This window comes from Hibiscus syriacus, unplaced genomic scaffold (genome assembly GCF_006381635.1).
Source record: "Hibiscus syriacus cultivar Baekdansim isolate YM2019G1 unplaced genomic scaffold, ASM638163v2 tig00110722_pilon, whole genome shotgun sequence".
In the NCBI taxonomy this organism is placed as follows: domain Eukaryota; kingdom Viridiplantae; phylum Streptophyta; class Magnoliopsida; order Malvales; family Malvaceae; genus Hibiscus; species Hibiscus syriacus.
The window spans coordinates 715,885-773,775 of NW_024062840.1; the positions used below are offsets into that span (position 1 = coordinate 715,885).

Consider the following 57,891-nt stretch of genomic DNA (forward strand, 5'->3'; position numbering starts at 1 on the left):
TGCAAAAGTAAGATCCACTTAATAAGTCTAAGCCTAGCATCCTTTTTGTTCACTAAATATTTTATAGTTGAAATGATCAGTGTGAACAATAACTTTACTTCCTATTAGGTATGATCTAAATTTATCAAAAGCAAATACCACGACAAGTAATTCTTTCTAAGTGGCTGTGTAGTTCAATTGTGTTTCATTCAGGTACGACTAGCATAATATATAACATGAAAAATTTTACCTCAACATTGCTCCAAATAGCTCTTACGACATAATCGCTCGCATCACACATCAGCTCAAATGATGATGTCCAGTCGGAAGGAACTACAATGGGCCCTGAGATCAATCGTTGCTTCATCTTAGTGAATGCACCGAGACATAACTCATCAAACACAAAGGGTTGGTTTTGTTCAAGCAAAGTGCATAAGGGCTTAGAGATTTTGGAGAAGTCCTTGATGAATCTTCTATAAAAACCATCATATCCAAGAAAACTCTTTATGCCCTTGACAGAGGTTGGCAGTGGAAAATTTTCAATTACTTCAATTTTTCTTTATCCACCTCAATCCCCTTGCAAGATATCTTGTGCCCTAATATAATGCCTTCAGTCACCATGAAGTGACATTTCTCCCAATTTAAGACCAAATCATCCTCTTCATATCTTTTGAGAACTTTTTTCAGGTTACCAAGGCATCGCTCGAAATTGTCTCCAGAAACGGAGAAATCATCCATGAATATCTCAAGTAAGTCCTCAACCATATCATAAAAATAACTTACATGCAATGCTGAAAAGTTTTTGGGGTATTACAGAGTCCAAAATACATCCTCCAAAAAGAAAAAGTGTTGTAGGGGTAAGAGAATGTAGTTTTCTCCTGGTCTTCTGGTGTGATGGCAATTTGATTATACCCAGAATACACATCTAGAAATTACTATAATGTTTTGCCTACCAATTGGTCTAACATTTGGTCGATAAAGGGTAGAGGAAAATGATCATTCTTTATAGCTTTGTTGAGCTTACGATAATCTATACATATACTCCATCTAGTGATAGTGTGAGTGGGCAATAACTCATTATCTTTATTGGTAACCACAATTGTGCCACCTTTCTTTGTTACACATGGATAGGGCTCACCCATGAGCTATTTGATATAGGGTAAATCACTCCAGCATAAAGTCATTTCAGAATTTTTCATTACCACTTTCTTCATAATATGATGAGTCTTCGTTGTGGTTCTATCGAGTTTCGTGGCATTCTTCTAGCAGGATCTTGTGCATGCAAATTGTAGGACTAATTCTTCAAATTAGCCATAATTCAACCAAGTGTTTTTCTATGTTGCATCAAAACACTTAACAAACTTTGATCTTGGTTATTAGTAAGGTTAAAGGAAATAATCACCAGTAAAGTTTTATCGCTACCCAAATTAAGATACTTAAGATGCCTTGGCAAGGGTTTAAGCTCTAGGGTAGGTGCATATAATAACGATGGCTTAGGAGGAATAAATTCATCAAAGTTTATACCTAATATAGCTAGTAGCTGATAACTCCATAAAAGGTCACAAATTGGGATCTTTTCACATAAGTTATTGAATTTCTAAGAGCTTATTTAGGACTATGTAGATGCATTTAGAAGCATTTAGTTACATGTAGTGGAATTCGATTTGCCGCGGTATTTTATTTTTAAAACGGTGCTGCCTTATGGGGAAAGGTGCTTGTTTGATGATGTGAAGGAATTGAGAGCAAGGAAAAGAGGAAAGGAATTGTCGTGACATATTGAGGTTGTTGAACAGAATGAAAATGTCACGTTGGACTGGCATTTTGAGAACGAACAAAGTAGAAGAAGATATTTTTTGAAGCCAGCTATCCCCTACTTTCCGAGATCTCTGCCCAAGAAATCTGCATCAAAGATCCGCCTAAAGGGATCGACGCTGCTAAAGCTGATCCTACTGACCATGCCACCTGCTCTTTAGATCATGTCTATCCTTGGGCTTCTGCAGCGGGATCAAGCCGGGTACTCAACCAACAGCCCAGGCTGGATCATAGCCAGCTCTGCCCGATCCCAAAGTAAATTAACCATGGTTTGGGGATATCCTAGGAATGTCAACACCAAGTCCTGGGGTTAATTTTCCCCTTTAAATAGAGGATGAAGCCACAATGAAGAAGACTTGGGTTCCATGCCGTTTTGAGCTTAAATAGAGAGAGAAAAAGGTCTCACCTTTCTCCGTCAATCCTACTTGCCTTGGAATTTCTCCGTGACAAGCCTGAGGGAGTTGATTTCTAAGCATCCGAGAGGAGCTAGTTCGCTGGGGGCAGTTTGTGGTGGCCGAGGGAAGCTCCGACAGTGCACGTCGAAGGCTTTTCCTCCTTCCTTTAGTTCTTTATTTTATATTTCATCACTTGGGTTGTAAGGAATTAATAAACTTACTTTGTGCTTGCTTATTTCGAACCCCACCATGAACTAATCCTATTTGGTGGGAGTTCATTTTGGATGTTTAAGTTTTATTTCAATGAATGGTTGTTTTTTATATGCTATAATCTATTTTTTTATGATACTTAGTGCCTTAAGGTTGTAGGAGCTACGAGAGTAGCCTTTCCTTAGGAGATTCTTAGGGTTTGAGAGAATACCTACGTAAAATATCCTTAGTGTTCGAGAGAAACTAGGGATGAACCCACATAAGCAAGGGGTTCTAGATAGTAACTAGGCCTAATCCACCTTAGAGATAAGGCTAGGATTTCATTCGACTAAAAAGAGTTGTACATGAACGATAGGTTAGATGTTAATGCTGCTGCAAAAAGGTATTGCCGAGACATATCCTGTTATCTGGACCAATATGATCATTGCAGGGGCTTGCACCAATCGATTTTGCCAGGGCATCTTCAATCTGTCGAGTCCCTTACTAGAGATAGCATAGGGCACTTTAGGAGACTCTGTCGGGTAGAAAGGCATAGAGATTATACCATTCAGAGAAATAGACTTAGATTTCCTAGTGACTCCTATCACTCATTCCCATAGCAGCTTGTCGTGTGAGAAAGCTAAGTCCTATACATTAAATCCAGTATTTACATTTTATTTTCTTTGACATTTCCATTTGTTGCATTTATCACAATTGAATTTGCCACGACATTTTCATCCAACTTGCCACGACATATTCAATTGCGACCACACTACCACCATTCTATTTCTACATCAGTCATTCCATTTTGCCACATCATTCTTATTTGTACTTACCACCACTAACTTTACTTAGGTTACAAAGTAAAGTGCCTTGACAAACCTATTGATCTCCTCAATTCCCTGTGGAGACGATACTCACTTATTACTGTATTACTTGTTCGATTGTGTATACTTGCACTTATATCCGCGCCAATATTTAGTACTCACAAAGTGCAGACAAGTTTTTGGCGCCGTTGTCGGGGATTGGCAACTGGAAGTTAAATTATTTTGTCATAGCATTTTTATTTTACTTTTATATTTCTTTATATAGTTTTACCTTTTATTTTTCTTTTCTTTTTCAGGTTTTTATTGGTATATGACCAGAGGACATCTTGACAAGCCATTAGAACCGATTGAACCTGAGATCGAGAGGCTCTTTAGGAGAAGAAGACGTGCTCAACATGCAAACATGTATCAAATCGAAAATCAAGGCATTGGTTATGAGGATGATCAGAATGCCGAGGCAAATCTAAATACTGGAAATACAGCCAGACCTCATGCCATTCGTGATCACTTAAACCCAATCTTAGATGACTTAAATCCTGGAATTGTGGCACCAGAAATTTAGGCAGCCCACTTCGAGCTCAAACCTGTCATGTTCAATATGCTGAATTTCATAGGACAATTTGGGGGCATGCCAAACGAAGATGCCAGACAGCATATTCATAACTTCTTGGAGGTGTACGATTCTTTTCGCCAACAAGGAGTGCACGAAGATGTTTTGAAGTTAAAATTATTTCCATATTCTCTGCGTGACCGAGCAAGGGCTTGGTTGAGTGGCGTTTCAGCGGGTTCAATAGAGTCGTGGACTGATCTGTGCAAAAAAAATTAATGCGGTATAATCCTCCGAACATGAACACCTAACTGAGGAACGACATTGCTTCTTTTCATCAAGCTGAGGACGAGTCGATGTATGAATGTTGGGATCGTTACAATGGATTGCTTCGTAAATGTTCAAATCATTGTTTTCAAGATTGGACACAAGTGGTGATGTTCTATAATGGAGTAAATGCGCCCACGAGGATGATGCTAGATGCCTCGGAAAATGGGACATTACTTGAAAAATCATCAGCAGAGGCATTTGAAATTCTGGATAGGATTGCCACTAATGATTATCAGTTTTCATCCACAAGGCTTGGACTTGGGCGAAAATCACATGGAGCTTTCGAGCTAGATTCTAAGGATTCGGTGTCCACCCAACTTGCTGCTATTACCAATATGTTGAAGAATTGGCATAGGCCAAGTGAGGTAAGAGAAGTGAAGGTAACCAATTCAGCATGTTTAATATACCACGACAATCACAATGAGAGTGACTGCCCGACCAATCAAGAATCTATCAACTATGTTGACAACTTCAACCGAGGCAACAACAACCCCTATTCTAACACATATAATCCTGGATGGTGTCAATATCCAAACTTTTCATGGGGAAATCAAGAAACCAGCAATGCTCATCAACCAGCTCGGTAGCAGAATTTCAATGACTCCCAGGGTTTTCAATCGAATATGCCATGGCATAATTCTAACAAGGGAGGGCCATTTTCATTTAACACCAGTTCTTTGGAAGCCACAATGCAAGAATTCATAGCAATAACGAAGACAATGCTCCAAGACCATGCGACATCCATAAAAAACCAAGGGGCTTTGCTCAGAGCCATAGTTCGTCGTTGACGGCGTTGGAGAGTCAGGTTGGTCAAATTGTCACGACATTACAATAATTTAGACCAGGACATCTACCGAGTAACACTGAAGTCACCAAACCTCATGGCAAAGAGCAATGCAGTATGCTAACTCTCTGAAGTGATACACAAATAATGTTGAAGATAAGTTTAAGGATGATTCACCCCTTATAACCATGCAAGCTGATCACGAAGTGCTGGAAGAAGAACCAGAGGAAGAGGACAAAGCTGAGGGTTCATCAAGTAAAGAAACTGAGGGGGCAAATAAAAATGCCAAGGCAACTTCTGTTCACACCCCGTCAGTACAGGAAGTCAGACCCCCACCTCCTTTTCTGTAGAGATTGAAGAAGCATAATGAGGATATTTAATTCAGAAAGTTCGTTGACATTCTGAGTCAACTTCAAATCAATGTTCCTTTTCTGGAGGTTATGGAACAAATGCCTACATATGCTAAATTCCTCAAGGAAATTGTTACCAAGAAAAGAAATACTGAGAAGTACGAGAAAATTGCCATGGCAAAAGAATTTTGCTATTCCTTAAGCAAGCTGTCACCAAAGAGACATGATCCGGGCAGTTTTATCATCCCATATTAGATAGGAGACAAGTTTATTGGGAAGGCACTATGTAACCTTGGCTCAAGTGTGAACTTGATGCCTAAGTCAATTTTTGTAAAGCTTGGGATAGGAAATGCGAGACCCTATCTGTCATTGCAATTAGCCGATCTTTCACATGTTCGTCCCGAAGGGCGAATTGAAGATGTCATCATGTGGGTTGACAAGTTCATTTTTCCAATCGATTTTGTGATTCTGGACTGTGAGGTCGATGCCACAACACCCATAATTTTGGGACGACCCTTTCTAGCTACCGATCGTATTCTCATCGACTGCGAGAGGGGCGAGCTAACCATGAGAGTGGCCAATCAATATGTCACTGTGAATGTCTTCCGATCTCTTAAATATGTAGATGACTCTGAAGAATGCCAGAGTATTTTAGAAGTGGATTCAGTAATTGAAAAAGAAGAAGATCAATTTTGTCATGACAATTTCATTCAGCTGGATACAGATAAGAGGCTACTGGAAGACTTAAAGACTGAAGATCCTAATGATTTTTCGTCCAAGGAACAACAGGCTAACTTCCTCAAAGCTAGTTCAGGTACGTCTTTTGAACCTTGAATTTGATGAGTTGTTCCTCCTAAGCCCTCATTACAACATGCTCCTACTCTAGAACTTAAGAATTGCCACAACATCTTAAATGCTTATCTAGGTAGTAATGAAACTTTTCCCATGATTATTTCCTTGCCCTTACTCTTAACCAAGAACCTAGTTTGTTAAGTGTTTGTCATAGCATAAGAGAGCGTTAGGATAGATGATGACAGATTTGAAGGGAATAAGTCCAACTATCTGCATGCACAAAATCTTACTGGATGAACGCCATGGCAATTCCATAGAGCCACAGCGAAGATTAAACCCAATCATGAGCAAGTTGTGATGGAAGAGATTCTCAAATGGTTGACGCTGGGTGATTTACCCCATTTCGAATAGTTTTTGGATGAGTCTCATCCAATGTGTGCCAAAGAAGAGAGACACGACGTAGTGACAAGGAAGACAACGAGTTGCTACCTACACGCATAGTTACCGGTTGGCGAATCTGCATGGACTACCGCAATCTCAATAGGCCACCAAGAAGGATCATTTCCCTTTGCTATTCATCGATCAAATGCTAGATCAACTTGCTGGCAAGACATTCTATTATTTCTTGGTCGGATACTCGGGGTATAATCAAATTTCCATCGCACCAGAGGACCAAGAGAAGACAACGTTCACATGTCCCTATGGTACTTATGCTTTTCGAAGAATGCCTTTTGGACTGTAATGCCCTGACAACTTTTCAGCGCTGCATGTAAGCCATATTTTTAGACATGGTTGGAATTTCTGGAAAATTTTATGGATGATTTTTCTGTTTCCGGAGATGACTTTCAAAAATGCTCGGTAATTGGCAAAGGTACTCAGCGATGCGAGGAGGCTGATCTTGTGCTAAACTAGGAAATGCTTCATGTGACTGAGGGCATTGTTCTAGGCCATAAAATTTTTACAAAGGGAATTGAGGTAGACAAAGCCAAGATCAAGGTGATCAAGAAGCTACCCCTACCGTTTACTTAATTACCTTCCCCACAAAATCTTTTTTTTGTTCTTATTTTCCGTTCATTTTCACTTTACTTTTAACTTTTTTCCTTCTCATCTTCTTCGTCCTTCCTTTGCACCGACATCTCCATAGCCACCAAAGCTTCAAGCTTTCTCACCATTTCTTTATTTTCCGTTTACACCATGGTGTGATCCCGTCCGTCCACCTCTGCTACTGCATCCACCACACTTTGTGGATGCCGCCCAAGATCGGTTCTAACATATCAAAACTGACGGGGTATTTTTGAGTTGGGGTTGTCTTTTCCAATGAGGAGGAGGCCAAATTAGGAAGTGACGTGCTCGATGTTGTTAACAAACACAAGTGGCAGAAATTTCTAAACACCATACAACTGTCAAGTGTCGTAGGTAAAGGAGTTTTACTCGAACATCACCTAGTCGAACTAGCATGTTGTCATGGTTTGTGGCATTTCTATTCGATTTACTCCCATGCTATTAATTGTTACTTTAATTATAGGCTGTTGAAGACCACCATACCAATTTTGCGCAAGAAGCAGATAATGAAACATACCAAGGCATTCTGGAAGACCTATGTCTTCCCGATACCAATTGGAATGGCCAGCAACTTAGTCGTAGGACCATGGACCGAGAGCGGTTGCTACTGCAAGTAAAATTGTGAAACCACTTATGAAGCACAGCTTCTACCCATTCCACACACCATCGTGTCCTGTCAGCGAATGCTTCTATTGCACTCAATCGTATTCGGGCGCTCTATTGACGTAGGGAAAATAATTAGGAGCAAGCTCATTATGCTTGAAGCGGCCTGCAAGTGCCCTGGTATTTTCGAAACTCATCACGGCTTTATGCCGTAAAAACAAGGTGCCTGAAGAATAGTTAGACAATATTTTCCCACACGCTGTAATTACCAAGGCAAAAATCCTATGTTGTTGGGTTGAAGGAGGCCAAAGGGAATGAAAAGGAGGACCACTCGTACTGCAGCATCTCTCATGCCAAGGCAAAACCAGATGCCTTGGAACATGACATTCAGCGTATCAGAGCAAGTTGGCAGCTGTCCGAAAATGATGACATATTTCACCTACGCCAAACGCCGAGATGAGTTCCTCACCAACGCCTTCTTGGAGTTTCTCTCGCGTATAAACATCACGTCCAGTGTTCTCTGAAACACTCGTGCGACCAAATGAGGATGTCGAGGCAACTGCTGAGTGCCTGTCCTACCACTACCGACGCCCATCAAGCCAGTGAAGAAAGCCACCAGCCCGCTGAACCCGATCCATTCCATGTGTCGCCAGCTGAAGATCGTGAAGCCAACCTCCAACTCGATGTCCCTGACTGCCCATAATGTGTTGAACCCCTAGCGTGAAACATCCCGACATGCCGCAACCTACCGTGCCAATGGAAGAAGAGTACCCGAAGTACCGCAGCCCACCGAGTCACGGAGGAGACACAATCCGAGATGCCACGGCAAGCTCCTTTGGTAGGAGCCGATGCCGCCTGAAGAAGGCATCTAAGCGCACGGAGCCCAGCTTTCAACTGTCATAGAAGGTCCCAGTACTCTCCGGCTGCCAGTTCTGACTCTAAACATTCCAACCCCTCCAAACTGAGAAAGCACACTCGTTGTGCGACCGATGCATATAGTTTCATTTTTCTTAGTTTTAGTAAGCATTGTGGATAATGCTTCTCTCAAGTTTGGGGGAAGCAGGGTGCTCGCATCATTGCATGATAGTATCAGTAAAATAAAGGCCATGACAATAGTAAATGTTTGAATAGTTTCTGGAATTAGTTAAAGATGCCCGATGATGATGAATCTTGATGGATATGATAGAATGTACAGACTGGTTGAGGATGATAGAACCAACTCTAGGACTTGCTTCTTTGAAATCCTTGAATACACTATTGTATGTTTTCCATGCTTGAGAAACTTAGAATTTTTTTTATAAGAGAATTCTTAAATATCATGGCATAAAACTTTGAATGATGAAAAACCCACAAAAAAATAAATGAATGAACTTATGAATAAATGCCTCGCATATCTGTAGAGGGACACTCCGCTATGCATGACATATGAGTGAATGAAGATGTCACGGGATGACTCTACCTGACTAGCTCGGGGGTGGAAGGTATGCTACCTTTCACCTAGAGTGTGGGATGGTAGAGTGATAGGCTGACTCTCCTCATAGCAGAAGTAATAAAATAAAAGAAACCAAAGTGGGAGTAATTTTGAGAATGTCATGGCAAATTAAGAAAACTTGCTTAGAAAATTTTTTAAGTTTGTTAAGCATGTACTGGATAGAAACACGCACACACCACACAAAGAATCTTACCCTAGGGGACAGTACTAGATTTCTCGACCTAGTCTAACATGTTGAAGCCAAATGTTGAGGGCTGAAATTTTATTCCATAAAACTATTCTGCTTCTGAACTTGTCATGGTATTTTTGTTTTGCTTATATCCATTTCTTAAGGATAAGCATAACTTAAGTTTAGGGGTGTGATAACTCCATAAAAGGTCATATATTAGTACCTTTTCACTTCAGTTATTGAATGTCTAAGAGCTCATTTAGGACTATGTTGATGCATTTAGAAGCATTTAGTTGCATGTGGTGGAATTCGGTTTGCTGCGGCATTTTATTTTTAAAGCAGTGTTACCTTATGGGAAAAATGCTGTTTGATGATGCAGGAATTAAGAGCAAGGAAAAAAGCCAGCTGTCCCTACTTTCCAAGATCTATGCCCGAGAAATCTGCCTCAAAGATTCGCCTGGATGGATCGATGCTGCTATAGCCGATCTTGCTGACCACACCACCTGCTCTATAGATCTTGTCTATCCTTGGGCTTCTATAGAGGGGTTATGCCGGGTACTCAGCCAGCAGCATAGGTTGGATCATAGCCAGCTCTACTCGATCCTCAAGTAAATTAACCATGGTTTGGGATATCCTAGGAAAGTCACACCAAGTCCTAGGGTTAATTTCCCCCTTTAAATAGAGGATGAAGCCACAATGAAGAAGACTTGGGTTCCACACCGTTTTGAGCTTAAATAGAGAGAGAAAAAGGTCTCACCTTTCTCCGTCAATCCTCTTGCCATGGTATTTCTCCGTGACAAGTCTGAGGGAGTGGCGTTCTAAGCATCCGAGAGGAGCTAGTTTGCTGGGGGCAGTTCATGGTGGCCGAGGGAAGCTCCGGCAGGGCACGTCGAAGGTTTTTCCTCCTTCCCTTAGTTCTTTATTTTCATATTTCATCACTTGGGTTGTAAGGAATGGATAAACTTACTTTGTTATTACTTATTTCAAACTCCACCATGAACTAATCCTATTTGGTGGGAGTTCATTTTGGATGTTTAAGTTTTATTTCAATGAATGGTTGCTTTTTATATACTATAATCTGTTTTGTTTATGATACTTAGTGCCTTAAGGTTATATGAGCTACGAGAGTAGCCTTTCCTTAGGAGATTCTTAGGGTTCGAGAGAATACCTAGGTAAAGTGTTCAAGAGAAACTAGGGAGGAACCACGTAAGCAAGGGGTTCTAGATAGTAATTTGGCCTAATCCCACCTTAGAGATAAGGCTAGGATTTCATTCGACTAAAAGAAGTTGTGCATGAATGATAGGTTAGATGTTAATGCTGCCGCAAAAAGGTATTGCCGAGACATATCCTGTTATCTAGACCAATAGGATCATTGCAGGGGCTTACACCAATCGATTTTGCTAGGGCATCTTCAATCTGTCGAGTCCCTTACTAGAGATAGCATAGGGCACTTTAGGAGACTCTGTCGGGTAGAAGAGGCATAGAGATTATACCATTCGGAGAAATATACTTAGATTTTCCTAGTGACTCATATCACTCATTCCCATAGCAACTTGCCGTGTGAGAAAGCTAAAGTCCTATACATTAAATCCAGTATTTACATTTTATTTTGCTTTGACATTTCCATTTGTTTGCACTTATCACAATTGAATTTGCCACGACATTTTCATCCAACTTGCCACGACATATTCAATTGCGACCACACTACCACCATTCCATTTCCACATCAGTCATTCCATTTTGCCACAACATTCTCATTTGTACATACCACCACTAACTTTACTTAGGTGATAAAGTAAAGTGCCTTGACAAACCTATTTGATTTCCTAAATTCCCTGTGGAGACGATACGCACTTATCACTGTATTACTTGTTCGATTGTGTATACTTGCACATATATCCGCACCAATATTTAGTGCTCACAAAGAGCGGACAGTAGTAAACTAGATTTTTCTACCCCAATTGGTAACTTGTCATAGTCCTCTAAGCTTTCATCATCAATCAAACATTCTTTGTCTGCTAGCTGAATAAATTGGTCTGGAAAAGGTGTTTGGTTTCTTCTTCAATGAATGAGTTTAATTCAAACATGCCTTGGAATTCTTCAGGGTCATCAGTATACTTGAGAGTACAAAATACATTGATAATCACACACTGATCGATCATTCTTATGGTGAGTTCACCTTTTTTGCAATCTATCAAAAATACGACTAGAAGCTGGGAAAGGTCTACCCAGAATGATGGGTGCCTCGACATCAACTTCATAATCAAGAATAAGGAAGTCGACTAGAAACACAAATTTATCCACCCTTACTATGACGTCCTCGATTCTCCTTTCAGGTTTAACATGTGATAGGTTAACAAGTTATAAAATCACAGAGGTGGGTCTCGCATCTCCCATGCCAAGCTTCAAGAATATGGATTCGGCATTAAGTTCACACTTGAACCAATATCACATAGTGCATTTCTAAAATAATTAGCTCCTATAGAACAGGGAATAAAGAAGCTGCCCGAATTATTTTGATTTGGTGGCAACTTATTCAATGAAAAGAAAATTATGTTGCCATGGAAACTGTTTCATGCTTTTCCACTTTTCCTTTCTTGGTGTAATTTTCCTTAAGAAATTTGGCATGCGTCGGCATTTGTTCAGTAGCTTCCAGGAAATGTACATTGATATAGAGCTGATCAAGAATGTCCACAAACTTCTTGAACTGAACTTCATTATTTTATTTCTTCAGTCTTTGTAGGAAGGGTGGTTGGGGTCTAGTTTCCTTAACTACAGTAATAGGAATTGTTTTTACTATGGCATATGAATTTTGTACCTCAGTATGATTACTAGTAGAACTGTCCTTATTTTCTTTCTCGCAATATCATCGTGTAATTCAACTTCAAATTATTTGACAATGGGGGTAGAATTATCATGTTGTGTTCCCCCAACCTTAACTTGTTGGTTAATTTTCGTTCCACTCCTAAGAGTCAACATATTGCATTGTTCTTTTTTATATGTTTTAGTGACTTTAGTGTCACCTGGAAAATGTCCTTGCTGACACTATTGTAATGCCGCAATAATTTGAACAAATTAACCTTCCAAAGCTCTCAAGGACGAGCTATGGCTTTGAAGTAGGCACTTTGACTATAAAGCTTGACCATTGTGTACCTCGGCATGCTTACTAGTAGAATTATACTCATTGTGATATCATCCAGCTTTAATTGTTCAATGGGGGTAGAATTATTTTTTGTTCCATTCCACTAAGAGTCATGATAATTTTCTTTTCTATGTGTTTTAGTGACTTTAGTGTCACTTGGCAAATGTCCTTGCTGACGCTATTGTAATGCTGCAACAATTTGACCAAATTGACCTTCCAAAGCTCTCAAAGGCGAGCTATGACTTTGAAGTAAGGCACTTTGACTATGAAGAAAAGATCTTTGATTTTTAATTAAAGTAGAACGACCTTTCAACATTGTCTTTGTGGTAGATATGAAATCTAGAATTGTAGTTTTCAAAGAACTCATACTTGTTGAAGATAAGGATCCTTTGTTAGCATTATGCCATGGCATAGTGTTTTGGTAGCCTTGAGATTCAATGTGATTTTGCTAACAAGTAGGTCGACTAACATTTTGAGCTCCTTGATTACCCCCATAAGAAATTAGGGTACTGACGCCATCTTGCATTATAAGTGTTAGATTAGGGATTGTTGTTATTTTTATTGAAATTACCTACAAAGTTGATGGACTCATGATTGGTTAGGAATTCACTCTCGTGATGATTACCTTGACATAACAGACACGTCAAGCTAGTTGCTTTCACTTCCTTTATATCAGTGAAGCATTATAAATTTTCCAGCATATTAGTAATAGATGAGAGTTGAGCAGACACTGAATCCTTGGTATCTAACTTAATGTTCCAGGTGCTTTTCTTCCACTCCCAAGCCTTGAGGAAAGAAATTGATAGTCATTGTTGGCAATTCTATCCAAAATAGCAAACGGATCAGTAGGTGATTTATCCAGTAATGTCCCATTTACCGAGGTATCAAGCATCATCCTCGTAGGTATATTGACTCCATTATAAAACATAACTACTTGAGTCCAATCGTGAAAACCATGATTTGAAAACTTTCGAAGCAAACTCTTGTAACGATCCCAACACTCATACATAGATTCATCGTCATCCTGGCTTAAGGATGCTATATTATTCCTTAGTTGAGTGTTTATGCTTGGTGGGTTATATCGAAATAAGAAACTCTTGCAAAGATCGACCCATGATTCCATCGAACCGGATGTAACACCACTCAACAAAGCCCTTGCTCGGTTATGCAAAAAATATGGAAACAACTTTAATTTCAGCACATCCTCGTGCACTCCTTCTTGGTGGAAATAATCACAAACCTCTAAAAAGTTACGAATATGTTGCCTGGCATCTTTAGTTGGCATGCTCCAAATTACCCTATGGAATTCAACATATTAAACATGACTGGTTTAAGCTCAAAACATGCTGCTTGAATTTCGGGTGCCACAAGTCCAGATTCAGATCATATAGCATCGGATTTAAATGATCACGAATAACACGAGGCCTATCAGCGGGTCTAACATTTTGTAATACCTTGGCATTCTGATTTATGTCATCTTGACCAATGCTTTGGTTCCCAATTTGATACATATTTTCTCGAGCACGTTGAGTACGTCTTCTTTGTATGAAAAGTCTCTCAATCTCAGGTTCTATCGGTTCCAATGGATCGTAAGAATGTCTTCTAGGCATACACCAAATAAGCCTGCAAAAGAATAAAGAAAAATATCAAGTAAACTATAAAAAATAAAGAAGAAAAAATAACATGCTATGGCAAAACTAATTAACTTCACGTTGGCAATCCCCGGCAACGGCGCCAAAAACTTGTTCACGTTTTGTGAGTACTAAATATGGATGTGAAATATGTGCAAGTATACATAATCGAACAAGTAATAAAGTGATGATTGAGTATCGTATCCACAGGGATTGGTGGAAGTTACAAAGTTTAACCAAAACAAAACCACGACTCTATCTAAGTATAGTTAGTAATAGTATGTACTAATGATGGATGTCAAGGCAATAAATATTGGTGAGGATGGAATGATAGTATGATGTGGTAGCAAATAGTAATGTTGAAGCAAAATGAATGTAAATGTAGTGGCAACAGAGCAAATTATCAGGTGAAAATAATAACAGTACCAAAGTAACACAAAATGGTAAAAATAGCAAATAAATGAAATGACTTGACAATCCTCACAAGGGAAACTACTTTAGGAATGAGTGATGTGAAATGATTTAAGGATGCTAAAACTTATCTCTCTAGAAGATTTAATCTATCTAAGCTTCACTTACTCGACGAAGTTTGCTAAAAGTGCTCATGCTATCTCTAGTCAAAGGAACCTAATAGAATAGAATATCACAATATCTTCTCTCAGTCTCAACTATGGCATCCTACGCTATTGATAAAAATTACCCCTTTTAGTCATTAAAATCCTATCTTAGTCTCTCTCAAGCACTAAGGGATTAGGATACAATACTACTATGTTGAGTTTAAGCTTAAGTAAACTACTACACCACATTACTGATGTGGATCTTACTTGTATTTCTCTCGAATACTACAAGCATTAATGACTAAGTTTCTCTCGAGCACCTAGCCTTCATCTAAGTAATGAACACTTTCATGCCTCCTAAAAACTTAGAAGATGAAGCCTTTATAAGAAAAACAAGTAAATGCAAAAGATAATCTTCAATCTACCATTAAAACAAAATCAAATATCCATAAAATCAACCCCAAAAAATAAGGTTAGTTCATGATAGGGTTTGAATCATCCGAGAAACAAATGCATAAAAATCATTCGTTCCAGCAACCCAAATCAAATGATAAATAACAATAAAGAGGAAGAAGGAAGAAGCATTGGACGCGCGCTGCTAGAGCTCCCCTCAACCACCACAAACTACCTTAGCTCAATAGCTCCACTTGGATGCCTAACTCGCCACTTCCTTGAGCTTCACCAATGGAAGAACACCACTAAGAAGATTGAGGGAGGAAAATGATGGAAAAGATGAAGAAATTCAAGCTAACGAGTGTGAGTGTGTAACCTTTTTTTCTCTCTCATGTGAGGCGTATTACATAATAAAAATATGTAAGGGTATTCATGGGATTTAACACTCCAAAATACCCATCATACCCCTAGAGTCACTCTTTAGGCATGATGTCTATCCTCACAGGTAGCAATGATACACATCAAGTAGTTATAACCATCAGACACGTGCCAAGCCAGCTGTCAATTTGTAACAATATATTTTTGTCATTTTCTGCACCAAAAATGCCAAGGCATTTCTATCTGTTTCAGCAACATATGATGCCACGGCTTTCCTTCCCAGCTCGCCCATTTTCTTGTTGTTTTCCTGCACATCACTAAAAACCACACATTCCTCTTCATACAACACCTTAATAACATAAAGTAACAAAACCACCACAAATGCAATGATATGCATCAACATGTTTCTAAAATGACCTAAATGAGCCCTTAAACAAACAATAACTAAAGTAAAAAGACATTGAAAATAGCCTTTTTAGGGAGTTATCAAGTATGGTATACCGTAGATATTTTAAAGTTAGTTGTAAATTTTGATATATCTAAAGAAATTTGTTGTATTAGTCTATTATGATATTAAAAAAGATATTTATCAATTAACAAATTTATGATTAAAATAATATAAATTTGAGTGGATGAGAGTTATTTACAATGCAATACAAATAATTGTTGAGAATCTTTTTTTTATCCATATCAGTATGATGATTTTACTCATATTTTTAAATGATGTATGTTTATTATCGTATATTTGATATTTTATTTTTAAAGCTACCCAATGGCTATAAAAAATACTCAACGATCATAAACGGCTAGCAACACATTCCACACAATAAAAACACTCCAAGGATACTTGAATAAGGTTACTGCACCTATCCAAGCCTAGATATCAAGAGAAAAAAGTTTTCATTCCTATTTCCTTCATTTTTTTTCTTGTACATAAGTGTATAGAGCTTAATTAAATATCTTTTGTTTTTATTCTTGTGAGCTTAAATCTTTGTAAACACCTACCTTGTGAGGTTTGTTGTTTACATTTCTTATCCTTTGTAAAAGGGGAGTGGTTATAGTTTAGCCTGGAAAAACTAGAGAATTGTAAAGGTTACTCTTGAGTTTAGAAAAAGAAAGAACAAATTAATGAATTTGTTGAAATCCTTAGTGTGGAGCTAAGGTAGTGGATGTAGACTTTGGTTGAGAAAGTTAAACCACTATAAATATTGCGTCTAATTCTTATCTTTTATTACTTTTACACCAATGATTATTAAAGGCCAATTCTCCCCCTCTCGGTGGTTTTTGGTTGATAGTAAGAGCCAACAATTGGTATCAAAGTGGGTCACAATCAACGGTTTAACAACCTTGTGAAGATCCTAGAAGTGCTTTATTAATTTCTTATTTAACCGAAAAGATGGCTTCCACTTCCGGCTCATTCTACATGGAGGGCTCCCAACTGATCGACAAGCCTCCATACTTTGATGGAGCTAACTATGGTTATTGGAAGAACTTAATGAAACTATTCATTCAATCCATTGATCTTAGAGCATGAGAGATTATCATGAATGGCTATTCTTCTCCAAAGAAGAAGATAAAAGAGTGGAGTGACCAAGAACGGAAGAAATATCAACAAAATGCCATGGCTATGCACATTTTATTTTTTGCATTTGGTCCTGATAAATATGAAGAAGTTTCTTTATATTCTAATGCCAAGGAGCTTTGGGATAAGCTTAAATACTTATATGGTAACAACAAATAAGAATCATCAGTTCAAAACCTCATCTCAAATCCAAATGTGGTGTGCTTAATGGCTCTTGAAGAGCCCAAGGTATCCTCTAACTCTAGTGAATTTGATTCATATTCTTTTAATAAGTTACAAGATGCATATGATGAATTATTTTTGGAGTTTGAGACCATAAACTCCAAATACAAGAAATTGATTTCAAAATTTAAAGTTGAAAATGATTTTCTTTTAAAAGCTAAAATGGATTTTGAAAATCAAAATGAAATTTTGAAAAAGGATTTAGAGATTTCAAAATTGAAAATTGAAAATTGAAAATTTTGAAAAAGATAATTTTTGATTTAAACGCAAGCTTAAATGTTTAACAAAAGAAAAATAATTTTTTTAAATAATTCATCTAGCTTAATAATGGCAAATGCTCATATTGTCCATTATCATGGTCATGATATACATACTTGTCCTATTAAAAATAGAAAACATTTCAAAATTAGACAAATATGAGTTCCTAAGGGAACTAGAGACATTTGCACTAACATTCAAAGATCCAAGAAATTTAGATACCAAAATCCAAATAAATATCTCTTGTAAGTGTGTGGGAGCAATGGTGACAAAAGTGAAGAAATTCAAATGCTCTAGCCACACAAGATGAAGAATGGGTAACCTCTAAACTTAATGTTTTGATTTTGTCTATTGGTTGCCTGTTTTGTTTTATGCATGCATGAGTATTGAGCATGAATGATCACATGTTGTTTGTTATCTCATGTATGTTGAAAATGTGTTATGATGAACATGTTTTAAAGTTAATTTTTTTATTTATCAATTTCTAGTTCATCATAATGTTTTTTTGGTCAATTGTCTTTTTATGTTTTAAATGATTCTTTTAAAATACTTTGGCCTTAATTTGTGCTTTTATTGAGAACCATTTTCAAAACAAGTGATATTCTTGATTTATTAAATATTTTTAACATTTCGAATCACTTTAAGTTTATGATGCCAAGCTTGATAATGTTTTAAAATCTCTTTCAATTGATATCTTTTACATGATGCCAATGTAAGAAAATTTTAAATATTTTTCTTAACTTGCATATGCATTCTTTGGCATCCTCCATACCTAAAATTGATATTATATTTTTTTTTTCAAATATCAATTGGTGTCAATTTTTGTTTACATAATTAGTATTCCATGAGTTTTATCTTTAAAAGTTTTCTTGGGATGTCTAAGAAAGGGGGAGTCATAGAAGATGATTTTAGTAGATTTGCATGAATGCAAATCTAAATCATACAAAATGTGATTTGTGAAATATATTTTCTATTGCATGATTATATAGTAATTAGTTTGAATACTCATAAATTGATTTTAAATGTTTGGATCTTGATATTTTAATGAAATTTATTCTTTTACTTTTTGCATATTTGCATATATATGTTTTTTCATCTTTAATATGCAAATGCAAATTGTTAAATGTTCATGCGTATGCTTTCATTAACAATTGGTATACATATTAAATACATGACATTATGTAGTGCTTTATGCATATGAGATTCAATATGCCATTTTTAATTATTGCATAAAGTATAACAAGTCTTGAATTTATTGAATTTCATGTGTTACTAACATACTTTCTCATCTTATTGAAATTCAATATTCTTTTTAAGTGCGTAAGTGTTTTTTTGCCAAAACTTTTCATGGAATGCTTTCATTAAGGGGAGCTTTGTTTTTAAATGATTTATATGCTTGAACCTTTTATTTTTACTTATTCTCCATTGTTGAATTATTTTTGATATAATAAAAAGGGAGAGAAGTAATTGAAAAATTAAATTTCTCAAAGAAAAAGGGGGAACTTAAATATTTTTTTATTAAATTCTCTTTTTTCAAAAAATATTTTTCGAAGGGGTAGCTTTTGTCAAAAATAATTTTTCAAAGAAGTTTTGTTATATCAAAAAGGGGGAGATTGTTGAACTTATATTTTGATATAACAAATATTTGTAAAAATTGATTTTAGACTTGATCAAAATTTTCAAAAATAATTCAAAGTCCAAAATAACTTGAAAATATGTTCTTAATTGCTTTATACATATGAAATATTTTTTAGTTAATTAAAATATGTTTAAAGCTTTTTAAATATGAAAAACACTATCTAGTCACTATTTGGCACTGTTCATACACGAGTATTGTTATAGTTTAGAAACTTTGTAAGAGTTTTGAAACTTTTATTAAGAGTTTCGAAACTTTCAAAACTTTACAAAAGTTTCAAAACATTGTACCCAGAAATTATTTTAATGGCCCGATTTTCTTCAACGATCATAATTTTAAGTAAGAGTTTCGAAACTTTCAAGAACTATGTGTTTAAAAGTTTCGATACTTTCACATTCGAAACTTTCTCAAAAGTTTCGAAATTACATGTGTGTGTGACCTTTATTGCATGTCTTTAAAGCTTCCCAACGGCTATAAATCATCCCCCACTGTCATAGATGGCTAGCAACTCATTCCATACAATAAAAAACACTCCAAGAACATTTGAAGAAGGTTACTACACCTATCTAAGCTTAGAGATCAAGTAAAAATAGTTTTCCTTCCTATTTCCTTCATTTTTCAATTGTAGATAAGTGTATATAACTTAATTGAATATCTTTTGTTTTTATTATTGTGAGCTTAAATCTTTGTAAGCATCTATCATGAGGTTTCTTGTTTACATTTATTATTCTTTGTAAAAGGGGATTGGTTATAGTTTAGCCTTGAAAAACTAGAGAATTGTAAATGTTACTATTGAGCCTAGAAAAAGAAAGAACAAATTAGTGAATTTGTTGAAATCCTTAGAGTGGAGCTAAGGTACTGGATGTAGAGTTTGGTTGAGAAAGTTGAACCACTATAAATCTTGCGTCTAATTCTTATCTTTTATTGCTTCAACACCAAAGATATTTAAAGGTCAATTCACCCCCTCTTGGCGATTTTCGGTTGATCGTAAGAGCCAACAAAATTTTAAAAAAATTAATTTGGTCCTCAAACTTTAAAAAAAAATCAATTTATGCAAACTGCCACCTCATCAGTGGTGTCATCAGTCATCGTGGACTATTATACTGACACCATAAAATATCACGTCAACATCATAACGATCAACAATGTAAATCATTAGTCAAAAAATCATATTAAGTTATTTTTCTAAATGCAAATGCTATATTAATTTTTCCTTAAAAAAAGGCATAGAGACATCAGGTATATTGTCACCCTATAAAATTACTATTTAACAATTGTAATCATTAAATTTATCAATATAAATTAACTCGTTAGATATGGTTTGTATAAATTCGAGATCTCTATCATATCAATATAAAAATATTAATATGTATTTAACAATAAAAACTTTCAATTGTTAAATATAAATTATTTATAATCATTTATATCTTCGATTAACTAATAGATTGATATCAATAATTATATAAAAAGCGGTAATATTTTTTTACATAAAATGAATAATTAAATATTTAAATTTCCTCAAACCTCATCATATATTATTTTACGGATAAAAGAATAAATCTGATGATTAAATTATTAAAATATTATATAAAAAGTATAAAATAACTATCATAAAATTACCAATAAAATCGCGTCACATGATATCTTTGACCATATGAATATAGTTAACTTTAATAAAATTGGATAAATGAAAAGTCAAATATTTTAAAATTTTATTTTTGTTTAGATTAGAAACTTTTTATTTAATTTTAAATTATTCTTTATTTATTTCTAGAATTTATGACATTGCCCATTATTCTTTTTTGTTACCCTCCAGTTCCAAGATTTCGTCATGACTAATCTGGATCAACCCGGATAGTACACTTGACTTTGGTGGGTGAGTCTCCCTGCAGAGATTTTCTACATACACAAAATCTCGAATCTGAGACCTTACTTGAACAATATCAAATTGCTTACCACTTGAACCAACCTCGATTAACGACGTAGTCCATTATTTATGTTAATAGTATTCCAGTTTTTATTTTTATTACTAAAACAAAACCAAAACCAAGCCTAAGGATTCGGACAAAAAAAAAAAAGAAAAACAAACAAGACAAAGAGAGAATCAGCAACAACGCCTATGCATCCCCTTTGTGCATTGCTTGCGATCGAGACATTTTGGGGCCAATATTGTGAACAAAAATTGTTTGAAAAATGCATAAACATTTTTGGGGTCATTAAGTTAAACTAATCATACATTAAAAGGGAGTATTATTTTAATCATTGCTTCCCATATTAAGGATTCTCAAAATTTATTTTATTTATTCTATTAATTAATTGTTTATTAACGGTGGTTGCAAGTATATAGTCGACCCATATATTGGTTGATGCCCACATCATTCTTTAACGATAGGAATCTTCAAATGCCCCTCACCTGGTGCATGTTAGTCCACACACTGCAATCCCCCACCCCTTTATTTCTTTTGGATAAATTACACACATGACCATTTAACTATAGGTAAACTTCAACCTGATTATCGATATTTTAATTTTGTCAGATATTTCATTTAATTATTCATATGATATCAACTGAACCACCAGCCGTTAACATTTGTTGGAGGGGCTGACATGACAGTTAACAAAATAAATATAATTACATATTTGATCATTATTACTTATATATTCTATTAATTTAGTCTTAATTTTAAATTATTTAATAAATTTAATCCCATGATCATATGATGGATTATTTTAAAATTATTATAATTTTAATATATATAATTATTAAATTGATTCGATTAAAATTCATTAAATTAATTTAAAATTAGGATTAGATTAATAAAAATATGTAAGTAATAAGTACTACATGTATAATTATGCAAACTTTATTAATTATCACATCAATTTTGACATTATTTACATAGTTAAATTTTTTAATTGATAAAATTAAAATATCAACGATCATATTAAAATTTATCTATAATTAAATGATCATGAGTGTAATTTATCCCAATCTTTTTCAATACTGTATTGATAGGCAGAGGTAATTTTGTATTATTCATTTCAGAATTCTATAAAACAAAATATGGGTTAAAATCTTACGAGTCATTCCATTAAAAACAAAAAAGATTTATTTACATGAAGCAAGACAAGGGTACTCGACGGTATAGTTTTCAAACTGGAGTTTGAACTCAGAATTGGGAAGCCATGGTTAGCTGACGTGGAAACAGGGGGAAGTGAAATACCAAGTTTAGCCTTTTAACGGAGTCAGACCCTCTGACTCGTTCCTTGTCACTGCGTGTTCTGATTCAATCCGTATACGTGAGCTGCAGCACAGCAGAGGAAACAAAGTATCTTCCATCTTTAAAATGGTGCGGTCTCTTTCAACTGACAAAAAAACAGAAAAGCAAAAGAAAAACCCAGAAAATTAAATATGAAAGTGGTGAAAAAAAAGTTTACAATTCTGATGTGATATTAAGTAATAAAATAATAATATACGGGGGAGAAGATGACAACACCCTTTTTCTTTTGTTGTTGTTGTCGGAAGGGTGGTTCCTTGTGTAGTAGTTTGTTTGCTTTTGGGGCCTAAAACCTTCCCAACCTAGATGATGAGATATTTATGTAACCCAAAAACTCAGTGTTTTAAAAAGGCAAAAAAAAAAAAAAAGAGTTACTTGCCTCTCTTTTTTTATCCAAAGATTGATGATTGATTCCAGTTGGGTTACCTAGAAAACCAGCTGGGTTAAAGTTAAAAAACTTGGGTGTCAATATGAGATTTTTATCAAAATGCTGCTGTCTTGATACTTTCTTTTGATTCTACTGGCTTTGAAGGAAGGTTAGAGGGTACTTGATATAGGAAAAAGCCAAAGTTTTTTGGTTTCATTTTATGATTCCCTTACATGTTTCCCCAAAAGAACACTGGGTCGGGTTCAGATCTTTGGTTTAGGCATGATTGCAGATGCTGTTTTGGTGTTGTTTCAAAAGGAAAGCATTGCTTTTGATGGGATAATATGAATTTTCAAGTGGATGGTATGGAGTTTGGACCACTTTGCTTTCTATGTGAGGTGGATAATTGCAGCTTGTTTTTGTTGAGAAATGAGCTGGACTACCTGCTGCTGAATTTTGGTCTTCGGGTCAGCTTGGAGGTTTTAGTTTCATGAGTTGTTCTTCTGGTACTGGGAATTTTGTGAAGGTTTTAAGCTTGTTGGAGATAGAAACATAAGTGTGCTTTACTCAATATGTCTATGAACGACAAGCTTTCTGGCTCTAATGGTAGATTATCGTCAAATTCCAGGCTGAAGAAAGCAAAGGAGACCGTTCATGGGCATGGACCAAATTCTTTCAGGAAATGGAAGAGAAACTTTCTCTTTTTCTGGATTTTAGGCTTTATTTCATATGGAATTGTTTCGTTTTTCTTGAGTTCCAACAGTATGGCTTTGGAGAGAAATCAGAGGAGTCTTGATTCTTGTGAGGAGAAGGCAAGAATCTTGCTCCAACAATTCAATGTTAGCAGGAACCAATTTCATGCTCTAGCTTCTTTCTTCTATGAATCAGATCAGGTAATTTTTGTATATTGGTTAGCTTCAAAACTTCACCTATTTTTGGCTTGGTTTGTATATGCAATTAGTTTATGTACTGGCAAAACTGTTGCTTTATTGGTCCTGTTCTGATTATGAGGGCTGAATTTGGAATATGATAAGACAAATATGTGGCTTTGTTACTTCTATATGATTTTTCCCTTGTGGAATATTATGTAGATTGAAGATAATCCTTTCTGGTTTTTACAGTGTTTCAATTGTAGTTGACTAGTGGTGCTTGAAATTGTAGAAGGTACATGTTTGGAAATGGGGTTATGAACTTATGATATGATTTGGTTATCTGTTTAATATCTTTTTATTGTATTCTTCGGTACTTGTATAGTTGAATAAATGATTGCCAAGAAAATTGCAGTGCTCATGATGTTGAAATATAATTAATATCGATCATTTGAACACTTTGAAAGAGTAGAATCATATGAACATGTCATATTATGTAATAGCGGTTAAGGACTCGAGAAAACATCAGATTTTTTTTCTTGATGGGAAATGATTTATGAATTGTAACATTGAAGGGTGAATAGTGTTTAAGATCTAGAATTGTTGATAGGTGGTTGTTATATCAAATTTATTTAAAAGTTATGAACTTATGATGCTTTAGTTCCTGCATGGGATTGCGTTCTCGCATCTCGTTTCAAATAATGTATGCTGCGTAAGAATTGTTTGTTGAGAAGTTGCACGATCACTCTCTTTGGCGCTACTACCCTAGATTTTCTATATGAAATCTATATCATTCTCTCATTGCTTTGCATATTACAGATATCATTTCTTGAATGTGTCAAACATTCAGGACCTAAAAGGCCATCGAGTGATGATGTTGCTTGTGCTCTCAAGGTAATGTGTTCGGAGAAGCAAGACTTCAAAGTGCAGCAGATGTGGGTTGTAAAAACTATGGAGCTTAAGGATCAATGCCCTGTCCAAGTTGATAATATACCCGGAGAGCATGACTTGTCGTTGCTGGATCACCGTACTTCTGTCTCGCAAAGTTCTGTTTCATTAGTATCACGGGAGCACCACAATGGCGAGAAGGTAACATCTTGATTTTAGAAACATCTGAATGATCTGATAGTAGCGAATATTCAACCACTTAACTTCGAAAAGCTTAATTAATGCTTTACCATGAATTTTTCCTACTGAATGGTAAAATATGAAAAAAAAGACTTTACATGGTTACTAATTAGGGGTCATTTATGTAAGATTACCTTTGGGAATAAGATTATTGGAATGTAATATTACTTAACATATTACTAGAATGTGTATTACCTTACTTGGTTTGTTTGACACGAAAGGTTGGAGCTTTGAGGAATATAAGATAGGAATAATGTTACTAAATTGTCCTTGTAATATATTTTCTTATTAACAAGTTGAATTCTCAAAATTAAAGTAGAAGTATTTACATGAAAGTTAATAAAAAATATAATTTTTTATAATTTCTAATTTATTTATTCTTTTGTAATTTAAGATAGAAATAATTTAATACTATATATTTTTTTATTTTTTCTAATTTTTTATTTTTTTGAAAATACATAAAAATACTTACACCAGTGTAAGTATGTGTTTATTTCTAGGCATTGAGAGATGTATATACTTACACCAGTGTAAGTATGGTGTAAGTATGTTTTTATTTTTGCATTTTTTTCTTAATTTATTCATGCTACATGTATAAATTGTGCGACAAAATATATTATTTGACAAAAATAAAAAAACATAAAACAAAATAAAATACTTATAAACATTTTATGAAAATTAATCCTAAAATTAAACGTAATAAAACACATACAAAAAATAAAACTTGATATATTTTTGTACTTTTTATTTATATGCATCATACTATTTTATAATAGGTATTAAAAAATTTGGAACCATAATAAAAAAATAAGATAGATTTATACTCATAATTTTGTACAAAAAAAGATTAATTTAAAATAGTTCTATTATTTCAAGGGTGTTCTTATTCTAGAGGGAGGGAATTATCTAATACCTAAGAAAATGAGGGGAATGACACCCAAAAAATGATACTGTAGGGAATACTTCATTACCTCCTAGAGAGAATGTTCTTAAACCAAACGTGGGTATGTGATTGTAATTCCAGAATAGATTATTCCCCTCTTTCGTGAACCAAATGTCCCCGTAATGTTATTGGAAAAAAATTATTCGTAAGACTTGTGGAGCACATCATTGGCTGATTATAATTTTGGCAGCAAAAGATTTCTGAAAAGAAGCTGACAAATTTATTCTGATTTTGTTAGGTATATATAATGTAACTTATGGTCTCAATTGTGAAATGTTTAACTGTCAGGATTATACATATGCATGCATCATACAGTTAAGCATGTGAATTAACCATGATGTAAAGTGGAGTTAATCCGATAAAGGGAAAAATTACCCTTTTTCTTGAGTAGATAATTTGAATGTCACGTATGTATATATATGGTCTTACTAAAATTGCTTGCCTAATAACTGTCCTTTTATGTTGTTTTGGCATGAACAGAAAATCTTGCGAGGAAGTGAACTAGGAGGTCGACCGGCAGACAATTTTGAGGCCTCATCTTTCTGTATGGGGAAAGGATGTTGGTTGCTTCTCGTTGGAGTCATACTTCTCAGTAAGATTTCAGGAGTTCGTTTGAAGCTCGATTGGCAGAGAAAGAATGAGCCAGCTCCGTTGCAGCCTGTACCTCAGCAACTACAGCTGCTACTGCTACAGAAACAGAAGCAGCTAGACCAGAGCCCTCCAAAAGGTGCCGGAAAGTGGAGAAAGAAACTTCTAATAGTTTTTGTACTAGTGGGTATCCTTACATCCGTCTGGCTGTTTTGGAATTTAAACCAAAAGATCATTTTTAGGAGGGAACTGACTCTTGCCAACATGTGCGATGAGAGAGCTCGGATGTTGCAAGATCAGTTCAATGTTAGCATGAATCATGTTCATGCCTTGGCAATCCTTGTATCCACTTTTCACCATGGGAAACATCCATCGGCCATTGATCAGGTCATATTCTATGTGCTTTATATCTAAAAATCAAAATGTGTTGCTAATTTGACTTACATAGACTAGTCTATGCCAATGACTGCTGATGGCAAGTCTCTGGTCTCAGTTGCATCACTCGACTTGATGGTCATCCACTATGGAAGCGTAGTTCTTGGCTTGAAATTGTATATGAAATTCAAGTGCTTATAATGTAAACAAATCTAGCTCTCATTATATATCAACTATCAACCTGAACTATTATTTCATGCTTTGCAGAAAACATTTGGTGAATACACTGAGAGAACAGCTTTTGAGAGGCCACTTACCAGTGGCGTTGCTTATGCATTGAAAGTTCTTCACTCGGAAAGGGAGCAGTTTGAGAAACAGCACAGATGGACGATAAAGAAAATGGAAACCGAGGACCAGACTTTAGTCCAAGATTGCTTGACAGAGAATTTGGACCCTGCACCAGTTAAAGATGAATATGCACCGGTGATATTTTCACAAGAAACCGTGGCTCATATAGTCTCTATTGACATGATGTCTGGAAAGGTATGCTTTTCTTTGTCTTAGGCCAAACTATATATTATATTTTCCCTATAAAAACAACCTGTGTTCTCTCGGAATGTTGAGTGCCATTTTTGCTTCCCCATCAACCTCACCATAAAGAACGACACAAAAAGAGGTCAGATTCTAGTTTACTTTTGTCCTTGTGTTCGAGCACGTATGTGTCTGGATGCTTGGACACACGGATGCACAGCCATTTCCTACTCTTAAAATTGCTCTCCTGGTTTTTGAAAACAGGAAGCGGGAAATTTCTAGAATAACCCTTCCTATAAATAAACCTAGTAGAAGTCTTGCAAATTATCTCATTTCAGGAGGAAAAGGTCTGTGAATTGTGAGGCTGACAGCTTGGCTAAGGCAGGGATAGGGTAGTTTTTAATGGACAGAGGTGAGTTTCAGGGGTGACGTTTGTGTGTGGGGAGGTCGTTGTATTAGCCGGCTGTTGTGTGTAATGTATTTTTTATGGAATGAAATTTGAGACACTCTTTTCCTCCTTCCAATGTCCGTTGATGTACTTTTGTACATTAATGGATATGAAGGGGGTTTTTAATGAGGTCTCGCTATTTATCAAAAAAAAAAAACTCAGTTAAATACAGGCACAATAACTATAAACTAGAGTGGGGACCGTTTAAGTAACTCAGTACAAATTCTCCCTACTGAAAGCAGAACTAACATTCAGAAAGTTGGAAAGTCGTGCAAATTTGCCCGAAGTTCAAATTTTTATTGATGAGAAATGGTTTCATCAGTTATAGCATGTAATTTCTTTAACTGATTCAGCAAACATTGAGGACGAGTTTGTACTATTAGAATATTGCTTAAAAATAGATTGCTTAGCAACAAGTTTATAATCTGCATTCTCAGAAATTTTCTGTTTATTCTTAAACACTAAAACACAGCTTAGAAGCGTGTCTACTTGTATCTTCTTACTGTCTCATCTTCATTTAGCCAATAATGCTATGTTATTTTGCTCTTTCCACTGTTCACAGCAAGACCTTGAGAACATCCTCCGAGCAAGGGTGACCGGAAAGGGAGTACTGACATCACCTTTTAAGCTGTTAAAATCCAATCACCTCGGTGTTGTGCTCACGTTTGCAGTTTATAACAAGGATTTGCCTCCAGATGCTACACTAGAGCAGCGTACTGAAGCGACCGTGGGGTAATTATCTCTTAAACTGTTTGATTTTCTATATAATAATTCTGACAAGTGCTACTGTTATTGTTGTTGCCAATTAGTTTAATTTTATGTTTGTAACAAAACATTTGAATAGTCTTTCTCAATTACAGGTATCTGGGTGCATCTTTTGATGTCCCCTCCTTGGTGGAGAAGCTCTTGCACCAACTTGCTAGCAAGCAAACAATTGTTGTCAATGTTTATGACACAACCAATGCATCTAATCCGATCAGCATGTATGGTACTGATGTAATTGATACTGGCCTGCTGCATGTCAGCAACGTTGATTTCGGGGACCCGTTACGGAAGCATGAGATGCACTGCAGGTTAGTAGTCTGCTTTTTTTTTTCCCTTTTCAAGAATATATAAAAGAAATTTAATATTGGCTAAAAGAAATGGGACTGTATGTTTTCTCGAAATTGCAATGTTTTTGCTCTTGCAGATTCAAGCAAAAGCCTTCGTTGCCTTGGACGGCAATCAATGCATCCATTGGAGTCCTAGTTATCACTTTGCTTGTTGGTCATATATTCCATGCAGCTATATGTCGAATTGCAAAAGTTGAGAATGACTGCCGTAAGATGATGGAGCTCAAAGCTCGTGCTGAAGCTGCAGATGTAGCCAAATCTCAGGTTTGTTTGCTACTACTCGGAAACAAGTTTCTCTCCTTTATAAAAAAATTGGGCTCAATGCTATAGTGTTTTCTAACTTAATGGTTCTCTTTTGTAGTTTCTAGCTACTGTTTCCCATGAGATCCGAACTCCAATGAATGGTGTTTTAGGTGATTAGAAAGCCCTTCAACTCTATTCCAGCACAAGTAATTAAACAATGGTACTTATATTACGTTCCTATAATATTCACAGGTATGCTTAAAATGCTGATGGACACCGACCTTGATGCGATCCAAAGGGACTATGCCGAGACTGCTCATGCCAGTGGAAAAGATCTTATCTCACTGATAAATGAAGTCCTTGATCAGGCTAAGATAGAATCAGGCAGGCTTGAACTTGAGGATGTACCCTTTGATATACGCTCTCTTCTCGATAATGTTCTCTCACTCTCCTCTGACAAATCTAATGATAAAGGGATTGAGGTAAAACCAAGTTGCTTCTTTGGTTACTCATCTAATTTACTTCCGTTTTTCTTCACGTTCTTACATAATCTTGTTTGTTTTGTTCTTTGAACATGAGAAGTTGGCTGCTTATGTATCCAGTCGGGTTCCTGAAATTGTTGTCGGTGACCCTGGGCGGTTTCGACAAATAATTACTAATCTTGTTGGAAATTCAATTAAGGTCTGCTATGTTCAAAATCACATGTTCCTTCCCTTTCCGTTGCCTCATACAACTAAAATTTAATATAGAAAATCAGATGAATATTTAAGTTACATGCTCGAATCTGCAGTTCACGCAGGACAAGGGGCATATATTTGTCTCAGTGCATCTGGTAGATGAAGTGAAAGATGCATCCGATGTGGAAGACAAGGTGCTACAACAATGCATGAACTTAGTTCAGGACATGTCGAGCAAAACCTATAATACTTTAAGTGGTTTTCCGGTGGTAGACAGATGGAGAAGCTGGGAGAATTTTGAAATAATAAATGGAAAAGATACAATGAATGATCCCAAAAAGATTAGATTAATAGTAACAGTTGAGGACACAGGTGTTGGGATTCGTTTCGATGCTCAAGGTGAGATTTTCACTCCTTTCGTACAAGCCGACAGTTCCACTTCACGACATTATGGTGGGACTGGAATAGGATTGAGCATCAGCAAACATCTGGTTGGACTCATGCATGGGGAGATTGGGTTCGTGAGTGAGCCTGGTGTTGGTAGTACTTTCTCATTTACTGGAGTTTTTGGAAAGGGCGAAGCGAGTTCTCTTGATTCCAAGTGGAAGCAATGTGATCCCGCGGTTTCAGAGTTCCGAGGATTGGGAGCTCTCATTATTGATAATAGAAGCATCCGCGCGGAGGTCACAAGATACCATCTACGGAGATTAGGAATATCCGTCGCTATAACTTCCAGTTTGGAGTCGGCATGCACCTACTTGTCTAGCGTTTTTGGGACAAGGTAGCTATATATATGTGCATATGTGCATACATGCACACATACTTTTCCAAACCTGCATCGATATTTATAAGTACTATATTGCTGTCTTACGAAAAATAAGAATTTGAAGACGACTTGTTTTTGACCATACCATTTAACTCACATTGGTTTTACTGGTGCATTGTTCGTTAATTCTGCAGTACATTTGCACATTTGGCCATGATTCTTATCGACAAAGACGTTTGGAATCAAGAAGAAGTTATTCAGTTACGATCTATGCTTGAAGGACATAGGCAAAACGGCAAGCTAGATGTTTCAACAAACCTTCCAAAGATTTTTCTCTTGGGTACCTCCATGAGCCCCGTTGAACGCTCCAAGCTTAAGACTGCAGGGTTTGTAGATAACGTGCTGATGAAACCTCTTCGGTTGAGTGTGTTAATTGCCTGTTTTCAAGAAGCCCTTGGAAATGGTAGAAAGGGCCAAGTACAGAGAAAGAAAATATCTACACTTGGGAGCTTAATTGGAGGAAAGCGAATTTTAGTTGTCGATGACAATAAGGTTAACCGAAGAGTGGCAGAAGGTGCTTTAAAGAAATACGGAGCAATTGTTTCCTGTGTCGAAAGAGGCCATGATGCGCTCAACCAGCTCAAGCCACCCCATAATTTCAATGCATGCTTCATGGATCTCCAGATGCCTGAAATGGATGGGTAATCAATCCATAACCTCTTTGCTTAGCATTTACTCAAGCCAATATTACTCTTAGTTAATCCAGAACCAGCTATTTCGGTTTCGATTTTATGTAGTGATAAGAATGCTGGTTTGTTTGATAGAGCTTGGTCTAGACATCTTTAAAGATGCATAATATTATGCAGATTCGAAGCAACTAAGCAAATCCGCAGCACCGAGAATGAGGTGAATGAAAAACTTGCTTCTGGAGAAGCATCAATCGAGATGTATGGAAATGTGTCTCACTGGCACATTCCAATATTAGCAATGACAGCTGATGTGATCCAGGCTACATATGAGAAGTGTCTGAAATGTGGGATGGACGACTACGTATCGAAGCCTTTCGAGGAAGAGCAACTGTATTCAGCCCTCACACGGTTTTTTGATCCCGGCTTATAGGGTGGAAGGTAGCTTCAGCAGTCCTTCGGTTCTCTTCACAAGCGACAAGCCTTGACTCCATGAGTCTGCTCCAACCTGCATCTTGCCTCGTAATGATAGATGTCTAAAATATGGTAATCTCTGGCATCACCATATATATATATCATGAATACAAAATATTTGATGAAATGCCGAAGCCAAAATATGATTGTCACCTTGTCGGATGCTCACCGTGTCGGTTCTTTTAATGGGCAGGAAATTCCAAGCTTGCATGAATGAAAGTACGTTGAAGGGACAAAGCGGTGGCATTACGTCTACATAGCAAATTTGATTAAATTTGTAATTAAGGTGCTCTCCATTCTTTTTGGCTTCTCATATATGTTTTCATCCAAGCAATAAAAAGCTATATAGAGTTGTGTGTATGTTTCAAAATCTTTACAAGGGCAGTTTATCAAAGTTGCACAAAGTACATGGATCCCTGGGGTGGTCGGTTGATGTGGTTGTCCCTTAAAATTTTAATTTATCATATTTTAGATATTTTTATCCTTTTATTTTTAGTAACTTTGTTTGGATAAAGAACCAAATGACCTCCATAGTAAAAGAATTGTTATTCTTTGAGAAATCGGGTTTCAAGCACTAAATATATCACGGGTGTGAGCTTTTAATGTTGAAAGTTTGAGAGTTATCTTTAAACATATAGTCTTGTATTTTGTTTGGATAAAAATATTTTTAAAAATGAAATTAAGTTATTAAAACCTTGCAAGTTTAAAAAATTCTCTATAAAAAACAATATTCAAATAATTTTTTTTAAAATATATGTAATATGAATATCATTAAATTTGTAAAAATGTCGATATATCTTTAATAATATATATATATATATATATATATTTAGAATTAAATAAGATTTCAGGGTATAAAAATTCTTGAACTTTTTCGAAAAACAAAATTAATTAAATCATTCATGATTTATTATAATTTATATGTTATAATTAAAGTGGCTGTAATTATGTATCAATAAAAAAAATAATTCAAGAATAAAAATAAGAATAAATTATTAAGATAATAAAATCGTTGGAACAAAACATGCAAAACACGAATTGCGAAGTTTAGACGAAACAAAACAAGCAGAGACGTCCTAGAAAAGCAATTTATGGGAAATTGACAAAAAAAAAAGTGAAATTTCCAGCTATTTGTCTCTTTGATTCGTCAAACTTTTCAAAGCCTAGCCATTATGTATTCATAAGTTAAGTCTTTATTATATTGCAGGTGCCAAGCGTGGAATTTTCTATATCATCTTTTTTTTAATATATGTTGTTATAAAAACCAAACATGATAATTCAATAATATCCATGAGACTTATAAAAGCCACATTATAATTATGAAATACATGCATGCTAATTCTCATAGATCAAAATATTTATTCTTAAAAAAAATCCCATTCGTTTTCTTTCTCCTTCTCTCTTTTTTTTTCTTTTTGATAATTTATGTCAATTTTATTGATCAATCTAACTTTTTCTTCTTTAATTTTGTTTAACAGTAGGTGGCACCGATTTTGATGTTGGTTGCTGTCTGTCGGTTATCTTTTTTCTTTGTTTTTAAATAAGAATAATTATTTCTTTGTGGCATGTTCTTTACCTTTATAACACGTTTATATATGACTTTGTCGCACATTTTTATGTCTTTTGGTAACTTACGCTTTTTTTTTTCAACTTTTTTCGTTTATCTTTTTTCACAGGGTTGAATTTGGCATCGCCACGACTGATCAAGATAACGCTTATTTGTTATTATGCTGATCTTCGTTGCTTTGGACCCTTGAATTGATTTGGATACGCGTTTTGCGCTCGTGGATAGTTTTCTCATCTCACTTGACTCTGATTTGCGATTTGTCAGTGGTCTTTAAGTAGTTTCATCCCCTTTTGTAGTTCGTTTGTTGATACAGTTAGATTTGTTCATATCTTTATTTTTATTCGAGCATTGGTTAGGTTTTTTTTTAACCTTTTTCCTTTTATGATCATTGTGTGATTTAGGTGGCTAGTTTTTGTGCTAATGATTATAGGAAAATGTTATAATTATAATTTAATTTACGGTTATACTCATAAATCTTCATTGTAATTCTGAATAGTTTCTATTTTTAATAAAACTAATTGCTTTCTATAAAAAAATGTTATGCTTCATAATTGTCATGCTCAAAATATATTACTTGTAATTTCTTTTTGTCTCTCTAAGTTTGAAATTTAGTGTGTGTATTGTTATTTCACACGTAGGTGGTTGGAGTTTATCGTGAGTTGATCAGGTTGTTGCATCACGAAGAAGAGTCACCACAAGTTATCAATGCAAAGGCTCTTTTTGTATGTTTTGAGATCCTGTGTTCAAGCAGTTACGTTTGTAGAGCGTGTGTATGTTGTCAAATAACTAAGTGAGATTATGAATAAATACTACCTTATAATCCCTCGTGCTAGGGCTGTAAATGAGACGAGATAGATCGCGAGCTATTCGAGATCGACTCGATAAATACTTAGATCGAATAGACTCGACTCGAGTTCTTAACGAGCTGAAACGAGCTACTCGATATTCGACTCGAAAGCTCGTGAGCAGCTCGAAAATATAATATATTAAGATTTTATTTAAAAAAATAAATTAATAATAATATTAATATTTATGTATTGCTTTTTTTAAATAAAATACAGTAAGATTTCATGTATTTAAGGTTCATGTTTGAGTTTGAGTTTGAGGTTTTAATTGAGTTAAGTTTAAGATTTTTTTTTTCATTTCGAGCCTTTTCGAGCTGCTCACGAGTTTCAGTTCAGGATTTCGAATTCGAGTCGAGCTCTATTTCAGAGTTTTCGAGTCGAGTCGAGTTTAGCAATACTCGAGCTCGACACGGCTCGTTTACACCCCTACCTCGTGCTATTTAAAAAACGAGATCAAATGACACATTTACGTGATGGATATATTTAATGACCACTCATTTGTGAAGCACATACGGTTGTAATAATCTTATATGGGCTGTAAATTGACCATTATATTTGATTTGGTTGATGTTTGATTATGATTAGGGAATTTTTATGGGATTTAATATTGCATCTTATATATAATATTTATTTATAAATAAATAAAGGTTATGATCATTTAATAAAGAATATACTTATTTGCGTATATTTATTAATAAACAGATTAATATTAAATACAAATTATGAGAAAAGAGAATAATATTTACATGAGAGAAAGACTTGAGTTTAAATATCGATGACTTTTTAAGACATCGAAGCAGTTTTAATTCGAGACTTTTGTCTTTGGACTGTCGGATGTATGGGATAGGACAAAAAGCCATTGAATTATCGGTTTTTTTTTAAAAAAATATAAATATTTAATTTTCTTTATATCTAGCTAGTCAAATAATTATATGTAAAAAATGTTATTGTTTACAAAAATGTTCCCCGTGCACATATATTTTGCAGGCACCCAATTGTCTTTGGGTGTGGTTAGATCTGAAGACAGAGGCGATGACTTTTTGGTTCATTAACACTAATTAATTAATTAAACTATTAAGTTAGATGGTTACTTGAAATATTACATCGGATGAAACCCAAGTCCTCACATATTCTTAGTCTTAATTAAACATTTATAATTCCTTAATGGACAAATCTTACCCATAAAAAGAAGAGATGAATAGGTATTTTATTAACAAAATTCTTTTTATACCCATATTTCCAAGGTTGTCATTCTATCAGTGTATATGTCTCATAAAACTTTATTATTCATTGATAGATGACAAACGAACAACATATTTTTATTTTCTGTTGAGAAATTTACTATAATGATCATTGTGGTTGATGGGTCAGCAATTGAAGGCATAGTAATTAAGTTAAGAAGGTAACGTTTAAGAACATTTCTTATAAAGTTTATATATTCTTTATATTTCATATTGATAATTTAATTTTATATTCTTTAAAATTTTATAGTTTTTTCTCCTCTAAATTTTTAATATATATTTTTTAAAAGATTTGTATTTCAATATAAAATTTTATGTCAACTCTGATAACGTTATTGTTCGAATCGATCATGTACCTCATTGTATCCTCCAAACAATGAATCAACATCTAATGATTCTAGGTCACTTTAGCTTAGACTTAAAGCCACGTTAACTTAGAGGCTCCCTTTCTTTATCTTATGCATTACATTATTATTTATTAAAATAAAGAGAAATTTCTACCAATGAGTTGGTTCAAGTGATAACCAGTTTGATATTGTTTAAGCAGTGTCTCGGGTTGGAGTTTTGTATATGTAGAAAATTCCTGCTGGGAGACTCAACCACCAAAACCAAGTCTGCAACGTGGGTCGATTTGGATTAATCAGAGCAAAACATTGGACCCAGAAGGAAAACCAAAAAAAGAAAAAAGAAAATTTTTCAAAAATTATAATATATAAAAAAAAGGTGGGTGAGGACAGTCGTCCTTCAAAATTTAAAATTACCTTACATTTTAGATTTTTATGTAATTTTATTAAAAATATATTTTATTCTCTTAAATTTAATAAATTGATCACTTTCTAAAATTTTAAGAATTCATTTTCTTAACATAAAATCTATATTGTTCCATACGTGTGGCATAGAGAAAGGGTGATTCTTTGTAGAGATAAGGTGTGTTTGTAGGGACACTAACTTTGGAAAGGGGACAAAGCAGAAACAAGATACCCTTTCTTGATATTTTCTTTTGTCATTTGCATGAATTCGATTCCTTACAAAACTTTTTTTTTAAGCTTGGAATCAGTTGGTTCATTACGTCAATCAATTTGGATTTTCTTTTTCCCAAAGTAACATTAATGAAGGATTTCGAAGACATTACAATTTTTTATTAAATAAAAACATTGTATTTTTAAAATAAATATCAAAATTTGAATTTACATAAAATAAGATAATATAAATATATTTAAGGGTAAAGTATACAAATAGTCCATCGACTAGAGGGTATTGATTTAGTAAGTCCCTCGACTATTAAAAATTATAAAATGACCCTCTAACTATAGAGTGTTGCTTTGTTGAGTCCCTCGATTATTAAAAGTTACAAAATGGTCACCCGACTATTCATTATGTTCCAAATTCGTCATTTTCCGTTAAAATATGGACGATTTTTTGAGCTAAACATTAGCATGTTGATTGTGATATGATAAAATCTGATCCTAGAATATCAAATGACTATAATATCCTAGTCATCATATTGATGTCCAACTGAAATAACCACCAATTTTAATGGAAAATGACGAGTTTGAAACATAATGAATAGTTATGTGATTATTTTCTAACTTTTAATAGTCAATAGACTTAACAAAGTAACATTCTATATTCAAAGGACCATTTTGTAACTTTTAATAATCAAATGACTTAATAAAATAATATCCTATAATTAGGAGACCATTTGTGTATTTTACCCTATATTTAACTACTCAAACATTTAATGAATTTCGACATTGTTATTTTTTTATTTTAATCTTTTTGAACTTTCAAAGTCTTAATAAATTAGCCTTTTTCTCATTCCTGGATAAATAAATAAATTAACAATTTTAATATATATATATATATATATATATATATATATATATATATAAAGCATATCCTTTTATTTATTTCTTGGATTTTGTTTTTATCTTTAGTGATTTGTATTGAATATTTATACAATTCATAAAAAAAGACATTGAATATTAAAGTTGCGACAGATGAAGAGATCACGTTAAGACTAAAAATTATTATTATTTGGTATAATTAATTATTATTTTCGATCCATCAGCGTTATCTCTAGATTTAGCCTTATCTTCACCAACTTTAATAAAACCAAAGACGGATGCATTAAATTCCTTAGAGGGTGTTTGGTTCAAGGATTGTGGGATGAGAATCTCACATTCTCATGTTTGGTTGGTCGGGAATCTCATTCCTGATAATGTTTTATTACCAATAGTAGATTTTTTGAGGTATAATACCGGGAATGTCATTACCTCCATTCCCTTAGGTATTGTAATATTACCGGAGTTTTGGACTAAAATGCCTTAATTTTTTTTTCAAAAATATTATTCTTCTGTCATTAAATAATAAAAATTATACGAAGGTTAAATTATAAATTTATCCTTAAATTATTTTAGATTTACAAAAAAAAAACTATAATTAAAATTTTATATGAAGTTCAGGAGTTAAATTTTTTTTTACCCTTTCATTAAACTTTTTTTATATTTTTAATTTTGTAAAAAAATTATATAAATATTATGAATTTAATTTTTTAAAGAAAATTTATAAATATTTTACAATTTGTAATATTATACAAATATATAATAAGGACAATTTGGTTAAATATACATTCTAATAATATTTTATTCATTTAACCAAACACGGTAATCTTACATTCCTGCTAAACCAACCAAACACAAAATACAACATTCCCAGTAATCCTATTCACTGGTAATCATTTATTCCTATTGGTATTCTTACATTCTGTGAACCAAACGCACCATAGGAATCAAGTGTATCCCTATTATATAGGGGAAAAAGTGAAATTTAGTTTAATATGTTAAAGAAAAATAGAAAAAATAAAAAATTTGCATACCCATTATTTTCAAGAAAAGAAAATTAAAATTTTAGACTCTTATTCTTAAATTTCTGGATCCGCCACCAACTAAAATGATATATTGAAACATATAATTAAATAAATTATTTTTATTAAGTAAATATAAAAGGGGTAAATTACATATTTTGTATCTAAATTATCACTTTTATTTCATTTCAGTATCTAAACTTTACACTTTTTAAAACCATTAATGATAATATTTATGTGGTATGACATGTCAATTTTTATTATTATTTTATTATTCACATCACATTTTTTTCTTTAAATATCAACATTTTTTCCTTATTTATACAAATAAATAATATATATATTTATAAAATTTATATTAAATCATTATAAAATGTATCTATAATATTATAAAAATATTTATTTAATTTTTAAAATCATATTATTTACTTATTTTAAATAATATTAATTATTTATTTGAAATAATATTATTTATAAATTATCTATTTAATTTAAATAATATTATAAGGAATCAAAGTGATAGATTAGTTGGATACTAAGAGTGTAATTACTCTAAATTTTAAACTATTTAAAATTATATAGATAATTTAAAAATATATTATTTCAAATAAATAATTAATATGCTTTTAAAAATTAAATAAATATTTTTATAATATTATAAATATAATTTTTATAATGATTTCATATACATTTTATAAAAATATATTAATCATTTAATTATGTTTTATTTTTAAATAAAGTAAAAGTTAGTCTCTTTAATTTAATAATGAATTAATTTAAAGTGTCTCATATTTGAATCTTATAATCATCGAAAAAATATTGATTTTTTTGGTATTTCTGGGTTAGAGATTGATATTAGAAGAACAATATCGATATTGTTCATCATATAGCTAAATAAGAGGATTTTTGGCCAGAAGTATCGATACTCGTAGTATCGATACTACTGGTTAGGTATCGATACTCATAGGAGGGGTATCAATACCTAGTTCACCTTGCAAATTCTAGTAGCCAATTTTGATATCAGTACTCATGGGAGTATTGATACTGAGGGATAGAGTACCAATACTCTTAGTAGGGGTATCGATAAGGAGTTACTTTTTAAAACATCGAAGCAAATTTTGATATCGATATTCAGGATAGTTTCGATACCCTAGAGTATGAGTATCGATACTTTAGCCAAGAGTATCGATACTACTTGGTTCCCTCAGTTTCTATAACCCCCTAGACCCGACCTATACGTTAGAACTAGATCTAGCGGATTACGATAAAATTTTCCAAAACATTTTTCAATAATGTAAAACCATATTACAAATAAATATCTTTAAAAATATAGTTGATAACATTAAAATTCAATTCAAGATAATTAAAGTCATAAAAACTGAATATAATAAAACATTTCAACATTTTCAAAATATAGGCACATGTCACCCAAAATAAAGGCAAATCGAAAGACAAAAACATTACAACAAAAGGTACAATACAAACGTGTCGATCCTCCAAGTGACAGGTACGAGTTGCCTGTCAAAAGTATCTGAAAGGGAGAAATTTGGGGGAGTGAGCTAGGGAGCTTAGTGTGTTCCAACAGTGTAGAAATAAAGCATACATTTAAGTTTTTAAAATCAGTTCAGATCACAATTATTAAAACATCAGTAGAGTTTTTAGTTTAAAATTTCAGAATCACCCTCCAACCAAACACCATATGCAGTTCCACAGAACTGCATCCACAAGGACTTACCCTAGGCCCGAAGGGCGTAGATTCTAACCTAAGGGGAGCACCTTGGGTCCATAAGGTCTTACCCTAGCCGAAGCGTATGTGCCCACCTGAGAGGAGTGCCCTTAGGCCTATAAGGACTTACCCAATGCACACAGTTGAGGAGCCACCCTAAGGGAGTACCTTAGAGTCCATAAGGTCTTACAACTAGGCCCATTAGGCCCAGGAGCCCACCCAAGAGTCACCTTAGGTCCATAAGGAATTACCAGCTCAATCGGTCTAAACCTATATACGAAATTACCAGTTTGACCAAGCTGAACCTGCAAAGACTTCATACTAGATCTTAGAGTACCTCAGAGAAAAATATTTTCCAGACACTAATCAGTGGTAGCAGGAAATCAAAGTTCAAACATATTTATTTATCAGTAAAAATAGTAACTAGAGAACATGAATCAGACAATCAAGCTTACTATAGTAAATAAGAAATCAGACTTTAAATCAGATAAATCAAACGGTAGTCAAATCAGAGCAAATAATACATTTCAAATCAGAGAAAATAATCATGTGCACATGACATATCAATGGTATATGACACAAAAAGAACACACCTCGCACAAAGTATCAGTCTGGGAGATCTATCGAGCACCAACTTCACTACTCTCTTTGGCTGAATGAGAACCTAAGTTATTACAAAACAGGGTTATAATCAGAGTAATAATCTAAATTGAATATTTAACAATATCACAAAACTATACGAGTATTCACAGGCTCTCGTGGACGAGTGGATCGGAAGGAACCGGGTCGAGCAGGCAAACAGCCAGGTGATCCACGAGTACCTTAAATATTCGATAACATTAATTAGTCATTGACCCTTCAATAAAAATTCATCCAATGAAATAAATACTTAATTTACATATGCAAATTCAGGTTTAACGATAAATTCAGAGGTTTTCGGGTTCGAATTTGGAAAAACGGACTTCGGATTCAGACTTTATGTTGAAAAACATAAAATATGTCTTTTTCAAAAAAAATGACTTTTTGGTCAAAGTCAAAGTCAACATTCAACTCTGGTCAAAGTCAACGGGTCAGGTCAAAGTCAACGGTTGAGTCAAAGGTTCTATTGATATTTCATCGAGTAAAAGGCATGAAGATTTTAGTTCATAGGAAACATTCAGAGTACCAAGTTTCCAGGAAATCGGAATAGGATGTCTAATGTGTTCCAACCAAAAACCAGAAAAAAAATATAGACCTTTTTTTAAAAAGTAATAGTTTAAAGCATATTTTTAAAACCATAGTAGAACCCTCCAACCAATCACCTTTATGCAGTTCCCCCATAACTGCATCCATAAGCCCTATGCACACAATAAAGGAGGCAATATAAGGGAATGCCTTGGGGCCTACGGGCCTACCCAAGGGTCTTCTTAGGTCCGTAAGGATTTACCAGCTTGATCAGAGCTGAAACTCCATACTCCAGAATCCTACCCATACAGTATATAGTAGAAATCAGATTTAACAGAAATAATAATATCTGGATTGTGATACAGTAAAATCTTATAAGTGTGCCAATGAAATAAACCATATAACCTCTCTCCACCCGTACACCATATACAGTCCCATGATTTACCCAAGGGAGTGCCTTGGGGCCTGAGAGCTTATCCAAGAAAGTTTCTCAGGGCCTCAGAGCCTACCCAAGGGTCACCTTAGGTTCATATGGAATTACCAGCTTGATCAGAGTTGAACCTCCATACTCCAGCCTACCCAGATAATGTCCCAATGAGACAGTTTAAATAGTAACCAGTAAATTTTATGATCCATAAATCAGAAATGATCATATTTTCAATGAAAACATGTAACCATATAACACATTTCAGGTAACCATAGTTCATAAATTAGTAGATTTCATGATTCATAAATCAGGAACAATCATATTTTACACTGAAAACAGGTAACCAGAGAACATATTTCAGGTAACCATAGTTCATAAATAGGCCTGTAAATGAACTGAACGTTCAATGAACCGTTCATGAACCGTGCGGTGGGAAGTTCGTTTATGTGCGTTTATTTATTAAATGAACGAACATGAACAAGATTTTGTGTTCGTTTAATTAAATGAACGAACATGAACATAGGTCTCATTCGTTCATTTACATTCGTGAACGTTCGGTTATGTTCGTTTATGTTCGTTCGGTTATGTTCGTTTATGTTCATTCATTTATGTTTAACCCAATCTTCTTAAATCAATTTTGGTGACCAATTTGTAAGTATCTTAAAAATATTAATTAATCTGATATTTTGATAACCAACTCCATAATTAACCCAATTTTATTTGGAAAACCCAACAATATTAACATGGTTTAGTTCTTTTTGAACGATCCATAAGTTGTATACCCATCACCGTCAACATCCATTGCGCCGAAACCCTATGTGATTGCGCCACCAGCTGGTTATCCGATAAACAAAGAGGAGTCTCAGAAACCGGTTGCTTTCGAAACCAAGTCCAAAGGTGATGGATTCCAGAAGGGATGTTAAGTATTAAGCACCGTTTCTTCTACTCAAATAATCTTCTTTTCTTTCATTTATAATGGAGTATTCGAATTTACAAGTAAATAGTGATCAACCAACAACTCAAGTCAGCTTACTTTTAACTCAAGAACTCAATAATGATAAGGCCTTATTTCATAGGTTGAGAAGTTCTTTAATGCGTTTCATCAAACAAATTTTGTGCGCCATCCGGATATGGAAGTTTAGCCAACCTACTTCTCTCATCTCCCAATTTTCAACTTCTACATAGCATGAAGCTAAGGACATGTTTGTTTGATCCCTAAGGATTAAGGTCGACAATCACATGAAACACAATTTGTGTTCATCTCGACTGTTGTTGAAGGAGATAGGAAGAAAGAAAGTGGAGGAACGTTATGCAATCTCACATCAGTAGTAAACAAGTAGTTCGGGGTTGGTAACTTATATAAAAGAAGATGGGGGAGAATAGGTTTAAGCATCTTTGCGCTTGGGGTAATGTCGAGCTTGAATCGAGCTCAGAATCGAGCTCGAGTCTCGAGTTTTAATCGAGCTCTTAATTTTTTTTTGAGTTCGAGCCTTTTCGAGTTCGAGACGAGTTTCAATATTATATTTCGAGTTTGAGTCGAGCTTGATAATTTTAAGCTCGCGAGTTTTCGAGTCGAGTCGAGCTTACTTTGAAAGTTTTCGAGTTCGAGTCGAGCTCAGCAATACTCGAGCTCGACTCGGCTCGTTTACACCCCTAGGTAGGGTCTCCAACATTTATGTTCGTCTTCATTTATGTTCGTGTTCGTTTATGTTCGTGCGCGTTTATGTTTGTTTATTTATTAAATGAACGAACATGAATAAATTATATTCCTTAATAAACGAACATGAACAAAAAAAATTTTGTTCGTTTATGTTCGTGTTCGTTTATTTCATTTAAATGAACGAACATGAACATACCTCCGTTCGTGTGCATTCGATTCGTTTACAGGCCTATTCATAAACCAGTAAATCAGTGATTTCAAAAAATCACATTTTAAAACAAGTAAAACATTTACATGTCACAAAAGGAACACACTAGATGATCTAGATATTATTAGGATATACTTGGTATTTATCATGTAGAAAACCATGAAACTTTTGTAATTTAATATGATTTCATAAACAAGATCATACAATATTCATATAATTTTCGGAGGCAATTGAGTATCGGAAAGACATTCAGAATCTTTCACAATAGAATTATTGAAGATTTGGACATAATATGAGTGTTCCCATTATTCAGGCAAATCAGGGGCATTTTAGACATTTGAATCTTGGCGAATTCTTAGTAATTTAGTCTAATAAGAGTAGAGCGATGATTTATGAGATTTAAGATTATATATTGAATTACCAGGATTTTGAGTCCAATTGAACCAACGATCCCAACACTACTATACTTGTCAATCATTCAGACTGTGAAACTTCACTATTATTCACTTCTTATTACTGACTGCACCAGCTGATCTGATAAATATTAGAATCATCCTTGACCAATTCTTGAGGAGACGAATAGGTATCCCGTTGGTATTTATTTCATTTACACGTTGTAATAGTATCCCAAAATGCCCGACGACTTGGGTCTTGCTCCATAACATTTAAAGGCAGTACATCATTTAGGTTCATCGATGTTCCCATAGTCTATCCAACGACATTCACCCAGTCTTAAAGGTAATTAGGTCATCTCAGTATTCGGGTTATTTTAGTCATTTTGGTGTCCAAACACATTAGTTATTTCAAAACTTGAGAATAATCCATCATTTCAATACTTCAGTGATGTGTCGCACTTCCACTAATCTAATCTTCAAATAATTATTCAAAAAAAGGGGTCGTCGTATTAAGAATTTCTAAATGTGTGATTCCAAGGTTCAAGCGAATCAAAATTTGAGTTCTCAGGTCATCTCCAATATCATAGCCATTCATAGTACTTTTTTAGATTTTAAGTGTATTATTGTAATTCCAATCAATTTGTCAGTGGCATTACTTCTTATAAATTAGGCTTCAAAGTATTCTAGTTCCTTTAGAGTTCAGGGTATTTTGTTCATCTAATCATTGGATGTTATTTTAGTTATTTCTTAGATTGAGGATATTTCAATAATTCCTTTCAATCCAAATATATTCACTTTTTTTGATAATTAGTCAAATATGTCATTTCTGGATTATTTTTCACTATCAGGGAAAGTCTTGGTCTTTTACAAAACAAGGGCATTTCATATTTTACCCCATAGGATTATTTTTTGGTAATTTCTTATCCAAATATTCTCAGTATTTGACCTTTAAAGATATTAATCAAAATTTATGGATCTTGAAGTCAATTTATTTATTAATGAATTACTGAACTTATAATTATTTTCAACCGATCTTTCAGTTTCTTATGCGAGTCATATGAGTCTTATACAACTTACTATCTTTTTATCGAAATTCTGTTCGAGTCCAATAATAATTAATTTTACCCAAAGGACTAATCATTTCATCGATGCAGTTACCAATTATCAACAAGTTCTGTAAAGCATACAAAAGGTAGTAAAGTATTACCTCGATTTTCGTACTCTACCGATCGAACATTTAAAATTCATTCAATCACTCTCGAAATTGAATTCAAAGTCCAATGATTCCTCAGATACGTAGCAACAGAATTTACGTCAGAAATTGAACTTAATCGGAAAACCAAATTTGATTCCGAAGAGAAATCACTAAAAAACGGATTAACATGTGCGAATTTGGCAAAACATACTTCATATTCGGACTCATGATGTCGAAAAACATAAATAGGACTTTTCAAAAATTTTGACTTTTTTGGTCGAAGTCAACGGTTAGACTGGTTAAAGTCAATGATCATACCGATCAACGGGTTATGTCCAAGTCAACGAATCAGGTTGGGTTGGCCGGTTCAGGCTGGTCCAGACCAATTGAACCAGTTCTAGAATATTTCCAGGGCGGGTATAAGAAGCTCGCATACATGCAGAGGCATGTGGCGGCGGCGACAGGCTCGGGGTGATCGGTCGATTACTCCTACAACTTCAAATAGCCAATTACAATCAATAATTAACCAAACATCAGCCCAAAATCCATCGGAATTAAAAGAAAAGGGCCGAAACTCTTACCCACGCCGATGATCGGTGAAACTGGCGACGTTGACGCAACCCACTAGTCGGGTTTTGAGCGCACGACGACGACGAGGCTAGTTGAGGAAACGATGAGACGAACAGATGACAGATTCGATCGAAATCTCAAAAAAAGCACAGTGGTGGTTGGTTCTCCTCGACGCACAATCAAGCGTCGATTCAGGACAAATGTCGATGACTTTTGTTGAATTGAAGGTCGGGGTTTGATTATTGGACGATGGAGAGCTGAGCGGTGGGAACGATGCGTGCTATGGTGGTTGGACGAAGATAAATTGAGAAGATCGACGAGGATAGGATTAGGGAAATTTGGGGATTAATTTTTAGGGTTTTCAATTCACTACAACGAGGGGTTGGTTTTGGAAATGGGTTATAACCCGGGTTAAAGTAACTAAATAATATATTTATTAAAGAAAATAAACACAAACAATGTCATAGGCTAACGGCTAGGGCATGGCCTTTATTTCATTTTTTTTTCTCTGCAGGTAGAGAAGGGACAAATCTCAGGTTGGGTACTTGAACTTCCCAGATTTTCAAAAATAGCCCAAAAGTTTTAAAAATTTACAGTTCAGTCTAGAAAAAAATTAATTTATATTTTCAATTTTTAAGTTGAAATTAGGGTGTGACACTGAGTGACGAGCTCGGTCGAGTTCTAATTAGAATCGCATGGGGTGTGTAACGGTGGCCGGCGTGAGTCTCACCGGCAGCTGGAGTGGACGAATCGAGTCGAAAATACGGTGGCGTCGAAATGGGTTTTCCTCCCTCGATCACATTGATCAACGATCGAATCGGGGTCACCAGCAGTTGGGTGGAGGTCATCGAAGGACGTTGATTCTGATAATGACTATGGGGCATGGTAACGGCGGTCGAAACGGGGCAAATCGACTGTTGAATGCTTGAGGATGGTGGTTTGTTTGGCCAAAATTTTGGGGACTTTGGTTTGATTCTCACCGGGGGTTATTCAATTTTGGGTATATGACCCGAGTTAAAATAATTAAATAATATATTTATTAAAAATAGCCACAACAGTGCCCTAGCCTAATGGCTAGGGCATGGCTCCCCATGCTTGTTGGTCACGTGTTCAAACAATGCCAACCACTCCTTCAATTTTTTTCTTTGTAGGTAAAGAAGGGACAAATTTTAGGTTAGGTCCCTAAACTTTCAGGGAAATCTAAAAAATAGCTTGAAACTTTGGAAAATCATACACTAGTCCCTAAAATTAATTAAATAAATAAAATTAAAAAAATCCAATTAAGATTATTAATGTTAACCCAATATTTTTGGGGTGTGAATATTTCCAATAGCCATTGTTAGTATCGGTACCAAGGGTGGGTATCAATACTCAAGGGTCAATACCGACACTGTAGTTTTGGGTAAGAAACCCAATGATTAAGGGGTTAGTCTCGAAGGGCCCAATAATACCTGAACGTCATCAAAATAAAACTGCAAGTGAGAATAGTAATAAACATAATTACATATAGAAACAATATCAATCAGGATAACATAAAAATAGCCTTTGTGTGAAGCTGGAGAAACAGTTAGGACACCCGAGCTATTTTAGCAGTATAACGACCGTCTTGCAAGTAGAATATCCATATATACCTCAGCTAGTGCCAAGGCACTTCAGTTTTCGACTGGGCGCAGATTCTCTAAGACTCAATAGAGTAAGTTGATCAGGTGTACGTTTCAGATACAGTTCCGGATCTCACCTCAGATACCCAATGGCTATTTTTATACCTGTGTAACTATCATGCACATGTAGTGAATGCACATAGTATGTACAATTATTAGTGTGACACTGAGCTCGTAAACTCAGCGTTAAGAATGTAACACCCTTAACCCATATACATACCCGTATATGAGTTAAAGATGTCACAATAGCCATACAAAACATTTACTATTTGAAAACCAGTAAAAATTATTTCTTTAAAATCTCAAAATACATTTTTTTATTTTAAAACTAAAAATCGCACAAAATCATAATTTAATATTTAAATATCAAAATTTAAATTCAATTCAGATAATATTTTAGACACTTCTATATTGTAACATATCTTAAATCAAAACTTTCAGAAAACTGCATGATTTGAAAATCGTTTCTATCATAAATAATTACGATTTAATAAACCAATATTCATAATTAATAATGTCCTTTGTAAAACTAAACCATCATAAATTAAACAAAAATATCTTAAAGAGACTCAAATTAGAGTAGTTAGAAACTTCTTTGATATACATGCCACTACAAAATAAATTAAAAGACAGGATGTTCTTACTTACTGATTCTGGTGGCAGAACTGATTCGTCGAAAATGATACTGATGCGCTCCCTATTTTCTCCTTCTAGCTTGTACCTACGTGTGAAAAACTCACATGTTAAGTTTTCACTTAGTGAGGCAACCAAGTAAAATAAAATAAAAATATTTCACGTATAAAACAAACAATATATGTATTGTATAAAAACATTAATAAAATAAAACATGTATAAAATGATGTTAACTCGTAATAAGAATTTATTATAAAAATCTGTAATTCAGGCTGTACTATGCCATTTTAGATATGTATTTGTAACACCCTAATCTAGGGGTTAAAATTTCGTATGATATTTATAAAAATAGTCTGACTAAAATTTTGGTTATCAAGGAATTTTGAAAAGATTGAGGACTTTAAGTGTAATTTTGTCCTTCATTGGTTTTAGTTAATTATATCATTCACGTGGGTTGTTCATACTTTGGTGGATGTGAATTGTTTTTTTCCTAATATTATTATTTTATTTAGATTTTCATGAACCACACAATTGAGATATGTTGAAATTATTTGGGGTATTTTATGAGGTATTATCCGTGCAATAGATGGAACCAAAATAAACCTCAAACTTATCTTTGTAAACCCCAAACAAAGGAAAAAAATGGCAAAGAAGCTCGGTCACAAGAAAACATTTGGGTCCAATGATTCAGACTTCATTTTAAAGATCCCGACGGTGAAAATGTTTCCCTCGTCAGTAATAGCAGGACAACTCGAAAGAAGCCTTATCAGACGACTGTCGGTGGTGAACGAATCCATTATTGTTCAAAGAAATCAAATAAATTTTGTTAGATCTATGACACTCAATGATGTTTTTGGATGATCGGAGGTCGGATTCTTGATGAGTAGCTCGAGGAGGCTCGAACCATATATTTTGGTTCTCGGGCGACGATCGACAATGGCAATCGATGCGGTGGTCGTTGGTGTTCAAGTATCGGCCAGTGAAGTTTTCTGCTTCATTAGCAGAGTACAAATTGAAGCTTAAACAAGAATTGAAAATAAATGGAAAAGAAAAGATGAGAGCACGTGGGTTTTAGGAAAAAGTTAATAAAGGATGAAGGGTAAATCATAACATGAGCAGTCCAAGTTTGGTGAGAAATCAACCTTTTCTTCTATTTTCTATATAGTTATGAATGTTGTTTAATAGTTTGAATAAGATTATTTTGTTCACTTGTCTTGGTAACTAAGTATTAAATTGGCCCTTGGAGTTTTTAATTTTGTTAGTTATGTCCCTCTATTATAGAAATGATTTTTAATAAGTTATATTTATGGCTAGGAAATTTATTTTGGATTTGGGATCGTATATTTGAAGGTTCGGATCTTGAGAAAAAGATTTGAAGCTAGAAATTGAGTTGGTGAACTTAAATTCAAGAGTTATTATTTGGGTTTTGTTGACATCTTAAACCCGATTTCGAAGTTCGTTTCGCCAAATTCGAACCCGGTAAGTTAGTTTTCACTGACTAATCACCCGATTTGATCCATTTTTCGGAATTAAGCTCCGTTTTTATGTAATTTTTGTTGATATGCATCTGAGGAATTATTGGAAGATGATTTCAAGATTGGGGGCATTCAAATGGAATTTTTATGGTCGATCAGTATGTCACGAAAATTGAGGTAATACTTTACTACCTCTTTATGCTTATGGAACATGTTGAAATTGGTAAATGCATGAATAAGATAATGTTGATCACTTTTGTGGAGTTGAATAATTTATACACTCGATATAAATGTTGTAGAAATTCTGTAAATGAATACGGATCGAATGACTAATATAAGAGATTGAGGAATTGTTAAAATTAAATTACAAGTTTGTGATTGGTAATAAAGAAATCAGCTCTGGATTTGTAACTTATATTTTATATCATCAAAGGTTAAATGTTAAAGGTACTCTTGGATGGGAAATTATGAGAATACTTCGGTAGGATAAAATTACGAAAATACCCTTATATTGTAAGATGACAAGAATTGTCCCTGGAAGTTGGTTAATAACTCTGAATAGACATATTGATTCGGTAAAATTTCAAATGTGCATAAGAAATGCTAGTTTTGCTTAGGAAATACGGATAACCGATTTTTAAACCCAAGAGGGTTTGTGCAAGATACTAGAAGCCGGTTAAGGAATCATTTCAAGATCAAAGAATGTTCAGGAAAGCAATTAACCATTGGATCTCTAAAGTATAATTATTTTCGTTAAGAATTAATACCGAAACTATCAGGTTAAGAAATTACGAAAATGACTTTGAGAGGTAAAAATAGTCCAAGTTGACTCTGAATGAGGAAGTAACATGAGAATTTGTTTTTAAACCGATAAATTATTGATTTGATTGTTCAGATCCTATTTTTGTATGGAAATTTTCTGATAATCCGTTAGTAACATCTGAGAAGGCATTTAACCTGGAAATCTCCTGCTTGAGTAAGTACATGAAGAATAATAATTTATCGATTGTGATATATTGTCAGAATAGTTTGAAGGGACTGACATAAATGATAAGTTTGAATTAAATAATAAGATTGGACGGAAGAAAATGATTGAAATATTCTAGATCTGTAAGATGACCAAAATACCCTGTAATGGAAATGATTAAATAATATCACCAAGCCAGGAATGAATGGATATCCTCAAGATTTGAAATGAATAGAAGATCACTGAGCATAAAAAGGACCAAAATACCCTTATGTCCTAGACTAAGTAAATGTCTTGGATTATTTAAGAAATTCAAATAAACATGGATGTTGTACTGCTCTTAAAGGTTATAGAACGCAACTTAAGCCGGTCAACCAATGCTAGTGTTGTATCAATACTTGAATGGCATAGGAACCACTTAAATGCTTGTTCGTTTCCTTAAGTTTGAATTGATGATAATTTTGGAAGTACTCAACTCAATGCTGGAGCATATTCGATAGTAAGTAATGGATATCCGTAAGATAAATCAACCACGAATACTAGAATGACTCTAGTATATGACTAAATTGAACTGAATGGAAATGCAATATGTATTTGGAATTCAGAAAAGTATGAAATACTCGAGAAAACTCTGAAGTAACAAGAATAGGCATGATTGTTAAATGAACTAGATAACTGAGGATTAAATAAGTGATTTGGATGAGTCTGGAAACACTATTGAACTTACATGATCAATTGTCCTTATGGGTTATGAACCATGAATCAAGTACGTCCGTATTTCCTGATATCGTTGAAACATGGAAATGAAATAAAGACAGTTGGGAGATCTATTCAGCGATGGTTATGGGGATGATCTATGGATCTGCATTATGGTATTAAAGAGTGAATACACTGGAAGGATAATGTATTGACTTGTTGACATGCATCAGTTTGAGAGTTGTGTAACTCGAGTTGTTTGATAATACGGTCGATAGTCAATGATTGTAAATGACTTGAATCTTCGATTCTATATTTTCATCTAAAATCACTTCGGTCATGTTTGAAAACGCAAGTAACGCAGAAGGAAAAGATTCTAAATACCTCATTTGGTTCAATTGGGCTGAAATCCTATGAATTCAAAGTATATTCCGAATACCCCTGATTATTTGGGTAATGGAATCACTCGCAGTAAATCTGAATTTAGAATTATTATGTATAAAGGTTCCTGAACGTTTTACTGATGCACATAAAACCTTAGTGGAATTCTAAAGTATCAATCTGAAATGTATGATTAGATCAGTTAGAAATCGATTCTCTTTAATAAGATCTTATTACTGGAATCCGTTCAAATTGCACAAGTTCATGTTATCCATATTGATAACTACAAAATGCATCTTAAAAATATTTGGATTCTCTAGTGTGTTCCTTATATTTTGAAAAATTGTTTTATTGTTTTAACATGTGGTACACTAAAATCTATGGTTACTGTTTTATGGATGCACCGACTTAACGGTGATGGCTTATGGATTTGTATCATTGTATAAACTATATCTTGGAGATACAGATTTGTAAAGTACAGCTCTGATCAAGGTGGAAAATTTTTATGGACCTAATGTGACTCTTAGGTAGGCTCTACGGCCCTGAGATCATTCTCGGGTAGGCCCTGCGACCCTAAGATGTGTTCTTAGATAGGCCCCATGGCCTCGAAATCTATCTTGAGTAAGCTCTCAGGCCCTAAGATGTTCCCTTAGGTTAACTCTTTGTAAGATGGTTTTAAAATACGAGTTTAAAAAGCTCAACTACAGTATGGTTTATGGGATTTTACTGAAATATCATTTGATTAGTGTACCTATTATGGTTTTATCGTACTGATTCAGTTCATATCATTGCAAAAATGTACTTTTCTTTTCGAAATCAGATCATTTTAAATCAATATTTTTCTTATTCATATCAGACATTTGCCCACTATATTATGATGAGAATACGCGGTACACGAGTCAAATAACTAGTAAGCGTGTTGCATACAAATTTATTATCAGAACAGATTATACCGAGTCACTCCACCTCGTGTACCACTAAGGCATCCGAGTCAGACCACGAGTGACCCATCTTGGTGCCATATAATGCATATATAAAGCTAATCAGATGCACCAAATCACTCCACATCGTGCACCACTAAGGTACGCTAAGTCAAACCATGAGTGATCCACATTGGTGCTATATCAAAAACATATTCAAAATCACTCCACCTCATGGCAAGCCATTGTACCATTAACCTTCGTTTTCATAAAATGGGCTTTGTTCTAAATCAATTACTAATTTGCATATAAAACCATTCATCCGAATATAAATCCATTTATATAAAACCAGATCTGGGCAGTTCATACCCAAAAATATTCACATGCTATGAAATAAAATATCGAATAAAATAATTTGGGTTATTCAAACCCAAAATCATATAAAACCATTTAGTAAATCAATATAAAGATAGTTCATAAAATAATTCAAATTATTTTAATTGAAAAACCTTCGAGATTGGCACATTGCAAGCCGTCCTTATATCAAATATAAAATAAGTTGCACTCACCTGGTGCCTTACCATCTTATCCTACGATCACCTTTATAACCCTCGTATCCGGTTCATTTTGATCTCGATTATAATAACGAACTACTTAATCATTAATTTTCAACATATAAACGATTCACATACATTAGTATTTGTATTTTTATAATAAAATTAAATTCGAATCGTAATTCTAATAGTTCGAATAAGGAACATTTGATACTAATTTCTACCCCGAAATCGAAATCAACCCTAACTTAACCAAATTCACTCTTGAATTCCGTTCCTTTTTCTTTTTGCTTGTTTGGATCTCGACACCAGTCACGATATATTTGAAAATTAATTATCCGAAATAAACAATTTCGAACGTATGTTAGTAACTAGCTAACTTGTTAAATATGTATCCATTACAATATGATAAAATACGATAAATAAATATTCGATGCCAATTTCTATAACTAAACAATTATACTCAACTCTTGCAAAAATAACCTTCTTAGTCCTTGAAAATAATAATTCTCAACCATAAATCACTTAACTTTTCACAATTTAATATTTAACCCACAACTATGCATTTCTTCAAATTAAATCCTCATATTTCAAAACTTGTCAAATTGGTCCTTACTATTCACTTTAGCCCCTAACAACCATCATACTTAACTAATTTCACTATATTTCTAAATTAGTACATTAATCTTGCACTTTTGCAATTTCACCACTAATTTTCTGAAAACTTGCAATTTAATCCCTAGAATTACTCAACTTCCAAATCAACCAAATTCAACCTTTCATCATTCCAACTATAATTTCCAGCATAGTACCTTAATTTTTCAATATTTACATTACAGTCCTCCAATTTCTCAAAACTTGAAAAAAGATCCTCTAAGTTTAACATTGATCCAAAACTTAATTCAAACCTTATGAAATCATCATTCTATCTAATTTAAGCCCAAGAGAATTTTTCATACAAATTTTCCTAATATTTTCTCCAACTTTGATTTAAGCTTGGTTTCATCACCTACAACTCATTTCCATTCATTCTAATCATTCCCATAATAAAAACGAATCAAAATCAACATTTCTTCATTCAAACCCACCATGACCGAATGCTTTCAACTTAGTGCCTTAATGATTTTTGATCAACTTTTATGCTTGTTTATGCTTCCATAACACTCCCTACATCAAAATCCAATAATATTTCATTGATTTCTCACTTCCCCTTCATCCACCATAAAAGCCCATTTTCACATTTCATCATGAAACAAGGCAATACTTATACCAATTTGTAAAGAATTTAGTAAGGAACAATTTTTATTTCACACTTAAGTCCTAATTCTAATTAAAATGGCTAAAAATTGAAAACAAAGCTTTGCTTACCTTTGCTATGGCGGACGTCTAGCTTCTGGAGAAGAAGAGGGAGTTTTCATGAGTTTTCCTTGCAAATATCTCTAATTTGGGACTTTTAAATTAATTAAAATTTCATTTTGGCCCAAATATGAAAATTTCCATTAATGAATCATCTTATTCACCCCCATGCCATCCTTTTATCTCCCATTTAATAATCTTAAATAAATATAAAAATCTTCTCAATCAATTTCCCTCTTTTCCTTTTTAATTTTCTAAAAATTTAATTTAGTCACTAAATTCCACTATTTCACTAAAACAGGATAAATTCTTTTAATCTGACCGATCAACTTCAAATTCTTCATATTAAAAATACTAAAACAACATTTCTAACCTCATACTAAAATCCTTCAAATTTTTGTAAATTTTTTATTCGATTCAAATTTCGATTATTTTACTGAACTTTACCGATTAATAGAGTTTTCTACAAATTTTGGATCGAAAATATGACAGACATAAAAATCATTCTTTTAAGGTAAACTATCCATTTATGGGACCAAAATATATAAAAGTTTTCAAAATTACACTTTAGGTCCTTAAACGTTTCTAATTTTATACTTTATCCATCAACTTTTAAAATTTATATTTTAGTCATTTGTTGAAATTTTTGAGGTATTACACAAAATGTGTTTCCGTATGCAGGTTCGTAGGAGACCAGTTGAGGAGCATTATTGTCACCAACAGATTCCATATCAGTCGTGGCTTCAAAGTATGTCTTGAGTCATACTTACAGGGCATGTACTATTCATAGACCCTTTGTATTCAATCGTAACTCTATTTTGTTTTAAACCTTATGATATTATCGGGATGTATTTTGGGAACTCCCCGTATTTGTGAACTTGAATATTATTATGCTTTTATTTTGTAACTCATCGAATGGATTTATATGATGATTTTTAAATATTTTAAAGAAAATTTTTGGGTTAGCCACTTCGATGGTCCCGTGTGACACATTAATCATTCGGTCTTTAGGTCGACTAAATTAGGGTGTTATAATATTTCCACCATCAGTTTGATGTTTAACGAGGTTCTTGCAATCATAGACAGTAACCAAGGTTTTAAAATTGAGAAAATAACCTCAGTGACAAAAATGCCTTATAATATACGATTTTAACCAACTTTTTTTGGATTTGCCAAAATGACCAACTAAATCGCAATGCGATCTCCGGTATCGCAAATCAGTTTCCAGATTCGCAACGCGATTCTTACTATCGCATTACGATTTCCCAAATTCGCGTTGCGATTTTCCTAATTCGCAACGCGAATACGTAAATCGTAACGCGATTACGTAAATCGCAATGCAAATTAGGAAAATTGCAATACGAATACGTAAATCGCAATGCGAATCTGACTATCGCAATGCGATTCACATAGCGCCATTCGTATTAACGCGTATTTTTTTTTTCAAATTCCAAACACGAATATATTAATATATCGGAAACTGAACCGTCCACAATATATCCCGTAATCGCAACTCATAACCTAAAACCTAAAATCACAACTCAGTCCCATCTCCATCTCTCACTCTCTAAGGCAAATCCGTCCCCATCTTCGAAGATTTCTGTCCCCATCGCCGGCGAAATCCCTCACAACCATTCACGGTCAGAAATCCCTCACAATCATTTAGAAATGGAAAATCAACCTCCGAGGGTTAGTTTTTTTAATTATTTTTATTTTGAAAATTTTGCATTATTTTAGGTTTTTCATATTGAAATTGATGATAAGTTTACTGGTAATTTCAATAATAGATTAACCATTTCACTTAGATTTCTTATTAAATTCATTCGATTACTGCCAATACTGCTAAACTGTTTAGTCTTTAACCCTGTGAAGTTAGTATTTGTCTTTGTTTTGTCTTTTGGTTGAAGTAATGCAGAAGAAGAATAGTTTCTAAACTTAAAATCGCAACATGAAAATGAAAATCGCAACACGAAAAATGACTATCGCAACGAGAGAAATGACTATCGCAACGCGAAATGAAAATCGCAACGCGAAATGAAAATCGCAACGCGAAATGAAAATCGCAACGCGAAATGAAAATCGCAACGCGAAACCAAAATCGCATTGCGATTTTCATTTCGTTGCGATTTTAATTTCTCTTTGCGATTTTCATTTCGCGTTGCGATTCTCTCATTGCGATAGTCATTTCCGCGTTGCGATTTTCATTCTCTCGTTGCGATTTTTATTTCAACCAAAAGACGAAACAGTGTTGCAAATTTTAGTTTCAAGAATAAACTACTACTCTTTATGTTTATTGTTTTTGGTATATCTTCACAGTGTAGTTTTTGGTATATCTAACTTGGTATGTTTATTGTTTTTGTAGAAATTTTTTTCGGCTTCATTGACATTAAGGAATAAAGTTAGCCTAGCCACTACAATTGCTTCGAAGCTTTCACCTGCACAAAGAAAATTGTTTGAGGAAACCTGCTTCGGGCCATGGCTGAGAGTACAGCATCCGGGTGGAGATGCTAATTTGACCCATTTGTGGCTTCAGACCATGACTAGCGATCTACCCGACAGTGTACAACGTGGTGAGGAAGAGATATGGTTTCATTTTCCACCGGCGTATACTTGTTTTGGGCGGAAGGAGTTCTGCTTAATCACTGGTCTACGATTCGGACACGATGATGTAGGTTGGTACACTCGTAATATCACCCACCCATCATGGTTATCCAGGGTTTTTCCTGATGAGTCAATAGAGAAGCTGAACTTACACGTCGACGACCTGAAGAAATTGTTTAATAAGAAAGATGGTTTTACTCGGATGAATGACGTCGATGTTGTCCGAGTATGCCTTCTAGTACTTTTGTATGCCGGCATTTTAGACAGAGAGGCCAGACAACCTATTCCTCATGAGCTAATATTATTGGTAGAGGACCTAAATGCATGGAATCTGTTTCCGTGGGGTTCGTATATATGGAAAGCTCCCTGGACTAAGTTGTCGTCTGCCTTTGATGACCGCAAAAGTTTGCGTAACAATGGGTCGAAATACACTTTGTCATGCTTTTTTTGGGCCTTTAAGGTAAGAATTTCTATATAATGTTTTCAAAATTATAATTAATTATTTAACAATTACTAATGTTTGTTATTATATTGTTTGTAGATTTGGATATTCGAGGCTTTCCCCGGCATGCGGACATATGCATTAAAAACTTCAAATGATATTCCTAGGGCTATTTCCTGGAAGAGGAAACGTCTGTTGGATTGGGAAGACTTAATACCATATGCGATAATAAATAATGTAAGTTAACACAAATACTATCATATATAAACAAGTTATTAATAGTAGACGTTTAACTTTGTTTGAGTTTTTATATTTTTAGGAGGCCAACACTCCATTACAGAGACTGACACCCACGGAGGCTAAGCTTGCCACTGATTGGTGGCAAGCTAATCAGCGTTTTCTTAATGGCACGAATGATGAGCAGCCTCCACTTCCTCCACTTCGAGAGCCATCACCTCACCCAGAGCCATCACCTGATCGACCCGACTATACACCTCTACAACGAGAGCCATCACCTATCCCGTCATATCATCGAGCCTCTTCTCCACCATCACCTCATGATAGGCGACCGGAAAAGATGCCACGACTTCTATCTCCCTGTTCTCCACCTCCACCTCCACGGGATGAGTCAAGGGAGTTACGTGATGAGGTCAATGCCTTGCGTGAGGATATCGGTACTCTACGCGATAACGATGGTGCATGGCGTGTGGAGGTGTCTACTTTACG

The 57,891-nt window shown here is 34.4% G+C and overlaps 1 protein-coding gene across 1 annotated transcript; it reads left to right on the forward strand.

Moving 5' to 3' along the window:
• Positions 1-22,735: 22,735 nt before the first annotated feature.
• LOC120139103 (histidine kinase 2-like) lies at positions 22,736-32,088 on the forward strand. The gene is given in 15 exon segments (XM_039154435.1): positions 22,736-23,322; positions 23,324-23,668; positions 24,464-24,733; positions 26,196-26,690; positions 26,946-27,221; positions 28,220-28,389; positions 28,518-28,730; positions 28,847-29,033; positions 29,131-29,182; positions 29,265-29,494; positions 29,595-29,693; positions 29,803-30,470; positions 30,650-31,156; positions 31,322-31,687; positions 31,809-32,088. Coding segments are annotated over 14 exon segments (3,822 nt in total). The 5' UTR covers positions 22,736-23,265; the 3' UTR covers positions 31,575-31,687; positions 31,809-32,088.
• Positions 32,089-57,891: the final 25,803 nt, after the last annotated feature.